At 43.9% G+C, this 72,089-nt stretch overlaps 1 protein-coding gene and 1 pseudogene across 2 annotated transcripts; one reads left to right on the forward strand and one right to left on the reverse strand.

Moving 5' to 3' along the window:
• Positions 1-4,540: 4,540 nt before the first annotated feature.
• JCAD (junctional cadherin 5 associated) lies at positions 4,541-59,179 on the forward strand. The gene is made up of 4 exons (XM_081097959.1): positions 4,541-4,656; positions 28,400-28,726; positions 43,909-47,618; positions 57,177-59,179. Exons 2-4 carry the CDS (start codon positions 28,458-28,460, stop codon positions 57,209-57,211), a joined length of 4,014 nt encoding a protein of 1,337 aa, XP_080954085.1. The 5' UTR covers positions 4,541-4,656; positions 28,400-28,457; the 3' UTR covers positions 57,212-59,179.
• A 5,813-nt stretch (positions 59,180-64,992) lies between these two features.
• On the reverse strand, positions 64,993-65,486 carry LOC308527979 (60S ribosome subunit biogenesis protein NIP7 homolog; annotated as a pseudogene). The gene has a single exon. The product of its transcript is annotated as a 60S ribosome subunit biogenesis protein NIP7 homolog (transcript).
• Between the last annotated feature and the right edge of the window lie 6,603 nt (positions 65,487-72,089).

Raw genomic sequence — 72,089 nt, forward strand, 5'->3', positions numbered from 1 at the left:
GGGTGGCCAGATCTGGCCATCCCACTGCCTTCTGGAAGCCACATTTGCATCACCTTTGTACCAGTCGGATTCCAGCCAGCCACTGTCATTCCCTGGAGGACAGGAAAACAGGGTTTTCCTTATGAATTTGGCAAAGAATTGTAGATTGCAAGCAGGGGGATACTGGGAATGTTCTGTCAACCACAAGTAAACAGCAGCCCTTTCCTCGGATGAGTTGAGATAGGGCTTAGGCGAGGCTGGTTTCCATTAATGTATAGCTTATGGAGGAAAAAGCTGACGAAGAGACAGCAAATACTTACAGATTCATTCTCCTTAGAGTGAAAGTATATGATTGAAAAATCTTTATTATTCTTTTCTTAACCCCCAGGGGTATAAAGTTTTTTTCTTTGGGAAGTGTCAAATCTTCTAAGCAACAGTTAAGAAACACCTCATGAACTTATTCCAGAGGGACATTGCTATATTACTCTTCATCATCACACAATGATGTCCATGGCTACTGTTGTTTTTTTTTTTAAAATGTTTATTATATACCAATCATTTTGTTAGACTTTTGACATAATGTTTCTATTTCTTGAGCTGTATCCCTGCTTCTCATTTGGGCATGTACTTCCAAATCCAGAGTTTAGGGTCTCAACTATAGGCTGTAGGAATTAGAAATTAAATTCTGCTTGTGTTCATTGTTGATGAGTCCCAGGGGCCCCCACCCGGCTCTCCTGCTCCCCCCCGCCCCCCCACCCCGCCACTGAGTTAGCCCTGAAGTAGGTGGTCCATGGGACACACTTTGATAAACAGATTTCATGGCTAAAAATAATTATGCAGTAGCACCTCTGAATTAATATACAACATGTCCATATCTAAAAACAAGTTTTATTATCAACTGTTAACATAAAACTCTCTATGTTTTTTCTATAATCCTTATCGTTAGACTTTCTAGAGTAAGCCAACCAGAGAGACTTCAAGGTTTTATCAAGAATTTTAATCTTTTTTTAAAAAATGAGAACTGGTGGTGCTTTTCAGAGTAAGAAAAATATCAAAGAGTATCCAAGTCAGCTAAAGGAAACCTCCTAGTAGGTCATCACGGAAGGGCCCTGTAGCAGGAAGGAGGGTCATTCTCAGGTCTTTGAAAAGACAGCAAGTTAAAGAAACAAGGGTTTTGTCTTTTTTTAAAAAGAAGGCCATTAAGCATTCTTTCTCTGGTCATTGCACATCTGCACCATGACTCAGTAGTCCAAGTTCCTTCCTGAGTCTGTGAAATCCCTTCTCCAGGACTCTGAGAAAGGCGGCAACATTTAGGCTCCCCAGCCGGGCTGGATACTAGCACATGCTCCCAGGCAACACTGGATTTCTAGCAGCATCACACAAAACGTTGTTTTAAATCGTATTTTCTATTTTAAACCACATAGACAGTCAATATGTTTTCCTGTGTTTAAATCTCCCACAGTCAAGTAGGTGGGAGAAAGGGCCTGCAGTTGCATGGAAGCAGGAGCGGGCGGTGATTAGAAGGAATGTGATCTTCCAATGGTCAAGATAAAACTTACCCATGTGCTTTCTGAGTTACCAAGACCTGACTTAGGAAGAAATGTCCTTTTATCTGAAAACATAATAAGAGCCCTGGTCGGTGTGACTCAGTGGTTGGAGTGTCGGCCCTTGCAACAAAGGGCACAGGGTTCAATTCCTGGTCAAGGGCAAGTACCTGGGTTGCAGATTCGATCCCCCACTATAGCCGAGTGCATTCGGGAGGCAACCAATTGATGTTTCTCTTTTATATCGATGTTTCTCTCTCTCTCCCTTTCTCTCTCTCTCTCTCTCTCTCTCTCTCTCTCTCTCTCTCTCTCCCTCTCTTTCCCCCTCTCTCCTTTTCATCCATGCTCTCTAAAAAAAGCAATGGGAAAAATATCCTCAGGTGAGGATTAACAAAGCAACAACAGCACATAATAAGAATATACATATGTATATTTGTATATGTGTGTACACATAAAAGACGTAAGATTTTACACACACACACACACACACACACACACACACGGCTGGTTTCTCATGTCTCATGTCCACCATCTCATGCCTATGTACTGGTGATTTGTGTGGGAAATGGCCCCATGGATTTCCTCACCAACTTTTATCTTCCTTCGGGGAAGCATCACACTCCCCTTCACCTCTGCTTTCTTCCATTATAATGCAGTCACCCACTCTTACTCATGCATCTTTTCAACCTTGTCCCCCTTCCTTCATAATTCTACTCCCAAATCTTCAGAAAATCTCCCACCTTCCTACTTGTTGCCCAGCACCACCACCTCCTTCTATCCTCATTTTTTCCCATTCTGCTGTTCGCTTGAAATGGCCTTCATCGTGGCTGGAGAGCCTTAGAGCAGGGCTAGTGATATATCAGAACTGAAGAAAGAAAGAAACTAAACATTTTGAAATGAGGGCTTCATGATAAACAGCCAGTGTCAGGAAACCACATAAATCTTTAAAATTGTGAAGTTGTCTTTTTCAGAATCTGGTATTTCAATCTCTTAACCTTCCTTACCAGCCATTCTACTAAAACACAGTTTCTTCTTAAGCTTTATTTAGGGGTGCTTTCACTTGTTCCTAGCATTGCTTCAATGTTGTTTTCTACTGCAACTATATAGCATTTCAGTTACATTATAAAACTTCTGTGAGGTGACCCAGAAAGCCAACAATATAACATTGGTCTATGGGGAAAACACGCATCCTAATCACAATTTGCTGGCTGATTAATGATCTTGCGGAAACATTTGGCTCCATATGTGTCTGCATTGTGCTGGGAACATATAGGTGCTCCACAAAATGCTATTTCATCGAGGACAAATGGGAATTGTATGACATTGAAACAATTTATCCCCAAAAGATGTTTTATGAAAAGAAGTAATGTCACCATTGTTAATAACTGCGATTTCCTGGAAAAGCTGTAGAATCCTCCCCCACACACACCTTTTTTTCCCCCTCATTGTAATCCTCCAGCCTGGAGATGATACCCTTTGTCTCTGCCTAACCACAACCCTTTAAGGTGCTTCCCATCAAGCCTTCCCTGGTGGCTCCAGCCGACAGGGCACTATTAGTACAAGTATTAGTGGCAGCAGCTAATATTTCCTTCATTCCTACAATTGCCATACTGTGCTGAGGGCTTGAAAGACATTATTTCATTTAATTCTCATGGCTTTCCTAGGAAGTTAGCATCATCATCATCCCCATTTTATTCCATAGGAATCTGAGGCTACCACAAGTAAAGCAACACGTCTGGAAGAAGCCCTCAAATTGGGAGCATGCTGTCCACTACCATCTTTCCGCCTGGGGTCCTCAGATACACTATAGCTAATTCACAGCATGGCACCTGATTATACTTTTTTTTTCTCCCCAGCTCTAGTGTGTTTGGTTTGTTTGCCCTCTTAGACTGTACACTCTTCATAGTTAGGGTTCAGAACAAGGGTCTTGGGCCCGATTCTGCAACATGGTAATTATGTGCTTCCCTGAGCCCCAGTTTCCACCCACCACAGAGAAATGTGTGAAGATTAAAAGAAAATAACACATATGAGGGGTTAAGACAAGGGTGACAGTGAAAACAACTTTAGGTATTATTGCTTTATTGGTATTATGGCAGCAAGCACAGCCCTAAATCCATGGTGTGGTTAAATGTTTTTCTAAAAGTTTGCTCTGTAGGGACTCCAGTCTGCTTTGCTATCCATTTTTGCCTCCATGGACATGACTTAGCCAACATCCTGTCCTTACCCCCAACTTGTCAGCAAAGTTGCACATATTATGTCTTTTTTTCTGCTCTCCAAAGTGCAAGGACTTTCGCCTCTTAACAGACCTGGCACCAGTCTAATTTTTGCTGCAGGAGAAACTTGGAGTGGTTGGGAGACTGTAAATGCTCATTCTGGTCAGAGTGCCTCACTGACCTTCTCCTACTCTTGGCTTTAGGTAAATCCTACTCCTGGCTTCAGTTTCCTCATCTGTCACAGCTGACCTCTAAGGTCTCTTCCAGCCTTTAGCTAAGATTTTCCCTTTTTTTTTTTTTTAAGAAGGAAACCACAAGCACTAAGCTATTGTCACCATCACTGTTTTTGCTCTTCATGCCTTCAATGTGTTTCTGTGTGTGCTGCATACAGAGGTGTTCGTGTGTCTACTTCATGTCTTTGTGTATGTGTGAGTTTGTGTGTGACTGTATATGAGTGTGTGCATTTGTGTGTGACTGTACATGAGAATGTTTGTGTTTTGTGTATAACTGTGTGTGTGTGCATGTGTACATTCTTACAGGGTTGAAGAAGCCTAAACCCAAGTGTCAGGAAAAGACAGGAAAGGGTGGCCAGCCCACCTGTGCCTTCAGCACGACCCACCCAGGCAGGACAGAGGCCCATGCTGGGTTCTGTGTCTGGGTGCAGCCCTCCCACCCAAAGAGCCAGAGCCTGGAGGTGACCGGCCTGGCGGGGCGGCCGGTGGGCGGGGCGGCCGGTGGGCGGGGCGGCCGGTGGGCGGGGCGGCCGGTGGGCGGGGCGGCCGGTGGGCGGGGCGGCCGGTGGGCGGGGCGGGCGGCGGCTCCGGGAGTGCTGGGCCGCGGAGGCGGCAGGCGGCTGGTGGCGCGGTTCCGCCAGCCAGCGGGAGCGGCGACGGCGCGGGGCAGCATGAGGGAGACACTCGGTAAGTCCAGGCGACTCCTCATTCCTGACTCCCACCGTGCCTTTGGCCCGTTCCCATGGCGCTTTCCGGGCCTCGCCCCCAGCGTCCAGCGCTCGCCCCCCAACTTCTCCAGCCGGACGTTGCTCGGGTCCGAACCGCTCTTAGCCTTGGGGGACATCCGCATCCCTCCGCTTCGCCAGGAGGGCTGGTCCCGGCCCCTCAGGTGCCCAGCTCGGGCGCGGGGCACGGGGCTCCCCGGCATCGCCGAAGGCCGCGCCTGGCGTTAGGGGGTTCGCATCGCCCCTCGGCGCTGGGAGGACCCGGGAGGGCGGGGGTCGCTGTTCCACTCTCGGCGGCGTCCTCGCGACAGCCCTAGTGCAGCCACCCCACCCTTCCTCTCCCGCGCGCCACGGTTTGGCGGAGTCTCCACCCGGGAACTGACAGCCGCTGCTCAGAGTCCCGAGGTCCCGGGTTCCCACGATACCCGCTGTGGCGGACCTGCCCGCGGGACGTTGGGAGCTGGCCTCCGCGTCCCCCACTCCCTGCTCGGGTCCCCGCCCGGCCTGGGGACCCCCGCTCCTCGGATCAGGACTAGGGATTAGGGCACTAATCGCCGCTGCTCCCAGCAAGTGCCCGGGTGGCCCGGCCCCAGCCGCGGGTAGTCAAGCGAAAAAGAAAAGAAAAAAAGGGGTGGGGGAGAGGGGAGAAAGGCGAGAGCTCCGCCTGAGAGTGCTGTAAATCTCGCCATCCGCTGGGCTGTGGGATCTGGAGCCGCCCGCCCTCCCGCGCCGCCGCGCTCGCCGTGCTCGGGTCTCCCCCGCACCGTCAGCTCCCCACCCCAGATCGCTGTCAAGTCACCCCGGAATGCCAGGGTTTCCCTAGGCGACTGGACTGTAGTGAGGCTGGGCACGTGCAGCTGAAAGCGCCGCTCCTGCTCCTTGTCACTGGCAATAGCAGCCGGGCGCCTCGGATTCTTCTGGGGGTTTGAAAAAGAAGCTGATTTTACTACTGAAAAAAATAAATGAATAAAAACGGAACTTTATGCTAGCGCAACCTGCACATGCCCTGGTCTTGCTCATCCAACCTCTCCAGGAGCAGAGGACTTTGGGGAATTAGCTTAGACAGGTCGCCTCCCCCCTTCCCCACCACACACACACACACACACACACACACACACACACACACACACACACAGCCAGCCACCCAGGCTCCCACCCCCTGCATCCCCTCCCCTTCACCCCCAGGCCCGCATTTCCTTCCTCTGGTCTTGGAGAGGAAGATGAAGGAGTGTGGACCACATAATTCGGACATTTTCCCCGCAGCTTCATGTTTTCCTTTTTCTTTTTGTCTTTTCAGATTTGCAGATATCCCAAGGGTTAGGGGTGAGGGTTGGAAGATGATTCTTGATAGGGAAAGGGAGTGGGAAATGGGAAAAGACAGCCAGAAATTTTCTTGACAGAAAGGGCAGACTCAATAGTCTAAACTTCTAAACTCAATGGTCACAGGCTGTGCAAGTAAAACAAGAAAATGATGCCTTATGCCAGAGAGTTTTTGAATTTAAGAGACTAGATTAAGAACACCCAACAACACAAGGTTGAGTAAAGGTTTTTATTTGTTTGTTTGTTTTGTTAATCCTCATCCAAGTATATATTTTTTTCATTGATTTTTAGAGAGAGTGGAAAGGGAGGGGGAGAGAAAGAGAAACGTGGATGTGAGGATGCGAGAGAGACACATTGATTGATTGCCGCCCCAACTGGCCACAATCCTGGCGGGGGATCCAGCCTGCAACTGAGGTATGTGCCCTTGACTGTAATTGAACCCTGAGGGCCCATGTTCTAACCACTGAGCAAAACTGGCTAGGGTGTGAGTAAACTTGTTTTTGGTTTTTTTGTTTGTTTGGCAAATCACACTCAGATTCTATTTCATGGGACTTGTGTTGGTTTTCATGTGAAATTGGGAGTTCAGTAAATTCATTTAGTTTTCCATGATGTACAATGCATTTGGACTTTCTATTTACCTTGATATGAGGTATCTAATTCTTAGCCATCACTGAACAAGCTTCCCAGAGGTCCCTAAATGTTAACTCTGGGCAGGCAGCATGTAGCAAACTGTTTCACTCTAGTTAGAGTGGGTGAGCAAATATTTGTTAAACAGAGGCCTTAATCTGCTGGGTCTTTCTCCCGCCAAACATCACCCTCTGTTGTGGAGACTGGAAGGTCAGGACCTTGGCAAGCCCAAGAGATTTAGGGGGATTCAGTGGGTGGAAGAAGCCTGTGCCAGAAAAGAAAGAATTTTGTCTTTCCACCTCCTTGGAACATAACTTAAAATGCCTGAGTGTTCACATGATTAGTTTGACAATCTAATCAGAGTAATCTAGTAACCCAAGTGAGTGGTCACAGATTCCAGGGGAAGATGGTAGCTATAAAATGTAACTGGGCAGGGGTGATACCATAAAGAGAATAAGTTAAGACCAATTTTTCAGTAAAACAACAACAACAACAAAAGCAAATAGGAAAAGATCCTTGGAGTCTGATTTTTTAAATGCAATTTAAAATTTAAAAATAAGTCCGAGAAATACTACCAGTAAAGGAAGCCCAGGAGTGTGTGGTTCTGCCAAGCTCTCCTTGTCCTTGCTGGGAGAGCCCTCTAGTTTGGGAGGACAGCAAGCACTAACCGTGTTGCCGGAGTCCCGAGTTTCTCTCTTCATGAGCTTGGTGGGATTCCACGCCAGTTAATCTGGAGACTGTAGAACAGTTCAGAATACAGTGTAAAGCTGAAACAATTGTTCTGTTGTGATTTTTATTTTGATCAGCAAGGGGTGTATCTCTGAAACCCTCCAGGCCTGTTGCTGAACCCATTCCTGTGGTTTATTTGCTTTTTTAAGCAGATGTCTTTTACCTTTTGAATGGGGAAGGGTTATATCACTCATTAAAACCTTGTTATTGTGCTTCATTTCAAGGGCCTGCTGACTTGAGGAATGCTAAGGGACACCCACTTGCCAAGGACAGCAGCCCAGGGAAGCTAGATCAGTCTCCAATACTTTAAACACTGTCATTTAAAAAATATGGGAACTGCTCCGGTACTAAAACCTCCATTATCTTAGTTTGATTTTGTGGTATTTTATTTAAAATTTGGATTACTACCCTTACTTCCTTTAAATATATTTTCCAAAAATTTTATATAGATAACAGAGTTGGAAACAGCCTGTCCACACTGGCAAAGATGACCACTAAATATCTTTGTAGTTTGCTGCTTATTGGGTATCTCGCGATAGCTCACCTCTTAAGCTAGTTTCTTATCTATGTAAATGAAAGAATTTAGATACTATTATAAAGAGACACCAAGATGTATCTCAAAGAGGGGAAGAAAAAGAAAGACAGAGCCCTAGCTGGTTTGGCTTAGTGGATAGAGCATCTGCCTGTGGACTAAAGGGTCCCATGTTCAATTTCGGTCAAGGGCACATGCCTGGGCTGTGGGCTTGATCCCCAGTAGGGGGGCATGTAGGAGGCAGCCGATCAATGATTCTCTCTCATCATTGATGTTTCTCTCTCTCCCTCTTCCTTCCTCTCTGAAATCAATACAAATATACTTTTAAAAAGAAAAGAAAAGAAGACAGAGACAGAGAGCATGCAAGAAACTATGTATATGTAGAAGACTTGGAGAAGTAGAAATGAGTTATTGCTGGTTATCTCAGTGGGGTTATTGGAAACTTACTTTTGCTTAAACTCTAAATTATGTAGTGTTTACTTTTAGAATAACTGTAAATGACTCTTGTAATTATAAAATCAACAAAAATTAAGAGTTATATAAAATCATTTAAACTTTAAGATTTTTATAAAACTTTGGCTCTTTTACTCTAAAGATATTTGAAAACAAAACTAGTGTGTTATAAGTTTAATAGACTGTTTTAGGAATCTTTATATGTGGAGTGTGACATATTTGATGATAATGGAATTAAATTCTAACCTATTATTAAGTTTCACAGTTATTTTTTCAGGTAGCCAAACATTTTAGAAGATTTAAAAATCTTATATAATTTCCATTCGGTTCTTAATGACTGCTCATCTTTCAGAAATGTTAATGGAGGAACTTGGGGTCTCAAGAAAATGTGATGAGGTCCCCAAAGCATAATAGTGTGACAAAATTTAAAGGTAAAAGAGAAGACAGGAGTGTGTGTGTGTTCACGCAAGTTGTGGGGGAAAGACAGAAAAGTCAGAAGAGATCATATTTGTGAAAAAAATGAAGTTAATAATAAGTGAATACTATTTTCTTCTCTTTATTTATCAATGCCTTAACACCGACCCAACGCAGCAAGATTGGGTTCCAGGGTATTGTTTTTATCTTAGACCAAAGATTTTTCTTTCTCTTGTTTTTTTTGTCACCATATAGAAACAGGTCAGTGATGGTTGCCTTATTATAATTATTACTTCACAGATATGCTTTTTTGTCTTAAGAGATTTTTAACAACTTGAGGGCCCTAGCAAAGCTGGCCATCACACTATGTGGTTTGGTAACGACATTGTGTGAGAACTTACTCTTCCAGAACTTAAACTGCAACTATTGAATTCTTTATCTCTTAAGACTGAAGGGGAAACCACAATCCTATCGCTCATTATAAAGTACACTAGAGGCCTGGTGCACAAAAATTTGTGCCCTCGGCGTGGAGGGGGTCCCTCAGCCTGGCCTGTGCCCTCTCGCAGTATGGGACCCCTCGGGAGATAACGACCTGCTGGCTTAGGCCTGCTCCCAGGTGGCAGAGGGCAGGCCCAACCCCTAGGTGCAGCCCCTGGTCGGGCACAGAGCAGGGCCGATTGGGGAGTTGGGGCGCCGCCCCCTGTCATGCACAGAGAAGGGCCAATCAGGGGGTTGGGGCACTGCCCCCTGTCATGCACAGAGCAGGGCCCATCAAGGGGTTGGGGCTCCATACCCTGTCACGCACAGAGCAGGGCCGATCAGGGGTTTGGGGAGCTCCCCCTTGTCACGCACAGAAAACGGACCATCAGGGGGTTGCGGAGCTCCCCCCTGTCATGCACAGAGCAGGGCAGATCAGGGGGTTGAGGAGCTCCCCCCTGTCACTCACAGAGTAGGGCCGATAGGGGAGTTGGGGCGCCGCACCCTGTCACACACAGAGCCGCAGGGTGATCAGGGGTTTGGGGAACTCCCCCCCTATCAGGCACAGAGCAGGGCTGATCAGGGGGTTGGGGCACCTTCCCCTGTCACGAACAGAGCAGGGCGGATAGGGAGGTTGTGGCCCAGCCACCTGTCACACACAGAGCCGCAGGGCAATCAGGGGGTTTGGGCGCTGCCCCCTGTCATGCTGATCCCGGTGCCGGGAGGCCTCGTGGCTCCGCTGATCCCAGTGCTGGGAGGCATATTACCCTTTTACGGTATAGGATAGAGGCCTGGTGCATGGGTGGGGGCTGGCTGATTTGCCCTGAAGGGTGTCCTGGGTCAGGGTGGGGGTCCCCACTGGGGTGCCTGGCCAGTCTGGGTGAGGGGCTGAGGGCTGTTTTCAGGCTGTTGGATGACTGAAGCTCCCAACTGCTCCTTTTTTTCTTTTTCTTTTTTTATTCTGAGCCAGCTTTAGCCTGGCTCCAGCTCTGAGGCCTCTGCTGCTGAAAGCAGGTATCTGGTTTGTTTGGGTTCTATAATCGAAACTCTGTATCAACTCCAGCTCTGAGATCCCAGCTAGCTGAAAACTGGTTTCTCGGGTTTTGTTTAGCTTCTATATTTGTTACAATGTTTCAAACTGCAAGCTCAGAGGCCGGCAAGGCCGGCAGGGAACGTTGGAGTCCTCCGTCACTAAAGCAAGCAAGCCTCATGTTCGCTTCCAGCTGCCTAGCTGCCGGCTGCCATCTTGGCTGGCAGTTAATTTGCATATCGCCCTGATTAGCCAATGGAAAGGGTAGCAGTCGTATGCTAATTACCATGTTTCTCTTTTATTAGATTGGATAGTTCTACCATTTTTAAAAAAAGCTTTAGAAAGTGTTAAAAATTCACCTATTAGTTAAGCAACTTGCTCCATTCCAGTTCATTTGATATCTTGACTATTTACCTCTTGTTTAAAGAAAGTACTTTGTTATATATTAATCAGAACATAGACCAAAATGTTGTCAGTTGAAGAAATATTTTCAGTGAACTGTCAACAATTTGAGTGACTAATTACATCTTAAGTATGGAATGTCAGTGAATACAGTAAAGTTTTAGATTCTCTAGAGGAGCAACAATGTCTAATCAAGACCTTTAGAGTGCTATGTGTAATTTTGTATTAGATTTTACCAGCAAAAATGTAATTTTAGGCTTGCTGGAAAGCGGTTAAGAATCTTTGTAGCAGATAAGACACATGCACCATATACCAGGCCCTTAGAACCTTATGTGATTTAACCATTTATTCTTTTCTTGTTTTATTCTCATTGAGTCATCCAAACATGTAATATACTTTCAAAGATAGTTTCTTAATCCTACCTAAGCAACACCTTGTTTTAATTTTCTGTTGATGACATAATATTAAGGTAAAGTATATGAAAGTGCCAACATTTGACCATTTTCTCCTGCAAAATGGTATTTCATAAGGTTCATTTCATGGCAGAACCTCATAAAGTACATTTTATGACAGAACATTATTTAAAAACTTATAAAATACAATAAAATATAAATAAGGACATTAAAAAAAAAACACACCACCATCCAATACCACTGTTGGTATTTTTGGTATTTTTCATTTCAGTGTTTTTCTCCCCTTTACATATGTATATAAATGAAATTTGTATTGCACTGAACCTACGGGTTTGTATCCTGTCTTTATTATTTAACTTGATACCATAGACATTTCTTTTCTTTCTTTCTTTATTTTTTTAATTTATTTTTTTAAAATTAGATCTTTATTGTTCAGATTATTACAGTTGTTCCTCTCTTTTCCCCCCATAGCTCTCCTCCACCTGGTTCCCACCTCACCCTCCGCCCTCACCCCCACCCCCCACTGTCCTCATCCATAGGTGCACGATTTTTGTCCAGTCTCTTCCCTCATCCCCCACACCCTTTCCCCCCCCCCCCGCAAGAATAGTCAATCCACTCCCTTTCAATGCCCCTGATTCTATTATAATCACCAGTTCATTCTGTTCATCAGATTATTCACTTGATTTTTAGATTTACTTGACGATAAATGTGTATTTGTTGTTCATAATTTGTATCTTTACCTTTTTCTTCCTCTTCCTCTTCTTAAAGGATACCTTTCAGCATTTCATATAATACTGGTTTGGTGGTGATGAACTCCTTTATCTTTTCCTTATATGTGAAGCTCTTTATCTCACCTTCAATTCTGAATGATAGCTTTGCTGGATAAAGTAATCTTGGTTGTAGGTTCTTGGCATTCATCACTTTGAATATTTCTTGCCACTCACTTCTGGCCTGCAAAGTTTCTGTTGAGAAATCAGCTGACAGTCGTATGGGTACTCCCTTGTAGGTAACTGAGTTTCTTTCTCTTGCTGCTTTTAAGATTCTCTCTTTGTCTTTTGCTCTTGGCATTTTAATTATGATGTGTCTTAGTGTGGTCCTCTTTGGATGCCTTTTGTTTGGGGTTCTCTGCGCTTCCTGGACTTGTAAGTCTATTTCTTTCACCAGGTAGGGGAAGTTTTCTGTCATTATTTCTTCAAATAGGTTTTCAGTATCTTGCTCTCTCTCTTCTTCTGGCACTCCTATAATTCGGATGTTGGTATGCTTGAAGCTGTCCCAGAGGCTCCTTACACTATCTTCGTATTTTTGGATTCTTTTTTCATTTTGCTTTTCCGGTTGGGTGTTTTTTGCTTCTTCGTATTTCAAATCGTTAACTTGATTCTTGCGATCCTCTAGTCTGCTGTTGGGAGTCTGTATAATATCCTCCATTTCAGTCAGTGTATGCTTAATTTCCAGTTGGTCCTCTATCATAACCTCGAGGGTCTGACTAGATTTCTTGAAGATCTCACTACATTTATTGGCAGTCTCACCAGTCTTTTCGAGGGTCTTACTAAATTTATCGGCGGCTTCTAAAAAGTTCTTGAAAAACCTTAAAAGTGTGGTTTTGAACTCTATATCCAGTTGTTTGCTTTCTTCCATTTCTGCCATTTGTGTCCTATTTCTTTGTCTCCGCATTTTTTGTGCTTCCCTGTGTTGATGGAGTGGCTTTCTGTGCTAGGTGTCCTATAGGGCCCAGTGGCTCAGCCTCCCCAATTACCTGAGGTGGACACTCCTGGTGCACCCCCTTGTGGGCTTTGTGCACAGTCTTGTTGTAGTTAAGCCTTGATTGTTGTAGGTATCACTGGGAGGAATTGACCTCCAGGCCAATTGGCTGTGAGAGTCAGCTGTGTCTGCAGTGGGAGAACTTCTGTGTTGGAGACACCCCTCTGGGGCAAGACTTGCTTCAGTGGAGCTTTGGTGCTCACTGAGTCTGCCCCCTGAGTGTGTCCCTTATGGGTCTGAGGAGTTGTAATCTGGCTGGTCCCGCTCTGACCACTGGGAACACTGGCTCCTGGATCTGTAAGGAGGTGCTAATCTAGCCTTTGCCTGAGGCTACTCAGCAGGAGCTCAGCTGTGAAGGAATGCAAGTTGCCCTGGGGCCTTGGGCCAGCTGCAAGTTTGTTTAGGTAATTTTCAGATTGCAAAAGCCTCCATGCACAGCTTGGGCGGGGCAGAGTCCCAGGGGATAAATAGGGCGGAGCAAACAGCTATGGCTGATCCTCAGTCCTTCCTTAAGAGGCCCCGAGTCTCAGTGTCCGGGTAATCGCTGCAAGCACCTCTGAGAGAAAGTGGCCCTTGAGATGCGAATGATGCCAGACAGTCTAGCCCAGGGGTGGGCAAACTTTTTGACTGGAGGGCCACAATGGGTTCCTAAACTGGACCGGAGGGCTGGAACAAAAGCATGGATGGAGTGTTTGTGTGAACTAATATAAATTCAAAGTAAACATCATTACATAAAAGGGTACGGTCTTTTTTTTTTTTTTAGTTTTATTCATTTCAAACAGGCCGGATCCGGCCTGCGGGCTGTAGTTTGCCCACGGCTGGTCTAGCCTCTCCCAGTATCAGTCAGGGTCCCCAGAGACTTCCCTGGAACTGGAGTTCAGAGCAGTCAAGAGCTTGAGACTCCCTCCCGATTGAGAAAACCAACCGTGTCTTCAGCCGCCAGCCCTTTCCAAGTCCGCCTTCGTACCTGTGCACTTAACTTCCGCACCGCAGCTCCTCTGAGTCTCGGTATGCTTTTCTCTTTCCTTCTAGTTGTAGTATTTCCACTCAGCCAGCCTTCCTGTGGTTCTGGAAGATGCCCGTTCTGTCTTTTAGTTATATTCTTGAAGTGGTTGTGCGAGGCAGCAATCTCCAGTGTTTACCTATGCCACCATCTTGGTTTCTCTACCATAGACATTTCCCTGTGCCATTATGTATCTGAAAACATAATTTTATATGTGTGTATACATATTATAATCTATAATGTGGATATACCAGAATTTTGATCCATCCCTTAAATAGACATTTAATGTAATATTTTACTATCATAATTAACATTTGGATAAATATCCTTATAAAACTTTGTGTATATCTCTGATTATTTCATTAGGATGGATCCTAAGTAGTAAGATTCATCCATAGTGTTTCAAATTTTTAAAGATTTTATAACATACTAGAGGCCCGGTGAACAAAAATTTGTGCACTCGGGGGGGGCGGGGGTGGTCCCTCAGCCCGGCCTGTGCCCTCTCGCAGTCTGGGACCCCTCGGGAGATAACGACCTGCTGGCTTAGGCCTGCTCCCGGGTGGCAGAGGGCTAATCCCTAGGTGAGCCCCTGGTCGGGCTCAGAGCAGGGCCGATTGGGGAGTTGGGGCGCCGCCCCCTGTCACACTCAAGGCAGGGTCCATGGGGAGGTTGCAGCGCCACCCCCTGTCATGCACAGAGCAGGCCCAATCAGGGGGTTGGGGAGCTCCCCCCAGTCACTCACAGAGCAGGGCCCATCAGGGGGTTGGGGAGCTCCCCCCTGTCATGCACAGAGCAGGGCGGATCAGGGGGTTGGGGCACTGCCACTGTCACACTCAGGGCAGGGCCAATGGGGAGGTTATGGCTCTACTCCATCACACACAGAGCAGGGCCCGTGGGGTGGGGGGTTGGGGCGCCGCACCCTGTCACACACAGAGCTGCAGGGTGATCAGGGGTTTGGGGAGCTCCCCCCTATCAGGCACAGAGCAGGGCCAATCAGGGGATTGGGGCGCTTTCCCCTGTCACGAACAGAGCAGGGCCGATAGGGAGGTGGTGGCCCTGCCCCCAGTCACACACAGAGCCGCAAGGCGATCAGGGGGTTTGGGCGCTGCCCCCTGTCATGCTGATCCCGGTGCCGGGAGGCCTCGTGGCTCCGCTGATCCCGGTGCTGGGAGGCATATTACCCTTTTACTATATAGAACAGAGGCCTGGTGCATGGGTGGGGGCTGGCTGGTTTGCCCTGAAGGGTGTCCTGGATCTCGGTGGGCGTCCCCACTGGGGTGCCTGGCCAGCCTGAATGAGGGGATGATGGCTGCTTGCAGCTAGTCACACCCCCTTCAGGGTGGGGGTCCCCACTGGGGTCCCTGGCCAGTCTGGGTGAGGGGCTGAGGGCTGTTTTCAGGCTGGGACTGAAGCTACCAACTGCTCCTTTTTTCTTTTCTTTTCTTTTTTTAATTCTGGGCCAGCTTTAGTTCTGAGGCTTGGCTCCAGCTCTGAGGCCTCAGCTTCTGAAAGTAGGTATCTGGTTTGTTTAGGTTCTATAATCGAAACTCTGTATCAACTCCAGCTCTGAGATCCCGGCTCGCTGAAAGCATGTTTCTGGGGTTTTGTTTAGCTTCTATATTTGTTACAATGTTCAAACTGCAGGCTCAGAGGCCGGCAAGGCAGGCGGGGAATGTTGGAGTCCTCCGTCACTGAAGCAAGCAAGCCTCATGTTCAGTTTAAGCTGCCTGACTGCCTGCTGCCATCTTGGCTGGCAGTTAAATTGCATATCTCGCTGATTAGCCAATGGCAAGGGTAGCGGTCGTACGCCAATTACCATGTTTCTCTTTTATTAGATAGGATTAATTACTTTTTAAAAAATTTAAATTCTTTATTGTTGAAAGTATTACATATGTCTCCTACCCCCCCTCCCCTTTGACCTCTCCCAGGCAGCTCCCCACCCCAGCACGTGTCCCCACCTTGTAATGTCTGTGTCCTTTGGTTATGCTTATATGGATGCATACAAATCCTTTGGTTGATCTCTTAACCACCTCCCACTTCCACCCTCCCCTGCCTTTCCTCTGAGACTCAACAGTCTGTTCGATGCTTTTATGTCTCTGGATCTATTTAGGTCATCAGTTTATGTTGTTCATTATATTCCACAAATGAGTAAGATCATGTGATATTTATCTTTCTCTGATTGGCTTATTTGGTTAGTATAATGTTCTCCAGGTTCATCCATGCTGTTGCAAATGGTAAGAGTTCTCTCTTTTTTTATAGTGGCATAGTATTCCATTGTGTAGTTGTACCACAGTTTTTTAACCCACTCGTCTGCTGATGGGCACTTAGATTGTTTCCAAATCTTAGCTATTGTAAATTGTGCTGCTATGAACATAGGGGTGCATATATCCTTTCTGATAGGTGTTTTTGGTTTCTTGGGATATATTCCTAGAAGTAGGATTACTGGGTCAAGTGGGAGTTCCATTCTCAACTTTTTGAGGAAACTCCATACTGTCTTCCACAGTGGCTGCACCAGTCTGCATTCCCACCAGCAGTGCAGGAGGGTTCCTTTTCCTCCACATCCTCACCAGCACTTGTCTTTTGTTGATTTGTTGATGATAGCCCTTCTAACAGGTGTGAGATGGTATCTCATTGTTGTTTTGATTTGCATCTCTTGGATGATTAGTGACTTTGAGCATGTTTTCATATGTCTCTGGGCCTTCTCTAAGTCCTCTTTCGAAAAGTGTCTATTTAGATCCTTTGCCCATTTTTTGATTGTATCATTTATGTTCCTTTTGGTAAGTTGTATGAGTTCTCTGTAAATTTTGGAGATTAAACCCTTATCTGAAATAGCATTGGCAAACATGTTCTCCCAGGCAGTGGACTTTCTTGTTGTTTTGTTGATGGTTTCTTTTGCTGTGCAGAAGCCTTTTATTTTAATGTAATCCCATTTGTTTATTTTCTCCTTAGTCTCCCTTATCCTAGGAGCTGTGTCTGTAAAGATATTGCTATGACATATGTCTGCTATTTTGCTGCCTATGGAGTCTTATAGGATTTTTATGGTTTCCCGTCTTACCATTTAAGTCCTTGATCCGTTTTGAGTTTATTTTTGTGTATGGTGTAAGTTGGTGATGTAGTTTCTTTTTTTTTTTTTTTTTTTTTTTGCAGGTAGCTGTCCAGTTTTCCCAACACAATTTATTGAAGAGAGTGTATTGCCTCCATTCTATGATCTTGCTTCCTTTAGGAAGTAATTAATCCTAATGCTTCAAATATTAATTGAGCATTATGGCTTTGGTTGATTTCTGGGTTCTCTGTTCTGTTCCATTGGTCTATAAGTCTGTTCTTGTGCCAGTACCAGGCAGTTTTGAGAACAGTGGCTTTGTGATACAGCTTGATCTCTGGTATTGTGATCCTTCCAACTTTTTTTCTTCTTTCTTAGGATTGCTGCAGCTATTCAGGGTCTTTTTTTATTCCATATAAATTTTTGGAGAGTTTGTTCTAGGTCTGTGAAATATGCTGTTGGTCATATTAATCACTTTTAAGAAAGGAAATTTTCATTTACATATGACCCTCCACATTTATATACCCACAGAAGGAGAAACCTCATAGCTCACTATGCCCTCACCAACAACCAATACTGTTTTTAAAAAATAATAATTGGTCCTAACTGGTTTGGCTCAGTGGATCGAGTGTCGGCCTGTGGACTGAAGGGTCCCGGGTTCGATTCCGGTCAAGGGCATGTACCTTGGTTGTGGGCACATCCCCAGGAGAGGGTGTGCAAGAGGAACCTGATCGATGTTTCTCTCTCATTGATGTTTCTCTCTATCCTCTCCCTTCCTCTCTGTAAAAAATCAATAAAATATATATTTTTTAAAATAATAATTGGTTAGTGAATAATGACATTCTTGTTTAATTTACATATCTTTGATTATAGGTGAGGGTGAACATTTGTTTCATATTTTTAATGGGGTATTTGTTTCTTTATTAATTTTCATTTCGTGATCTAGGCAAATTTTTAAAAGGAAGACAAATTCTGGTTGATTTAATAAGGTTATTCATATTTTGTTTCATTCCACTGTCCAGGGATGACTTATAACTGTAAATATGAGAGTAAAATATTTTAACTTTTGTAAATGGAAAGGGAGGAAGAAATGGTACCATTTGCAAGTCTCAACCTCTAATGATGAGAATGCCCATAATTGAAATAACACAACCTAGACCATGACATCCACAAGGAAGGGTGTTGATGGGTCTTATGTATTTTTATGTTCTCCAGTACAGAGCCCAGTGACTGGCACTTCCAGTGTGGAACAAGAATAAGCGTGCAACAACTGCACTCTGGAACTTCTGGGATGGAGAATTGCTAGATGGTGTGCGTACTCCCTGACCTCCTTCCATCCCCCAGTACCCATCTCCTGTTCTCAGTGTGTGACCATTTAGCTCTGCTCTCTTGGTTGGCCTCTGTATGGGAGCTAACGAGGCCAAGGTCAGAGGTTCTATCTTCATATGACCTATTTAGCTTTGTTTGTGTCATGGCCACAATCTGTATTCATTTCACTGTGGCCAGCTGACATAGAAATGCATGCTGTTCATCACAAGGGAGAACAGGCTAGAAGGGGGCAGATTTCTAGAGCTAGAAGGACCCTGAAGAACCTTTCATTCAACCTTCTTATTCCCCCACCACCACCCCCCCAGCGGAAGAGACTGAAGTTCAAACAGGTCCTTCCCTTTTCTCTTGTGAAGTGTCTCAGGGTCAATTCAAAATAACAGATATGTATTGAGCAACATGGAGACATAGAAATTTATCCCTACAGTGAGTGTGTGGGCAACTGAACTCTATGCTTAAGTGCTGATGGATTGTTAACACTTTCCTAAATCCCTTCTATGTGAATATAAATGATACGGCTAATATTTAAAGAACTTAGAAATCTATCACAATAAGATTACTTTAAATAGTCTCACTCAGGTCTTTGGAAGGGACAAGTAATTTGATGAAGATCCATTTGAAAATGATTTTGGGAAAGAAAATTTTTTGGGAATTGGTTGGTTAAATGAAAATCAAATTACTTGTCATCTTCTTGGGCCAATAATTATTTCCGACTTCTATATTTCTCCTAATGAAAAGACCGTTATCTTAGTCACCAAAACTCAAATTCATTTTACTTCTTCCCTTAATAATTACTCTTATTTCTTTATTCCTTAACCATCTCCTACCACTCCTACACATTACAACAGAAGGGATTTCTAACTTCTTGTCTACACATCTGTTCTTGGTCTGGTCACTTCAGTCCACTTTCTTGCTACATTCTTTGTAGAGTAGCCTTACCCTTGCTTGCCCAAACCCTTTGTGGTTTTCCAATAAAGTCCAAATTCTATTAATGATGTAAATAAGAGTGGCTATTTCTATATAGATAATTTTTTCTTTTAGAATTCATTTTTTTCTGAAAGTTACTCCTCTTCCATTTAGCAGAGATATCATTTGTCTGGCTTTTCAGAATCACATAATAGGTTTTACGATGGCTCCATGTTACTGACAAGGACCCTGAAAATTCCAGTGATGGGAGAGGTCTGCTGAAGGTCCTGAAGCAATTGCATGGCATATTTGTGAATTACGTGTATTCAGAAATTAATACTAGTATTGCCATTAAGGCATTACAGTCAAGTGAGGCATCGACCCTGTGCATGTGTGCGCACGCACGTGTGTGTGTGTGTGTGTGTGTGTGTGTGTGTGTGTGTGTGTGTGGTGTGTATAAGGAAAGAAGTATCTAGAAGAGCCATTCTAATCCCAGAGAATAAAGGAGATTTTTTTTCTTTTTAAATATACAGTTTTTCAATTTAATGTCACCATTGCTTTCTATCTTTTCTTGTTTATGCATTATTTGGTAAAGTGGGAACTTTTGTTGCTATATAGAAGGATGAGCCTAAAATAGTAGCATGGGTTCTGAAGCTAGCTGACCCTTACTTGATCTTGTATCTGTACTTATAAGCGGTGTAACCTTGGACTCACATATGGGACTTTCATAGGTATATCCAGAAGTATGCTGGAGTAGAAGATGAAATAAAGTGTTCCAAGCAACTAACAGAGCATCTAGCACATTGCAGATGTTCAATGGATGGTTGATGTTATTGTCTTCCATATGTGCTGCTATTTTGAGCTTATAGAGCAGTCACTTTCTGCTTTGTATATAGAGAGTTTATTGGTACAGGGGAGGATAAATTAACCATGAATTGGAAGATATTCTTGATGAATTTGTTATGCATTGACCAGAGAGTATTTTGAGCATTTTACCACCTATCACAAGTATCTTCGGGGGGGGCAAAAGTAATAGAATATAAACCTATTGATGTTATAAATCAATCAGAAAATCTACCGGAGGCAAACTTGGCTGTTTAGCACTGTTATTCCTCCATCTCATCTCCTTCAAACCACCAGAATTAGAGACTGCATGTAATAAGCATTTCTCTTTGGGTGTCACCTCATGAATTTAATTTAATTAAACCAGTCTCATAGAGTTAAACAAGAGAATTGTGGGTTGAGCTCTGTCTTCCCACCCAGCTCAGTGTTACTTGTTTTTGGTTTCATTCACTGTTTCTTCAATTATGCTATAAGTTTCCAAGCTTGTAAGTAGCATTTTAATAACAAAATAGAAAAAAAAAGTATTTGCATTTATCTTATCCTTTTGTGTGGGCATTGTATACTCAGCACAGAATCTTTCTTCTATAAAAAGAGAATTTTTATAAATCCAGTGTTTCTTCTTTATGTAGTAGTTGACCCTTGAAACTATGGAGGTTAGGAGTGTTAGGGGTGTTGAAAATCCAGGTATAAGCCCTAGCTGGTTTGGCTCAGTGCATAGAGCATCAGCTTGCGGACTGAAGGGTTCCAGGTTCAATTCCGGTCAAAGGCACATGCCCTGTTGCAGGCTCGATCCCCAGTAGGGGGCGTGCAGGAGGCAGCCTATCAATGATTCTCTGTCATCATTGATGTTTCTATCTCTCCCTCCCTCACCCTTTCTCTCTGAAATCAATAAAAATATATTAAAAAAAAAAAAGAAAAAAAGAAAGAAAGAAAAAGAAAATCCAGGTATAACTTTGTATCCCCCAAAGATTTTACTAATAGCCTACTGTTTACTGGAAGCTTTACTGATAACATAAACAGTCAATTAAGACATAGTTGGTATGTTATCCTATATAATAAAGAGCTAATATGCTAATTAGGCCAGACAGCAGAATGACCTTCTGGAATGACCAGTGGGTGGGGGGCGGGGCTGCAAGGCAACTGGGGCCTCCACCCTTTGCAGGGCGATCAATGCGGGGGGGGGGGGGGGCTCTGCAATCGATCACCCCACAGAGCGTGGCAGCAGTTGGGGCTGTGAGGGCCGAGCGCCTTACATGAATTTCGTGCATTGGGCCTCTAGTATGTATTATATATTGTATTCTTACAATAAAGTAATCTAGAAAAAAGACAATGTTATTAAGAAAGTCATAAGGAAGATAAAAATATATTTACAGTACTTATTGGAAAAAAATACACATATAAGTGGACCTGCAAAGTTCAAACCCATGTTGTTCAAGGGTCAACTGTATGGTCCTAAAAAGTTTGTTTCACTCAAATGTTTGTTTTGCTCAACCCAAGTTGTACAACCAAGCAAGACATTTTCTGAGTGGGTGGCTGGGCCTAGCTCTGATTTATTTCTAGTTAAATCAAGTAAAACCACAAATTCCATTAGAGATTACTATCCTAATATCCTAAACTCCTAGAAGCCCCATAGGTTTCCTTGGAATAAGTGGCGGCCCATCTATTTTACACATGAGCAAACTGAGGCTTGGAAGTTAAGTAAATTGACAAAGGCCACTTATGAAATGAAAGCCAGGATGGAAACCTAGGTCATCTTGACATCAGAGTGCTTGCTTTTTCTTCTTACTGTGCTCTGCCACCCTCTCTACATTTGTGTAGGACAGCAGTTTTTAACCGATGCACCATGGCAGGCACACTGATGTGCCTGCCACAAGGAATTTTCAAACATGCAGTTCCTGACTCTTTTCCCTTAGATTGTCAAATCAAAAAATGACAACAGCTAACACAACAATAGCCATCTGGTATGAATGAATCAAAATTATACCTACTTTTTTATTATCCAATCGGCAAAAAATAGAATTTATTTTTTGGTGTGCCGCAGAATTTTAGTAATTAGTTTATTTGTTTCATGACATAAAAAGATTGAAAATCACTGATGTAGGAGAAAGTCTGCAATCACCTTCCTCTGAGATGAGAAGAAACAGCTGAACACACGCTACCCAGAGAACTAGATCCATTAGCGTAAGTGTCCCTTTGAGTAGGCTGTCAGCTCTTCTTGTGGTGCTAGAGTTTTTAAACGGCTTTATAAGTTTTGTCTTTGAAATGATGGAGTTTAGGGATATAAGCAAGATTATATAGTAGGGAAACATGAAAAGGACAAAAGTGAAATCAAAAGAAACAAAAAACTGTGTCTTGACTGTTTTAAACCAAAGAAAGAAGAATAAAGGTGGCAGCATTGCATAACCATTTGTTTCCGGGGACCTGTGACTTCCCTCTGCTTCTGCAGTTCTGGTTGCTCTTCTGCCAGTGACGAGGTGTTCCCTGGCCTCAGGTGTCAAGCTACTGGTAGGTCATAGGTGGAGTCAGCAGAGGACAGTACTTTCCCTTAGGGCAGCGGTTCTCAACCTGTGGGTCGCGACCCCTTTGGGGGTCGAACAACCCTTTCATAGGGGTCGCCTAAGACCATCGGAAAACACATATATAATTACATATTGTTTTTGTGATTAATCACTATGCTTTAATTATGTTCAATTTGAAACAATGAAATTGGGGGTCACCACAACATGAGGAACTGTATTAAAGGGTCGCGGCATTAGGATGGTTGAGAACCTCTGCCATAGGGAGATTCATTTCTTTTACTTTTTCTGTTCTTAAGGATAGGAAAGTAGTTACAATTAGTAGCTATGCTTTTTCTTGGGAAGAACATTTCTGATATGATAGAACAGCTGTATTTGCTGTTGAGAACAGAGCAATGAACTTCTTAGATCGAGGAATTTCTCATAGGTTGATAAGGTCTTTGAACTTGCTGAAATTTCAGAGGTCATCTAGTCTAGCCCCCAACCGGCGTAGAAATGATTTTCATAATAGTGTTTTTCACACTGTAGGTTATGACAGACTAGAGCACTGTGAAATTTTGTGGGTGGTGACCATAATTTTTAAAAGTGTAATGGAATAGAAAGTGTTATAGAACATGTTAAGATGTGAGGGTGCATACTTCTTTAATGTTTTGATTGATGTGCAGCCACATGCTTTCAATGGGTGGTTATTGAAAGAACACAGGTTCCAAATCCATTCCCTCCACCTCTGCTTAAGAACCTCCCAGCTGGGAGCTCCCCACTTTGAGAGGCAGCGGTGCCTTCATGCTTGTTCTTGTGGTAAATGTTTCTCTTGCATCAAATGTCTCTAGATATTCACAGCATGAACATGACACTTACAGTGTGCTCATTGTCTCCTGTCATTGTGTCCGGGCCCTGCCAAGGCTAGAGGTCCCTTCCTTACTTGAGACTGTAACTAGGCGCATTCACTGCCCTAACCACTCTTACTAGATGTTCCGCAATGAGTATTTGGTACAAGGCAACAACAAAAAAGTAGCAAAGGAAAAATGTCTTACATTAAGTGGCTGGAAAATCACCCTTACAGGTGATCTTACTGTGCAGATCTACCCTGAGGTGGAGGATTTTTTTGAGCCTAGAGGCAATCTTCCAGAAGCCTTCCTGACCCCTTGAGACTGGGTAAGGGTCCCTTCTACATCATCCTGTTCTTATCTCTGTCACAGTGCTATGACACTGGAGAGGTGGCTAGCTTCTGCCACTAATAAATGCATATGCCATGTTTTGTTTGCCTATTTTTTAACGGTCTCTACAGCAAAACAGTAAGATTCTCAAGGGCAAAAAGCATGTCTTATTCATTATTATACTTTTAGTGCTTGGTGCATTGTAGGCACTCAGGAATTATGTGCTAATGTTTTGGACTATATGGAATAGCTTTTACTGTTTTAAGTGACTTGGATGGAAATTGAAGTCTGTTCATAAAAGACAAGGGATGGGTGCTAGAAAGCAGTCATGACTTTGCAAATCCAGAGTGACATCCAAAGGATACCAAAGGAATCAGGAGACGGTCCAAACTACATGATTAAAGTTAATAACTAATGTATAAGATTTCCATAAGGCAAGTAATCCTTGAGAGACAAACTAGGCTATTGTAACATAGTAAACCCACAATCTTATATTTGTGTGCTGATTTCCACTTTCACATATTCTTATTTGGCCCCAAACGATCTGGTGAGACAGGAAAACAGCGGCATCACCACCTTGCAGACCAGAAAACGGAGGTTTGGTGTGGTTAATGACTTGCTTGCTAAGGGACCATAGCTGGTGCTGGCATCAAAAGGGTCACACCTGAAACAGTACTGTTTGAGCTGCACGTATTCCTGCCACGCTGTGAAATCTGCTGTCATAACAACTGATATTTATCCTTTTTAGTGTGTCTTTCCAGGAACCCTTGGAGGTGGTGGATGGGTGATCAAATTAAATGCTGTTGATGTAGAGTGCTGGCATTTCAGGATTGGAAAAAAACTTTAGAAGGGGCCATCTTTTAGTCCAGCAACTCATTGGATGCCTGGCTTTTACTTAGCCACCAATGTCCCCTCCTGGTGGCCACTATAATTGACATTTTAGTGAGGTGGCTCATTTCATCTTAAGTAGATAAGGATGCTGAAGAAAGTAAGCTGAATATGACAGAGATTAGAGGAGTGGATCTCAACCTTCCTAATGCCGTGACCCTTTAATACAGTTCCTCATGTTGTGGTGACCCCCACCCATAAAATTATTTTCATTGCTACTTCATAACTGTAATTTTGCTACTGTTATGAATCTTAATGTAAATATCTAATATGCAGGATGTATTTTCATTGTTAAAAATTTAACATAATTAAAGCATAGTGATTAATCACAAAAACAATATGTAATTATATTTGTGTTTTCCGATGGTCTTAGGCGACCCCTATGAAAAGGTCGTTCAATGCTGGGGTCCCACCCCAGCATGTCCAGGGTTCCCCAAAGGTGTGGGCGGAGTCAGCGAAGAAGGAATGACATGGAGACAGCGTTCAGTTGATCAGCAAGCAGCCTAGCCAGGATCTCCAGCCAAGATCTGGTCTGGATCTCCAGCAAAGTTCTGGTTAGGATCTCCAGCCAGGTTCTGTGTCCATGTTGTCTTGCTAGGTTCTCCAGCCAGGTTCTCCAGGTTCTCCAGCCAGGTTCTGTAGCCAAGTTCCCTTGCTAGGTTCTCCAGCCAGGTTCTGTCCAGGTTCTCCAGCCAGGTTCAGTCACCAGGTTCTAGTCAGGTTTTCTTGCCAATTTCTGTAGTCAGGTTCAGTCCAGGATCTTTTGCCATGTTCTCTCGCTAGGTTCTGTCTCTAGGTTCTGAGGCCAGTTTCTGTCCAGGATCTTTTGCCATGTTCTCTCCAGCCAAGTTCTTCTGTCTCTAGAGAACGTTCTGTGTAGGTTCTGTGCCTAGGTTCTGTCTCTCTCTCTCTGTCTTCTTACATCTGTATTTATACCAGTTGATTTCAATCCTATCAATCTCTATTTCAAAGGTTAGGGCGTTTCTTATCTCCATTCCAGGGAGTAAGGATTATGTAGCTTAAGCATGATTGTTCGTAGTTAAAGTGATTAATTACCCACCTGGCACTTAGTTAAGAGGTTTTATTCCCTCCCTAACTTCAGGGGAAAATCCCTACCTGGGGAAACAACCTTTCTCAGAGAGGCGACCTTGGTTAAAACACATAGTGCCTAGAAGGTGAGCAAACATATTAAGAACAGTATGCCATATATGCCAGGTCCCTTGGAACAGCAAGCATGGACCGGCTCCCGGCAATTCAACCCCCAAAGGGGTTTCGACCCCACAGGTTGAGAACCTCTGGATTAGAGGAACAGTGTGACTGTTCAGCAGTCTGTGTCTGCTGTTTAGGGTAGGCATGAAGATGAGATAGAAGCCCAGGCTCTGAGTTGGGATTGAGAAAGTGAAGAATGTGAGGCAAAGGGTTGGATGGTGACTGGGAACACTTACTTGGGTTATGGGGCCTATGGGTCATCCCCTCCTCTCTTTTCCTCTCCCGGGGGCTCCAAGTCCTGCATGCTGAAGCTGGCACACTTTGTACTCCTGCTCCCCACAAGCTCTGGCCGCTGTGAGATGAAAAAGTTAGGACTTTCCAGTAATCAATATGCTTTTGTTATCAGACCTATTGGTCAAGTTATGGCTCTTAGGGGTTTGAATCTTTAAAAGATGTTTATGGCTTGACCTGGGTTGTCTTGCCATTTAAGAGTTTGCTAAATATAATTGTCATACAGACATAGCCATAATGGCCCAACTTACCTAACCCCAGAAGGAAAATAAGTCACATACATGTTTGTGAGACTCACTTCTTACCACTCCAACAATGGACTTAACAACCAACTCTGTGGTGGATACTGGCCTGTCCCTCAATCTATGTGATGGTTAGTTAAAGTGCAGTGCAGTTTGCTTTTAAAGAGCCTGACATAGCAAGAGAGAGAAACGGTGAGTCTCACAAGACCTACTAGTAAACTCTAACTTTAACTGTGGTGCTGATTTGATCGTGACATTGAGCCAATGAGTCTGGGGACCTTGGTCTAGGCTACCGGGATTCTGTTATGTTAGTTCTTTACTATTGAAATAATTGTACCCCAAATCTAGTTTAAATGTCAGTTCACCCTCTTGTACACATGCACATGCCGTTTATCTAGTGAACTCCTAATCATTCTTCAAAACCTACCTCAAATGTCCCTATCTCTCATTTGGGAATTCACTCAACAATTATTTATTGAGAGCATATTATGTGCCAGATTCTGAGGGTGTAGCATCAAACAAACCAAGACCCTACCTTCCTAACCTTGCCTCTATGTCCCCATAGTCCTGTCTGTAATGGAATCTCTTTCCTTTGCAGCCTGTAGTCCAGTGACTTATTTGATTGAATGAAAGGACAAGTGCTTGCCTCTCCGGTTCTTCCATTTCTGTCGAAGTGAATGACCCAAGTAGTACAACTCCCTAAAATACATGCAGCAGTAGTGTCAGGGATGGCAGAATTGCTATGGAGATTTTCCTACGAGTGCAGCAACTGCCAGAGCTTGTCAACCTCCCATAACATATAGGAACCTCATAGGAAAGTATAGCTTTCCAAAGTCTCATAGGCTCCATGCTGATAACCGAGCCTTTGCTGCTGCTGGAATCCAGCATGTGGTGAGGAGGAAGGACATGCGCAGTCAGAAGAATCACATGGCTCACTAAGAATCCCCACCGACAGGAAGCACACGCATCTCCTTTCACCTGCACACGGGCAGCAGGCATTTCCTGGCCATTGTTCGAGGGGCTGCTGTGGTGCTATTTCCGTCCACCAGTGAAGCGGGGCTGGAGCTGGCCAGCTCTTACAGGCCTGGCCTTGGTATGCTTCTTGCCCAGGCCAGCATCACAACATCTGGGGAGCCAGATTCAGATTCATGTGATCAAACTACCTTCCACCCTATTAACAACAAGAAGACTTAGGAAAGAAGATTCTTTTGTGTAAAAAGAAACATGGCAGCCCCATCTGCTTTCAAAAAACACATGCTTTCAAGCAGGTTCCTGCCCATATTTTTTTTTTTTTTTTTTTGTACTGTGGCCTGAGGACAGTTTATTCTGGGAAGTAGCTGCCGTGAATTCGTGTACCATGGCAGAACTCAGATGTGGACACCACTGGCCCAGAGATGTAGAATGTTTCCCCACAATTTATTGGGGAGAAATTTGATTCTTAAAGGTTTAATGTGGGGAGAAGTTTGGGATGGTACAGTGGGTTGGGTGTGTATGCTTGATAAGGGTGTCATGTGTTTTCTTATTATGAGCCTCAAAACTTAAGACGTGTTTTCAGCAGCTGGTTGACCTCCCCAGGGCAGCTGCACTTGCTCAGTGTATCATGTTCAAGTATGTCATGGCTCCATGTTGATTAAAGGTTCCATTCTGCCCTTTTAGAGTGAAAGGTATGTCTAAAGAATGAAAGCAGGGAAGTATAATAAGATTGAGCTGGACACTAGTAGTTTCTGTTTTTAGAAATACCAAGTAGTAATTGCAGCTTCTGAGTCTGTATTTATTTTGTCCTCTCTCGTTATGCCTGTTGTTTTCAGATGACTGGGTCAAGGGATGGTGGACACTGTTAATCATTTCATTGCTCAAACACCATTCTGGACTCCTCTATAAGAGGCAGTCATCCGACGGGTCCCCAGAATAAGCGCCACACCCTACAGAGCCCCTGCTCATCCACGTTCTCCACTTGAATAAGATAGAGAATCATTTCAGGCATCAATCCCCATTCCTACACCTTCTGTGCAGGAACTGTGCTACGTTCATAACCAGGGTCTAGTTCAGGGTGAAGGAGGAGGTGGTATCAGATGCGGCTACAGGGAGAATTAGTGAGTCCTCACGAACACTTTCTATTGTCCCCTCAGCGTGGGTTCTGCCATGATGACCGTTCCTGTCGCTGAACTTGGATGAGGCCAGTACATTATGTACGGTGTAGAAGACCTCCTGATTTCTCATGGATACAAGCTGTCAAGAGATCTTCCGGCACCACATGAGGGTCGCCAGCCAGCAAGGGCGAGAGAGAGAGTGGGTCATGGCTTGCTGAACGGATGTGAGGATGCCCCTACTGCCTTCCCACACAGTAAGGCGTCCCTGGGGACAAGACATGTGAGTGATTCTGAAAATGAGCACCATGCACTGAGAGCCCGAGGAGAGCCCCAGAGCGCCTCTGCTTCCAGGATGTCTGAGGAGGGGTAAGTGTGCACCCACCATGTTCTTCCGACTTGGGGTTTGGCAGTAGGTATGTAATAAAATCCTCCACTCCTTATAATTGGCTGGGGTAAGGGGCATGGGCTGAGGGACAAGAACACTGCTGTCCGTTGAGGTACTGGGATGTTCCAGTAGCACTGAGCACACGGTTGGGCCATAGTAAGCCTTCAGTAGGCAGTGGTGAGGAAACAGATTCTGTCCTACTAAATACTGCATTTCAGTACTCGGCTTCTCTGTTCTCTTGTAATTTCCTCATATTGCCTCAGCTAGGAATCACTTAAAAGCTCTGTAAAAGCTAGTTTATGTCAGGCACACATTCCTAGTACTTTAGGCTTTCTTACAAATATGTTTCGGTATTTGGTATACAGAGTTGAAAGAGGTTTGTGTTCCCTTCCGTTTGTGAAGAAGAACACCTTTCTCTTTATGTATCCATATAATTCCACTGGCTCCCGACCCATGTTTCCCTTGCACACATACTGGCCCCAGTGTGGGTCCCATCTGAATATAGCTGCATCTATGGGTGTTTGCTTACACCAGCAGAAAGGCCGGGTTGGCTGGGGGAATAGGAGGGTTAAAAAAGAGGGAATTTCGGCAGCTTGCCACAGAGCCAGCATGGGAGAGGAGCCCTGCAATCTCATCCAAGCCATTTGGACCTAGAGGAAACCCTTGTCATCACTTCATAAAACTGTTTGTCTTTAACACTGTGTGGAGACCAGGCTCAGACCAGGGAAGGAGGACTCTGCCTGTATTGAGCATCTTATGAACTTGCATGCAACTGGCAAGAAATGGACCTGTCTTTAAGGGAAACAAACGAGTACCCAGAAAGGGGAGTGAAGTAGCCTTTAATGGTTAGAAGCCACCTTTTTACAGAAAGGATCTTTTTTGTTTGTTGATAGCTTTCAGGCAAAAAGTGGGAGGAATTTTGTTCTTATAATTCAGAGCATCTGATACCTTGGTCATTAAGTAAAAAAAGTGAAGGTGATCACCACTCTGCATGCCCAGGGTAGTAAAAGTAGGTTTGTGTGGACAAGTCAGGCCATTTCTCTGGTTGAAGGGAAGAGTTATCATTGATGGAACCAGGTCAGGGGGGACCCAGAATGGAAAAGAACTTGAAACTACTTTCATATAACCTTGCCCTTCACAAATCACACTTGTGTCCATTGCTCTCTTGAGCTTAAGTCTCTTTTGATCCATGTTCCCTGAACTTTGGAAGAGGGTGCTTGTGGATGAGTTGGCTGAGAATTAGGCCAGCTTAGTTACTACGACACAGATTTGCATATATGTATGTTCTACCTTGTATTTCAGGGTCCAAAGAGCTTGTTACAGTGTTGGGCATACAAGGCATTTATTGTATGCTCATGGATTCAGTTCATTCTTCCCACCATTGTAACAATCGTTGAGAAGCAGACAGCTCAGTTTCTAATGAGGTACTGACAGTGGCTGTGGAATCCGTGGAATGCATGGCTGTGAAATGCATGCGCCATGTAGGCTGTGTGCGGTCTCTCCCAGTCTTGAAGGTTTAGATCAGAGATGAGAGTTGGGTCCCTGAGTGGGAGATGATAGAATCCCCTTTAGACTTCTGTGCGGGCAGTGTGGCTCCCAAACTTGTCCACAGATTGCTCAGGACTTTCTAGCCCCTATGTGATAGCAGGCTCCTGGGGATCTCTAGGTGTCTGGGCATCACCTGATCTGCCAGAGTCTTTCCTTCTGACATGAGTGAAGTGCTCAGATGAGTGGCTCATGTTACTCTGGGATGTCTTCATATAGATGACAGAGATCTTGACAGTTCTAGCCTCTTCCCCCTATTCTTGAGGTTGACTGATTAACCTCGGAGGTGTATACTAGCTTTGGGATTGAAGGTTGCCTGATAGGGTTAAAAGAGAAAATGCAGAGGGAGAGATTAACTGAGGAACTTATATGCATATATATGCATAGTCCATGGACACACAGTGTGGTGAAGGCCTGGGAGGAGGGGGTGCAGGGTGGAAGGGGTCAATGGGAAAAAAGCAAAGGAGACGTCTGTAATACTTTCAACAATAAAGATAAATTTTAAAAAAGAGAGAGAGAGAGAAAATGCATAATACATGCTTACAGATATCTGTGCCAGTGCCTAAAGCCTCAGAGACCAGCTGAGTTGGGTTGTAATGAAATGATGTCTTTTGTTTGTTGGCTTGTTTTTAAGTAGTCAATAGAGAACTGAAAACAGGAGATGAACAGGAAGGTGGGCAGAAGGTTTTCTCATCAGAAAAAAATGTTCTTTGGGAGAAAATAAATAGGTGCTAATAGTTAACAGCTTAAAAATTAAAAACAAGGAAAAGGAAAATTAAACCAATAATACTTTGGCTTCCATAAATTCTGTATCTGGGTAAATAAATGATAGCAGGCCAGGTCCCAGCCTTGAGTCACTGGATGAATACAGCAGTGGCCCTGCAGCCTGGCCTGTCCCATAGGACCCTGCTGGGCTGGCCTCTGGGTCTGTGGGGGGAAGGTGAGGTCCAGAATGGCCCTGTGCAACTCCAAGCCGTCAAGGTGACTAGGAAGTGTCACAAGGGCTCTCCTTCCTGTAGTTTCTCTAGTGGGTTGAGGTCCACCTTAGAGGGTGTCCCCACACTGCGGCTGTCCATAGCACTCCACTGACTTCCCGGGGAAGATGGCCACCCAGGGGCTGGACAGAGTCGGTTTGTTTTATTCTGGCAGGATGGTGATGTAGGCATGCTGACAATGTTGTTATTTTATAGCCAAAGAACGTGAAGCCCAGAGAATGTTGGTGACTTGGCACGGGCCACTGGAAGCAGTGGAGGGGAGCTGTCAGGCCGGCTGCTTGCTGCCGCTCTGCAGCAGCACGGGGCCATGTGAGGCCTGCCCTGTTTGGAAGGGGTACTCAGTCCTCTGCGTGCCTTTCACAGTTGCTCAGTGCTGGACTGTCCTTTCACACTTCCTTGTCCTCTGCCCTCCCAACAGCTCAAATGGATGTGAAACTGCTCTCAGAGCCCAGCTATGTCCCTTTCCTGTGTGGAGCTGTGTAAGGAATACGTCCTGTCACCCCTCAATTAGAAACATGTACCTCACCCTGCTTCTCTGGGTATGGTGCTCAGGACTACATAAATGAAGTTGGGATTGCCCATAATCTGGGGTGCGGTGAGAATGGTCAGTATTTAGTTCTCCCCCCTGATATTTAACATCATCTTAGAACAGAAGTATGTAAGGGCTGGTTATATCAAGTAAAACTTAAAAAAAAAAAAAAAGAGGACAGACATGGAGCCTTACCCAGATTTCCAAACATTCGGGATATGTATTTCCTAACTTGCTGAAGAGGCTGTGCTTCGAGCTTCCACAATCATTAGATCAAGTGATACCAATCACCCAACATGGGTTGAGAATGACAGTTCTGTTGTGAGGAGAGGTTAAGGACTGACTGAACTTGCTAAAAAGCTCTTATGCTCAAGCAGTGGAGCCAGGACCAAAAGTCTATTCTTATTTTACACAGTTGTTTATCCAAACTGAAGTCTAGAGAACTATTGTTTTCCAAAGCTACATTCAGTGTGTTGCACTGGCCGTCTCAGGGCTGGTAACTTTACAAGCATATAAAGCACAAATGATGGACTCTGACCCTGGTTGTGCAACTCCCGGCCCAGGCGCCTTCCTGGCCCCATTGCCTGCGTTGCCAACCCCCAGCTCTTTCATAGACCTTGCGGGCCTCCTCCTCTGAGCCACATGTGTCTTTCTTATGTCCTCTTCCATTTCCAGGGTGTCAGCCACACAGGCACCATGTGCTCCCCACTCTCTAAGCCCTGCCCAGAAGCCCCCAGAACCCTCTCCTCCCCATCTTCCCCAGAAACCCACCTTACCAGTTTGACTTTTTCAGCTTCCTCCAGTTGAAGTTACCCTCCCCTGTGTTCTTCCAACACTTTCTCCTAGTCCACAGGATTGTCAGCTTCCTGAGGGCTGACACCATTCTCATTCATCTCTGATTTTGCTAATTCCTGTTAAAGACTTTTGCATTTATTAAACACCCAAACATCTATCAGAAATACACTGGATGAAACCTAGTCCTTTTATGGCAAGGCAGTTGTGTAAGTGCGGAGTGTTTCAGGCCACTGGCTACGTGAGATGGGAGGTGGAGGAGGTTTTGCCAGGGAGAAGAGCTGTGTGAGGCTAGTTTGGGAAGGTTCCATTGTGAAAGGAGGCATGCCAGCTTCCTGTGCTGGACAGTGGAGGTAGCAGTGCTGATGGCTTCATTTGGACCCACTAACTCTTGGGAGATGAGCAGGGAAGTAGGGATGAGGAAATAACAGATTCAGAAAAACTCCCGTAGGCCCACTAGTCCTGGTGGTAAAGTTTCCCTTGTTGGTGACATGTGCAGGTGCAGGAAGCTGAGCCCACCTGAGTGGACAGGGGACAGTTGTTGTGAGAATGTAATAGGGACTCTCATGGACCATCCACAGGGAGGAAACAGACTCACAGGCCTCATGCCACGTGGGGATGAGGAAGCTGGGAGCCACACTTGGTCCATTGATGTCCCTCTGGGTTGGAGTTGTCCCCTGGGGGACTCTTTGGGTCTCTGTCCCACAATGTTGCTATGTCTGCCTCCCTGCATTCTCCCTCCTCTGCTGATCAGCCTCTTCCCTTCACAGACAGTTACTCTTCCCAGGAATTTGGGCTCACAGTCAGTGACTTTGTTCTCCTCTTGCTTCTACATCATGGTTTAATTCCAGAGCCCCTGATGACCACTGCCCATTTCTCTTAGAATTTTGAGAGAAACAATTGGTAGTTTTGGGCAGCCCGGGGATGCTGCGGCCAGCCATTGGGAGCAGGGGAGGGACTGGATAGGGGACGGGAGGTTGGACAGGGGAGTCTGAGCTTTATCCGTTGTGGGTGAAGGGGCTATAGATGAGGGCAGTTTTCGGGTTGGGTGGGGGTGCTAACTATGTACCCTCAACCCTGTCCTCTTCACAGACCATTCTTTTAGGAGCTCTAAAGACTTGGCATTTCCCCTTTGCATCATTGACTCCACAGAGCTCATCTAAAGGCTAAACCACTCCTAAGTTTTCTCAATGAACAGGTTGTGATGCTGAAACTGCCTGAAGGCTTTGCAAGAAAGTCCCTCACATGCTACAGAAAACCCTCACAGGCCATGTCGAAGGTCACTATGGTAATCCTACGTGCATAGCTGGAAAACCAGGAGTGTGTGTAAAGCAGCACCCAGTCAGCATTCTATAGATCAAATCATTTAATGCCAGAGTTTTATTATGTCCTATTTTTGCCATACAATCAACAACAGATACTTATTGAGTGCATCTTATAAGTGGCATCTCTGTCCTCCCTCCAGCAATACAAAAAGGATGCTCCTGAAAGCTTCTTTTTACATCTGTGTTCAAAGATTATAATGAGAAGTATTCTTTTAGTCCACCAGTTTGCACTAAGTTTAACTATTTATGCACACGCTATCTTGTTCCAAAGCTTGCTTGCCAACACACACACACCCCCACACACACAGATTAAGGAGGAAAAGAGGAGACAAAGGAGAAAAGCTGGCTGCTATCTATATGTGGAGGAAACTGCTGCTTAAAATCCAAGTAGCTGTAACTACCATTAAACTATATAAAAGACTGTTATCAGGCATTCACGGTTTCCTTCATGTTTCCTTTGAAATATTATAATTAGAGGAAACTGTAAAATAAAGTAACAAAGCAGAGATTTGAATCTAAAAGTGACACCATAATAGGTTCTTCTCTGCTTCGCCCCAGGAATTCTGGTAAAAATTTTGTTAGTTAACCATGAGAATGACTTGTAATTATCTCTTGCCATCAGCAGCAGTTGTAACTAATTAGAGACAGAGCAATCTAAGAGAGTCTCTGATGTGGTGGTGACCTGGGGTCTCCTCTTGGGAGGTTTATATTTGATCAGTAAACATCCATTCTAGCCAGTGCTACTGGATATAGTAAACAGTTAACTTTCAGAGGCTTTTTAAGCTGCTCTCAAATCATATCCTGCTTATAATGGTTTTCCAAAAAAGGAATGCTGCAAGTTTAACATCTGTTTCTATGTAGCTCTTTCTCTTTATAAAACCATACTTCCACAAGCATTACTTGTCTTTTAGCTGCTTGCTTCATATCCTAAGTGTTAGGTGTTGTTATTTTGACCTCTTCACAGAGAAAAGTCAGAATTGTTTGAGCTGTGGTGCTCATGAGCACACATTAAGCTTTGGATCTCCTGTTTTTCCCATTGTCTCTTTGTAGGCCCTCTTCTGAGGTGCTTTGTTTTGGTTCATAAGCAGTGCAAACCCCCAGAAGTGCCGGGACCCTCGTTCTTTCTCCTGCACACACTCTTACGTTGCTTTACAGTCATCAGTTTTTCCCAGCAGGAAGCAGGTCGGGCCCTTGGAACATGAGACTCCTGGGAGATCCGTGATGAGGAAGCACTTCTAGAAGGGGGAGACTTCAGCAGTGCAGCCGAGAGCTTCATTTGTATTGTTGGTAGCCGTGGCCTCACCAAGAGGAGAATTATTAGTGTGGAGTTTATTCTTTAGCTGGGGCATTGGATTAGTTAGCCAGCTGGGAAATACCCAAATGAGAGACACTGAATAGTAAAAATATGAAACATGGCTCTAAAAACGAACCGAGAGGGCCTCCAGTTCCAGTCACTTTCTTTCAAAGATGACTGCAGCTGACTATTGAACAACATGGATGTGAATGCGGGCTCAACCACCTGTGGATGGAAAACAGTATTTTTGATTAGCAGTTAGGGATCTGTGGATGCAGAGGTTTGAATGTATGCCTTATTCTACTCCATTGTATAGAAGGGATTTGACCATTTTTGGTATGCACATGGGTCCTGGAAGTGATTGCCAGCAGATACCAAGGGATGACTGGAGGTCAAAAGTATACTCAGACTTTTGAGCACTGAGGGATTGACACCCCCAGCCTCTGGGTTGTTCAAGGGTCAACTGCATCCCTCTGAGTTCTTAACAAAGTACAAAGAGCCTAGACGCGAGTCTAGCTGACACACTGACATGCACCAGCTGTGGGACCTCAGGACTTTGGTTAGCGCCCCTGCGGTGCAGGGTCCTTGTCTGTCTAGGGAGAGGATGTGGACTGGTTCTTTACAGACCCTCAGGCTTTCTGGTTTACTCATCTCTGGCGGCTGCCTCCCCTGCTCTTCAGTGCTCTAAGCTTACCTTCCAAAGAATAGAGGGTCAGAGGCACAGAGAACACTCCATAAATGTCCATTGAATAAATGAATGAATATATAAAAGGGAGGGGTGGTGATAGAAACATGAAAGGGAAGTGAGAAACTAGGATGTGATTTTTTTTCATTGTCTATGGTGACAGTGTATGGACTATACTAGTGAAGATATTTTAACTTCGTAAAATATAATATATCCTTATTAAAGAGAAAATAGGAAAATACTGAAATAATCTGCCTTACCTATTGGATATATGTGAGAGACAGTGAATCATATGTAGTTTGCTCTTCCTGCTTTGTTTTCATAAACTAAATGTTGGTTTGTTCTACATCATCATTATGGAAACGGGTGTAGCTCTTCCTTAGAGACCAGGCAGCACCGGAGGGACAGAGTCTGTTATGACAGTCAGCTATATCATTGTTTCCTGTGATTGTGAAGGCCTATAGATTACGACTTAGTGAAAGACAATACAGATCTAAAATAATCACCATGTTGAGACAAACAGTTCTCTTCTCTCCTCTGTGCCCCTCACCCTCTTCCTTGGATGATGTGAGAAAAAGAGTTTCAGAATTATGTACTCCACTGAGAATTTATTTTCATTGGATTAACAATAGTAATAATAACTAAAAACAAGAATTTATTATATTAGACACTTTATTAAACAGTTTAAATGTATTATTTCATTAATCTTAACAAACTTCAAAAGAAAGGAATTATTAACATCTCTTTAATATAAATGAAGAATCAGAGGTAGAGAGAGGTGGAGTATGTTGCAGAAGGCATATAGTTAGAACGTGGTGTGTTGGCATTTGAGCCCACGACGTCTGGCCAGCGCCCAGGGCAGATGCCCACTCTTTCCCTGCAATATTGCCACACTGCTCCCTGCTGGTGCATTGAAAGCTTGAGGTCACCTATTGTCTCATAGCCTTGTGCAAGTGCCACAAGCTTTGACTGGCTTTGAGGATTGGCTACATGCTCACTGGGCTTCCCCCTCCCACCTCCCAGGCCTGACTGCAGGCATCGTCTTTGCATTCCACTCTTATCTATAAGCCCTTTCTCCCTAAAGCTTGGAGATTTGTCAGAAGATGATTAGTAGCCTGTGGTAAATGCAGGTGCAGCCACCAAGCACTCAAACGAGGAGGCCCACATCTTGAAGGAGGGAAGAAAGGCATTTGCCCCAACTTTCACCTGGGTTTTACCTGCAGTGAAATGCAAGTCCAGTAGTCTCCACGGATCGGTGCCCTTGGTCTGACACAGGCTCTCCACAGGCTCGAGGAGGCCTTTACATCATGATGGCACACAGATGATGTTTTATATAGAGGGTTATTTATACACTATAGTATATTGAGTATACCAGGGCGTGCTGAAAAATCAAATAGCAGGCTTCCGGCACAAAGAGCATTAAGAGCAAGTTCTGTAGCAATAGGTAGCTGACCCTATCACAGAAACATGTCAGACATCTAACACTGGGGCTGGTGAATATGAGTCACTCTAAAGAGATGCCTCAACACCTCTGCCTGTCTAGAGGGAGAGAGCTTCTTTGAGTGTGAGGTTCTTTAGGTGGCACGTGCTACCTTTCTGCTCAGATGGTGCATCTGGGTAATACTGACTGGCCCGTTGGAGGGGAGCGCCTTCTGAAGGAACAACTGCAGTGAAGTGCTGCAGCCCACCCTGGTCCAGAACATGATGCCAGGGTTTGAAGGCAATGGCAGCGCCAGCATCTGCTAGGTGGCAGACCTGCAGCTGGAAGAAGTCACTGGGCCTGGGACCATTTTAGTGGGGCCTCCCACCCTCCACCCAGACCTCACAGGGAAGCACAGCTGATTAGACTCTGGGGGCTGCCCAAGGGGACTGGATTCAGGATTTTGTTCATGGAGGAGGGAGGGCATCTATCCCATGCCCACCGGCAATTGGGCTCAGAACTAGATGTAGCAAGTTGGTACAGCAACTAAGGATCTTGGAGTCCACTGAGAAGGTAATCCTGGAGTGTGTGAAACTATGGTTAAAGTCATTCAAATATTGCCATTCTAAGTAGGCTTTTACTTTTAAAAGAAAGGCAATATTGTGGTTGGAAATGAGTCACGTAAACCAACGGAAATGTTTCCTAATTTTTTCATCATTAGCTTTTATATGTTCAGTGACTAAGTTTACCTTTTTCCCTTTAGACATGTTGTTTTTCACATGTTTATATTTCACATATTTTCCAAACTGTTTTTATCTGTTGTTTTGTTGGTATCAGGCCTCTTTTCTGTGGTAAAGCACAGAGTTGTTTGCAAGTGTAACGTCTGTCTCTCTCTGTCCTGTTCTCCCAGGAATTCTGTATAAAGACCTGTTTGTCTCATTGAACTTGTCAACACAATTTATTTGGGCTATCGCATTCCACTCTGCTTTCCTTATCTTTCCCACCCTGTATTACTGTGTTTTTGTAAAATGTGCCATTGTTAATGTTTTTAAATGTAAATTATTAGTCTAATTTTTTAAAAAGAAAAGTTTTATTTGATCATATTTCCTCAAAGATATTAGAAAAAAATATTCTTGGTTTTGAAGCCATCTGAGGTAGCATACATTTTAGCTGGTAATAGACATTATATATCAAAGCCAATAAATATCTACCCTTGGTAACTTGTCTGAAGGAGAAATCTATCAGAACTGTCACCATGTGGGATTCTCTTGTGCCTGTCCAAGCCAGGGTCATACTAGGTACAAAATAGATATTTATTAAATAAATGCTTTATAGTTTTGTCATGTGAACTATTTTTTAAATAGATTATTTAAAACTTCCCAGATAACCTATGTTTTCCTTAAATTGGGATTTAGGTGCATTGTGCAAATAGAAAAAGTTTAACCCGGATGCTTAGCCATTTTGATGAGTTGTATATGGTAGTTTTGACAAAGTTAAGGTGACAGTGTAAGATTGGGGGAGGGGAAGAAAACTGTCACATTACCTGTGTTGGTAGTTGCAGTCTGTTTATATTCTTGTCCTATTTATGTCTCTTTGTCTTCTGATTATGCTCACGGCACATAGATAGACAAGCACCACCTTGGGATTTCAGCCACCTCTTGGCATTTAGGTCCACCACGTGTTTACTGAGAAACCAGAATACCCACTGAGAAAATGAGCAGAAGCCACGCAATGTGGTTTTTTCTATAAAGTCGTGCAACACAGGAAAATGTTTGTGAGAGCGTAAGGAGAACGAATGGTGCTCATTGAAGCTGTGTGGTGCACAGAGCCCACTCACCGCCAGCTGAAGGACAGAGGCAGAAAGGAGACTCTGAGGGAGGGCGTCAACCACATGCTCCCTAATGGTTTATTTCACTCTCTCTTTTTTGGATCTGTGACAATTGAACTGACTAAGTTCTGGTTTTTGTCTTGCCTTTGGACTTGCATGGAGTCTAAGAACCTATAGCCAGTAGGTGCTGAGGACTTTTAAATAGTTCATCTTCTACAGTGTTTCTCAGGCTATGGGTGAGAGTCACAGAGGATTTCCTAAGGGAAGGGACCGTGGCTTCCAGAGCTTTGGACTGTGATTGCTGGCTCACCTGAGTGGGGAGGGGTGTGTGTGGGGGGAGAAATGTGCAAGCCCCTCTCCCTGCTGCGATGCAATGACTAATCCTTATAGAACCCGACCCATTAAGTGTTCAGCTAAGTACCCCAAAACCTAAATGTTCAAAACCTGATTTTGGTGACAACAAAAGCAACAAAGAAATTGACCTTTAGCCAGGCCCAGCGTTAAGACAGCTTGCACTGTGTATGCCAGTAAATGCAGAAGCATTTAGGTTGCTCAGTGGCAAATGCTTTCTTTCAAGTTGATTTCAAATATTTTCTACTTTTTCAACCCATAATTCAGCCTTGCTTTAAGTGGATGCTTAGCAAATTATCGGGGGTGGGAATGGAGATAGGATTTGAAGAACTCCCTCACTTTTTAAGGCAAAGAAGTAATTCCAAAATAATAATAATAATAATAATAATACGTAATAATAGATTTTTTAAAATATATTTTATTGATTTTTTTACAGAGAGGAAAGGAGAGGGATGGAGAGTTAGAAACATTGAAGAGAGGGACATCAATCAGCTGCTTCCTTACGCCCCCTACTGGGGATGTGCCCACAACCAAAGTACATGCCCTTGATCAGAATTGAACCTGGGACCCTGCAGTCGGTAGTCCACGCTCTATCCACTGAGCCAAACCGGTCAGGGAAATAATAAATTTTTACTAGTCATTTACCATTTAGGCTCCTGCAGAACAGCAGCCTTCTGCTTATATGCTGGGAATAGACCTACTCCAGCCCACTCCCCTCAGCTGCCCCGTTCCTGGGCCTTTATGTGCTGTGGTTGCACAGAACTCGTGGCCTAGGAGCCTCTCCCTATTCCCTGTCAGCTTCACTCTACCGTGCTATCAGCTGAAAAGTGGACTGTGTTGTAGAAATTGTTTAAAACTACAAATTACATGTAGACACATGACAAAAAATGAGCCTTACTAATGATCAAAGAAATGCAAACTAACACCAATGAGAAGTTATTTTCACGTACTTAATAGTAAAAAAGAAAAGATTGTAATAACCAGAGATGGGAAAGGCTCAGCAAGGTCAGCTGTCCTCTGCACCACCTGAGGGAAGATAAAGGGGAGGGGCTAATCTAAGGTCAGATTTAACAATGGGAATAACATAATGCCCCTGCTCTGCCACTCATTCCTTTTCTAAGGATTCATTCTAAGTAATAATCTGACACATGCTTAGTGTTGTGAACAATAATTTTCCCAAAGTGCTTTAGAATGTAATCTACATAGATGTCCAACAGTGGTTAAGTAAATCATGGACATATGATAGAATACAAATCCATTAAAATTATGCTCTTAAGGAATTTTTCATTACATTGGAAGATGTAAAACAGAGTGGCTAACTGAATGGGCTTTATGATCACACTTCTTGGGTTTGAATTCTTTCCCCCCTCTACTTACAAGCTGTGTGATTTGGGAGAGTGGTTTAATCTCTCTGTGCCTCAGCTTCCTTATATATGTAAAAGGGAAAAATAATGGTGGTTATAGAGTTAATGAAAGAATTCATTTGGCATGTTTTGCAGAGTGCTTGACACAGCATAAATGCCCAATCGATGTTAGACAAATTAACTTTTGTGCCTCAGTTTCCTCCTTTGTAAAATAGGAATGAGGGTAGTCCTACCTCAAAGGAGTGCTGGTGAAGCTTACGTGAGTTTATGTCTACAACACACTTAGTATGAACCTAGAACATAGTAGCAGCTATGTTTAGTTGTTTGTACTACAAGTGGTAAGAAATGTTCTCATAAAACAGATGCCTAGACAGTGGTCGGCAAACTGAGGCTTGCGAGCCACATGTGGCTCTTTGGCCCCTTGAGTGTGGCTCTTCCACAAAATACCGACTTCTGCGCATGGGCCACGAAGTTTCAATCGCACTGTACGTGCGTGCCCACACGTGGTATTTTGTGGAAGAGCCACACTCAGGGGGCCAAAGAGCCGCATGTGGCTTGCAAGCTGCAGTTTGCCGACCACTGGCCTAGTAGAATGCTAAGGTATTTGAAAATCCACAGCCTTGCACACACACAGACTAGAAGATATCAAAATAACTGTCTCTTGGTAGAAAGGTTGTAAGTAGTGTTTGGTAATTTACTTTCCCATATTTTTCCAAAATTTCAACAATGAATACATATTACTTTTATAATTTAAAAAGCAAACAACAGTTTTAGAGTTGAAACTTTTTCTGCTTGACCTATGGTTAATCAAAATAATTGAATGCCTCAAAATTCCTTTCAGTTAATGGTTTTTCTGTATTAAATTCCTAATTTCTGGTGGTTTGTAAGCAGTCACTTAATATTTCTGTACAGTATAATTGTGTTCAGATTTTTTCTTCAGCTGCATTTGAACAGTGATCTTATTTTATTTTATTTATTTTTTAATCCTCACCCAAGGATATTTTCCCATTGATTTTTAGGGAGAATGGAAGAGAGAGGGAAAGACAGAGAGAAGTATCGACGTGAGAGAAACACATTGATTGGTTGCCTCCTGCATGAGTCCCGACAAGGGCCAGGGCCAGAGAGGAGCCTACAACCTAGGTATGTGCCCTTGACCGGAATCCAACCCGGGACCCTTTGGTCTGCAGGCCAACACTTTATTCACTGAGCCAAACCGGCTAGGGCTGAACTGTGTTTTTAAACTTTGGATGCATGGTAGACTCATTTGAGGAGATAGTAAAATATACTGGTCTTGGACTCCTCACTAAACTGATTCGATCCAAATATAAGGGAGTGGGCCCTGGGCATTGACAGTTTTCAAAGGCTCACAAGGAAATTCTAATGTACAGCCAGGCGGTGAACAGCAACCTGGAGCTAGGCTGGCATTTATGCCAGACTGTGCTACCATTTCCTGCCTGGTAGATAGTTCTGCCCATGAACAGAGCCCCCTCTTCGTCTCAGAGTCAGCCCTGGAAGTATTTCTCACATGTTTGAAGGAAAGGCTCCCCTGGAGTGCTTGTTAAAAATATTTGGTTGAAGCATCATCCTGTACACCAGAAGGTTGTGGGTTCAATTCCAGTTCAGGTCACATGCCTAGGTTGCAGATTTAATCCCTGGTCAGGGCGCATATAGGAGGCAACTGATAGATATTTCTTTTTCATATTGATGCTTTGCTCTCCCTTGTTTTCTCTCTCTAAAAGTCAATGAAAACATATCCTCCAATAAGGATTTTAAAATACACACCGCCGCCTGAATCCTAACCTGTTGACTTCCAGGGGGAGAGACTTGGTAATGTGTGTCTTTACTGAGCCCACATGAGGAAAGTGTGGGAACTGATCTAGAGCCGTGGTTCTGTCTCAGCCACGCACTGGGAATCCCTGGGGGACCTGGAAAAACGCTGATGCCCAGTCCCCCTCAGGCCTCCACCATTCTAACGTGGTGGAGCTGGGATACTGCCTCAGAAGCTATGATGTCCCTCCAGAATCTAACACACAGTCATGGTTGACAACCACAAGCAGTGATGATTCTCAGAGTGGGGTGCTGGGACCAACAGCGCCAGCATCACCTGGGGCCCATTAGAAATGATCACTATGGTCCACATATGAGGGAGAGCATGTGGTGTCTGCCTTTTTCTAACTAATTTCACTTAGCATTATACCCTCAAGATTCATTCATGTTGTCCCAAATGAAACATTTTCTTTTTCTTTTATGGCTCAGTAGTATTCCAATGTTTCTATATACAAACAAGAGAAAACAAAAACCAACTGATAGATACAGAGAACAGGTCTGTGGTTACCAGAAGAGAAGAGGGTTGGGGGTGAGCCAAAGGTGGGAAGGGGATCAATCAATTATATGGCGATGGATAGTGATTAAACTTTTGGAAGTGATAGCTTTGTAGTGTATATAGATGTCAAATTATAATGTTATACACCTGAAACTTAAATAATAATTAAAAATGTACCTTGTGGCACCTCATCAGGCCTGCTAAATCAGAAACTGAGGATGGGACTCAGAAGCTTGTGTCTTAGTAACCCTCTTGGATTCCTGTTACACATTGAAGTTTAAGAACCACTGCGACAGGGTGGGGCTGTAAAGAGCAGGTTCTCAGACTTGTTCACCCAGAACTCAGTGGTCTGGACTGAGCTGGGAATGGACTCCCAGTGGCCCAAGACCACACTTGAGAATCAATGCCCTCAGGTTTATCCTTATTCCCTTGGGCATTCAAAGTTATAAGGGCCTTGACATCTTTCAAGTATAACCAGTGTCCTGATGTCTGTGGGCAGCCTGTTGCTGTCATTCCTAGGCCCTTGGATGGCAAAACATGTGACTGCCTTCCAGCCGTAATTAGTGGGATGTGTTTTCTTTCAAGTTGACAAGTACTCGAGCGGGGAATCTATTTTTCAAAAGTACTGTTCCACATTTGACTTGGATCACCAGTCACAGAAGCAGTGTGTGCTTCCTCCCTTGGTGTAACTTCCATGCCTCTTATTTTATAGGTTTTATCATCAACCCAGGCTGGCGTGGTCCTCTCAGCACCAAAGTGGTCACAACCATGCCTATTGGAGAAGAGGACAGGAGGTCGGTGGCTTGCTGGCGCCGAGAGACCGAGAAGACCTGGAGGTCAGAGAAGTGGCCCAAGCCCACAGTCTGCCCATCCACATGAGAGAGGGTTCATGGGAAGTTGGAGGAAGGACAGAGAATGTGATGAAGAAGGTGGTTTGGGAAGAAGAGCTGAGAATGGGGGGCCCTGACAAGTGGCAGAATGTAAGCCTGGAAAGCTGGAACCAGACAAGGAAATTAGGAAGACAGATGTCTGATGGTGATGGGGAGAAACTGTTTCAAGATCTGTACCCATTCATGCGAGGAGAACAGGTGTTGAATTCTCAAAGCAAAGGGAAATCCCAGTCATTGCCTAGAGTTCTCTCCCCTAAGAGCCTGAGTTGCATGGAAATTCCGTTAAGTGATGGGTATTTACCAGATGTTTCTAGAATGCCATTTTACCCTCCAGATTGTGCACCGAATTTGGAATCCACAAGGAACCCTGAGAAGGGTGGCTCCTCTATCCCCTTACCATGGCCAAAATTTGGGCGACCCCTCAAGCCTCCCTCCTATGACTCCCACCAGCACTCCAGGGCAGGAGTGGAAAACAGCGACCATCTGGACAGCCAACAGGCAGACCTGAGTGTTTCCTACAGGCAGGAGGTCTGCCTGCCCGACTCTGGTTTGGAGCCTCCAGTGTACGTGCCTCCACCATCGTATAGGTCACCACCCCAGCACATCACAAACCCCTATGCGGAGGATGTGGCCCCCAGGCATGTGTATGATGGTCGCCGTCATCCAATTGAGGAGGCTGCTGCCAGCTTTCAGCTTCCTTCTGGTTCCCTTGGGACTGGAAATGAGTTCCTGAAACAGCCCCATCCCATCACTGCTTACGATGGCTCTGTTCAGTATATTCCCTTTGACGATCCACGGATCCGACATATTAAACTGGCCCAACCCCAGGGTTTCTGTGACAAAACAAAGGTAGATGGGAAATTGTATAGCTCTGGTCCAGTCTCTACCCCAGAGCCAGCTCATGGAAGCATGCATCATGATGGTGCCGTTTTAAACCCACAGAGCATCATGCCCGCATCAGAGAGAGAGAGAGGCTCTGTCCTTGCCGATCCCAGTCCCCCGTGGCTGTGGGGCCAGCTCCCCAGGGATGGAGAAAATGGTGGCTTTCCTGACCAGAGAGACCACTGTGTTATGAGAGGACAGTGGCCTGATGTGAGAGGCAGCCAACATGGACAAGCAGAAAGCCAAGTCTCCTCCCCAAACCCACAGGGCGAGAGTACCTGTGAAACCCAAACCAAGCTCAAAAAGTTTGAAACTGGGATTAAGACCAAGAAAAGTTCAAAGAAAAAAATGAACGAGACGATATTTTGTTTGGTTTCTATCCCAGTGAAATCAGAATCACATCTGCCAGATATAGATAGGAACAACAATGACTTAAAACAGAGTGCTGATAAGAAGCATGGGCTTGATAAGAGCCCAGCTCTGCAAGAACAAAGTCTGCTGAGCATGTCTTCCACCGACCTGGAGCTGCAAGCTCTCACAGGAAGCATGGCTGGGAGAACAGAGTTTCAAAAACAAGATCTGGGGGGACCAGAAGAAGACAAACAAACAGATGACCTCAGATTCATTCACCCCATGAAACACAGAGTACTCCAGTATTCTGGCTCGTGGCCAGGGCACCAGTACAAAGATCAGCAAACACAAACCACTTTCACGGAAGAATCCAAAAGCCCGCAGCCCCTCCCTGCTAAGTCAGGAGGGTCACCTAATGCAGTGCTGACTCCAAATTTTCTGGACCCTCCTGCCTCCGAAGCTCAGATGCGCACAACATTAGCTTCCAGTGACCAGAACCAGAAGCCAAATGTTCATCATCTAAAAGGTCAAGTGTCCCTCAACCCTTCTAGCTACAGTGCTTTTTCAAGGACTTCCTTACTCAGAAACCAGGCACCTATGCCAACAGTGGGCCAGAGTCAGCCCTGCATGGATGACCGTGGACGTGGACCCAGTCCTGTGCCCAGAGGCGAGGTGGTGAAGGGGGCAACCACCGGTCCATGCAATAGTCAACAGCTGTTTGGTCAATTTCTTTTAAAGCCAGTTAGCCGTCGTCCATGGGATTTGATAAGTCAGTTAGAAAGTTTTAATAAGGAGCTTCAGGAAGAGGAAGAGAGCAGTCAGAGCAGCAGTAGCATTGAGAGCAGTGAGACAGGATGGCAGCCAGAAGGCCATGCTGGCTGCACACTCAGGAATCTGGGCTTCACTGGGGAGAGCCAGGAAAGAAGAGGGAAGGAACCGCCAAGGGGGGTGATGTCGGAGGAGCCTGTGTTTAGGTCGGGAAGAGTTAAGAGTAAGTCTGAGAGTTGGAGTGAGGAGCAGAAGCCTGCCACCTGCCACCAGGGTGCTCGTCCTCAGTGCCTGGGCCCCTTGCAGGTGGAGGACAGCAGAGGTGAAGTGTTGCTGTCAACACGGGGAAGCTTGATTACACAGAGGAGAAACCAAGATGTTGGGACAAGAATAAAAGAGCTAGCAGTCAGCCCAAGACCTGTGAAAAGAATAACATCTTCTAGGTCACGTGATACTGTGTCCTCATCTGCTTCAGCTGAACTGAGAGAGCCCCAGGAAGGGCAGGAGCGCCTCAGTGCTGTAAAGTCTGTGGAGCCCAGCCAAGCAGCCCCTCCCACACCTGGTGATGGGGAGGAGAGGAGCATGGTGGGCCCGCTCTCTCTTGCCAGCAAACCTTTCGGACTCTCGGTACCAGACTTGAGGTCCGTGGGGCTGACTCCAGCACAAGAGTGGAGTGCCAGTAAGTTAGATGGGTCTTCAGGTGACAAGAGTGCAATAGAAATCCCCCCAAATGAGTCCCTTCAAATGAGGGCTGCGAGGATACTGGGCATCGAGGTGGCCGTGGAGTCCCTGTTGCCAGGCGCCAGGAGAACAGGACATAACCAGCCCTCTGAGCCTGATGGCAGTGCCCGAAGGTTGGTGTCTCCTAGGGAGGAACCAGTGTCCAGTCCAGCACAGCCGGATGAGCCCACAGTTTCCAATGATGCCTTTTATGGCAGGAGAAAGTGTGGCTGGACCAAAAGCCCTCTGTTCGTAGGGGAAAGGGACAGTGCCCCGCAGGCTCCAAGGACTTCTGAACTCTCTGGTGCGGACAGGGTCGTCCCCAGCAAGGCCACTGACCCAGAGTCTCAGCCCAGTGACTTGGAGTCCTTCAATCACAAGGGCGTGGGGACAGAACCACCCTTCAGGTCCACTTTGTTCCATTTTATAGAAAGGGCTCCAAGTGTGGCAGGCTCAGAAAAGAGGCTCAGAAGTACTTCCAGAGTGATTGAAAGTTTACAAGAGAAACTGGCTTCCCCCCCCAGGCGAGCCGACACTGACCGCTTGATGAGGATGAAAGAGGTGAGCTCCATGTCTCGGATGAGGCTCCTGAGCTCCCGGAGCACTGACTCCGTGGAGGATGCTGAGGAACTGAAGGCTGAGAGGGGCCCAGGAGCTCAGCCAAGAGGCCTGGTGTCTCTGACCACTGGGGACCTGGCCCGGAAGGTGGGAAATACATTCTCTATCTCCAAGAGCGCACTTTCCCTGGAAGAAAATGGGCATCTGGAACCAGGAAGGGAGAAGAACTTGGATCGGGACTTCTGGTGCCCAGGTGAGGAGTCAGGCAAGTGGCAGGTGTGTGTTTGTTTGTTTTTTAATTCTCACAGGAGGATATGTTTAGAGAGAGGAAGAGAGAGAGAAACATTGGTGTGGGAGAGAAACACCGATGGAAGTGTCACTTGGTTGCCTCCTACACATGCCCTGACCAGAGATGGAACCCGCAACCCTTTTGGTGTACGGGCTGATGCTCCACCCAACTGAGCCACCCGGGCAGGGCAGGCATTCAGTATTAACTTGGAATCCTCGGAGCATGAAAAAAATACTAGGTTGATGGATAATGAAAATTTGCATATTCAGAAAAGATCAAATTGACCCTGAAAATTATTATACCAGAAGATTTTACAAAATATTATCTAGAAGTTTCCTGAAAAATCAAGATCTTGTAGTATATTTTAAATGACTGTCTTTATAGAAATTTCATAAACTACTATATCAAATTATCCATATAAACAACATACTGGGCCCCTTACTGTGATAGGTGAGTCAATAAAGTATTCTAAAGTTGGTGCAGACACCTTGAAAAATCGTATAAGAGACCATAGCATTTGTGGTCTATACTCTCTCCTAAAATAATAGGCATTCACCCAAATAATCCTCATTGTTCTTTATTAACCTTGAAAGAAAAGATATGCAAAGTTGATTAAATAAACTACTGACCCACATTTCACCTTCCAAATTCCTTGCCCTTCTTCCCATTTTTATCTGTTTTCACTACCACACCATTTATGAAACTTTAGTAAAATTCACAGTTTTCACTTTCTCAACACCCACTCCTAAAAGTCCACTCATTAACTCTGTTTCTTTAAAGGCCCCTAAGTTCTGATTTTGAAATCCCAGGCGACCCAGTTTGGGCAACAGCATTCTGCAGGCGTTTGGGCCTCTCCATCCTTTCACCTTAAGGTATCTTGAGAGCCTTCTCTGTTTCATAAAGCCAGGGCAGGTCCCCAATGACAGCAACAGTGATTTTCCTCAAACACAATTTCATCATCTCAACTATGACACAAACAGAACAGGAGAACCCTTGGCATTGCTGTTTCAGACACTTTCTTCAGGAGCTGGGGATTATCAATTATGTATTTTAAAATGATCAGATGAGTTGAGGTAGTTATCCAAAGGTCTGCATTATAAACCACAGACTTGGAGAACCTTAACTCATTAATTCAGACCTTTTCACAGTAAGCTGAAACTGTGTCCCCTGAGATGAGTGTTACCCCACTACCCTAGGACCCCAATCTGACCTCCTGAGCCAGGCCCCTCCTCCTTCCAGTTTGCCCCAGCAGGGTGGTTCCCCACCCTGCTTCTCTGTTTTTTATTTTGAAATCCAAGGGTGTATTTATTTATTTACTTTTCCATAAGGAGAAAAGTTCCATCTAAACATCTCCCTTTTCAGAGTTCAAAATGTCAGTATTTCTTTCAGCTTCTTCTTGTTTTGAAATAGGTTTGAACCTTGTGGTGATTCTTATTTATTTAATTTACCCATTTTCCCACTCTCCCATCCCCTTTGTCAACCATCAGCTTGTTTTCTATATCTGTAGGACTGTCTCTGTTTTGTTTTCGGTATTCATTGGGTTTTTTTGTGTGTGTATTTTTTATAGTATTACTAGAGGCCCGGTGCACAAAAATTTGTGCACTCGGGTGGGGGGGGTAGGTCCCTCAGCCCGGCCTGTGCCCTCTCGCAGTCTGGGACCCTCGGGAGATAACGACCTGCTGGCTTAGGCCTGCTCCCAGGTGGCAGAGGGCAGGCCCAATCCCTAGGTACAGCCCCTGGTCGGGCTCAGAGCAGGGCCGATTGGGGAGTTGGGGCACAGCCCCGTCATGCACAGAGCAGGGCAGATTGGAGGTTGTGATGACACCCTCAGTCATGCTCAGGGTAGGGCCGATTTGGGGGTTGGGGCACCATCCCCTGTCACACTCAGGGCAGGGTCGATGGGGAGGTTGTGTCTCTGCCCCGTCACACACAGGGCAGGGCCCGTGGGGGGGGGGGGTAGCTCCCCCCTATCAGGCACAGAGCAGGGCTGCTCAGGGGGTTGGGACCCCGCCCCCTGTGACACACAGAGCCGCAGGGCGATCAGGGGGTTTGGGCGCTGCCCCCTGTCATGCTGATCCCGGTGCCGGGAGGCATATTACCCTTTTACTATATAGGGTAGAGGCCTGGTGCATGGGTGGGGGCCGGCTGGTTTGCCCTGAAGGGTGTCCTGGATCAGGGTGGGGGTCCCCACTGGGGTGCCTGGCCAGTCTGGGTGAGGGGCTGAGGGCTGTTTTCAGTCTGGGAGTGACTGAAGTTCCCAACCGCTCCTTTTTTTCTTTTTTCTTTTTTTATTCTGGGCCAGCTTTACCTTGAGGCTTGGCTCCAGCTCTTAGGCCTCTGCGCTGCTGAAAGTAGGTTTCTGGCCTTTGCTTACAATGTTGCGAGTCCGGCGGTATTCGTTACAATGTTTCTTAAACTGCAGGCTCAGAGGCCTGCAGCCACAGGCGGGGAACGTTGGTTTCCTCTGTCACTGAGGCAAGCAAGCCTCATGTTAGTTTCAAGCTGCCTGGCTGCCGGCCGCCATCTTTGCTGACAGTTAATTTGCATATTGCCCTGATTAGCCAATGAAAAGGGTAGCAGTCGTACACCAATTACCATGTTTCTCTTTTATTAGTATAGATTTTTCTTTTTTTTTAAATTAAATCTTTATTGTTCAGATTATTACAGTTGTTCCTCTTTTTTCCCCTCCTCCACCTGGTTCCCACCTCACCCTCTGCCCTCACCCCCACCCCCCACTGTCCTCATCCAAAGGTGCACGATTTTTGTCCAGTCTCTTCCCTCATCCCCCACACCCTTTCCCCCCACCCCCCGCAAGAATAGTCAGTCCACTCCCTTTCAATGCCCCTGATTCTATTATAATCACTAGTTCATTCTGTTCATCAGATTATTTATTCACTTGATTCTTAGATTCACTTGTTGATAGATGCATATTTGTTGTTCATAATTTGTATCTTTACCTTTTTCTTCCTCTTCCTCTTCTTAAAGGATACCTTTCAGCATTTCATATAATACTGGTTTGGTGGTGATGAACTCCTTTAGCTTTTCCTTATATGTGAAGCTCTTTATCTGACCTTCAATTCTGAATGATAGCTTTGCTGGATAAAGTAATCTTGGTTGTAGGTTCTTGGCATTCATCACTTTGAATATTTCTTGCCACTCCCTTCTGGCCTGCAAAGTTTCTGTTGAGAAATCAGCTGACAGTCGTATGGGTACTCCCTTGTAGGTAACTGAGTTTCTTTCTCTTGCTGCTTTTAAGATTTGTCTCTTTGTCTTTTGCTCTTGGCATTTTAATTATGATGTGTCTTGGTGTGGTCCTCTTTGGATTCCTTTTGTTTGGGGTTCTCTGTGCATCCTGGACTTGTAAGTCTATTTCTTTCACCAGGTAGGGGAAGTTTTCTGTCATTATTTCTTCAAATAGGTTTTCAATATTTTGCTCTCTCTCTTCTTCTGGCACCCCTATAATTTGGATGTTGGTATGCTTGACGCTGTCCCAGAGGCTCCTTACACTATCTTCGTATTTTTGGATTCTTTTTTCATTTTGCTTTTCCAGTTGGGTGCTTTTTGCTTCTTCATATTTCAAATCTTTGACTTGATTCTTGCGATCCTCTAGTCTGCTGTTGGAACTCTGCATAATATCCTTTATTTCAGTCAGTGTATGCTTAATTTCCAGTTGGTCCTTATCATAACCTCAAGGGTCTCACTAGGTTACTTAAGGGTCTCACTACATTTATCGGCGGTTTCTAGAAAGTTCTTGAAAAACCTTAAAAGTGTGGTTTTGAACTATATCCAGTCGTTTCCTTTCCTCCATTTCTGTCATTTGTGACCTGTTTCTTTGTCTCCGCATTTTTTATGCTTCCCTGTGTTGATAGAGTGGCTTTCTGTGCTAGGTGTCCTATAGGGCCCAGTGGCTCAGCCTCCCCAATTACCTGAGGTGGACACTCTTGGTGCACCCCTTTGTGGGCTTTGTGCACAGTCTTGTAGTTAAGCCTTGATTGTTGTAGTATCACTGGGAGGAATTGACCTCCAGGCCAATTGGCTGTGAGAATCAGCTGTGTCTATGGTGGGAGAACTTCTGTGCTGAAGACACCCTTATGAAGCAAGACTTGCTTCAGTGGGGCTTTGGTGCTCACTGAGTCTGCCCCCTGAGTGTATCCCTTAGGGATCTGAGGAGTTGTAATTGGATGGTCCCACTCTGACCACTGGGTACACTGGCTTTTGGATCTAAGGAGGTGCTAATTTAGCTTCTTCCTGAGGCAACCCAGCAGGAGCTACGAAGAGATCTGCAGATTCCCCTTCCTTGTTTGGGGTTTGGAGGTGCCCAAATGAGGAGTATTCATTTGTTTTTGTTGTTGTTATTTTTAGATTTCACATGCAAATGAAATAATATGGTATTTGTCTTTCTCTATCTGACTTATTTCATTTAGCATAATACCATCTAGGTCCATGCATGCTGTCACAATGGCAATATTTTATTCTTTTCTATTGCTGAGTAATATTCCATTGTATATATGTACCACAACTTTTTTATCCATTTATCTATCAATTGGTTGCTTCCATATCTTGGCTACCATAAATAATACTGCAGTAAACATAGGGTTGCACATATCTTTTTGAATTAGTGTTTTTGTTTTCCTCAGATAAATACTCAGAAGTGGAGTTGTTGGGTCATATTGCAGCTCTAATTTTAATTTTTTTAAGAACCTCCATACTGTTTTCCACACTGGCTGCACCAATTTACAATTCCACCAACAGTGCACAAGCATTCCCCTTTCTCCACATCCTTGCCAACACTTGTTGTTTCTTGATCTTTTTTTTAATGGCAACCATTCTAACAGGTGTGAAATGATATCTTGTTGTGATTTTATTTTGCATTTCCTTAATGATTAGTGATGTTGAGCATCTTTTCATATGTCTGTTGGCTATCTGTATGTCCTCATTGGAAAAGTGTCTAGTTAGGTCCTCTACACATTATTTAATTAGATTTTTTTTTTTTTGAGTTAAGTTGTCTGAGTTCCTTATATATTTTGGATACTAACCCCCTGTCAAGTGTATCATTTGTGAATATGTTCTCCCACTCAGTAGGTTGCCTTTTCCTCTTGGTGATGGTTTCCTTTGCTCTGCAAAAACTTTTTAGTTTAATATAGTTTAATGTGTTTACTCTTTCTTTTGTTATCCTTGCCCAAGGAGATAAATCAGAAAATAATATTACTAAGATAAATGTCACATAGTTTACTGCCAGTTTTCTTATAAGAGTTTTATGATTTCAAATCTTATATTTAAGTATTTAAATCATTTTTACTTTTTTAATATGGTGTAAGAAAATGGCCAAAACCGGTTTAGCTCGGTGGATAGAGCGCTGGCCTGCGGACTGAAGGGTCCCAGGTTCGATTCCGGTCAAGGGCATGTACCTTGGTTGCGGGCACATCCCCAGTAGGGAGTGTGCAGGAGGCAGCTGGTCAATGTTTCTCTCTCATCGATGTTTCTAACTCTCTATCTCTCTCCCTTCCTCTCTGTAAAAAATCAATAAAAATATATTAAAAAAAGAAAATGATACAGCCTTATTTTTGCATGTCTCTGTCCAGTTTTCTCAACATAACTTATTGAAAAGACTATCCTTACCCCCTTGTATATCCTTGCCTTCTTTGTCATAATTAACCATATAAGCAAGGATAAAATCCAAGAATTTAAAAGTAGATGGAAAAGATCACTTGTTTCAGTTAGAAGAATCCAAATATTTCTGTCAAACAAAAACATCTACTTGGCGCTTTTTAAATTTTCCCAGAAATGCAGTATGATTCTTAGGAGTGTTAACCAATGTTGCTCTGTGCCTTATACAAAATGCTACATGATTGAAATAACTGATTTGTCATGGCCTTCTTTGACCATCTCATTTGACAAATTTGGTCTTTGCTGAGGACAAGAACTGTTGCCATTATGGTGGAAAAATGTTACATGACCCATTTTGGGGGGTGTGGGGATTTATTAGGCTTCAGCATAATTCCTCCTCTCCTGTTCCCCCCAAAATATGCCCACTCATGTGTAAGTGCTAGGTAAGAAGACATTGTAGCTTTTAAGGTGAGTTTCTTTATCTATAAAATTAGGATGATTTTATCAGTCCTACCTCATCCTGAGAATTATAAGGACTTTAAAATAAGACAAATCCTATTAAAGTAAAACACCTGTTTGTAAAGATTTCTATGTCCCAGTCTATGGCCACATATTACAGGTAGTATTTTATAAGATAAAATTTCTAGTTCAATAAAGCACTCCCTCAATTTTAGCTTACCATTTGACATGTGAATGGGATGGGATAGGTATCTGAAAACAGGTAGATAATGCCAATTTTAATTTTATTCAGCCATTAAAAACACCTCCCCTGTGGCCTCTTTTTTTTTTTTTTTAACCATAGTTACTAACAAGTAGAAGTATTTTTTTCTTCTCTTCTGATGTATTTGTTAATGTATAATAAAATGACCAAAAATCTGAAGGCAGAGAGCAACTTATGATGACAGACAGCTACCCCAGGCATTCTTAAGTAATTGCATAGCAGGACACGACTAGGGAAGATTTCTTACATGTGCCGTGGCCCAGGTGAAACTCCATCGGCCTTTCACGTGATGGCCGTCAGGTCTCAGTATTCAAATTAGTTCTTTGCAGAGATCATATGACTGAGGCAGTAAAATTTTTCACAAATGTTAAATTTTCTCTTCAGTGTTGCTTTACAAATTAGAATAAAGCTTTGTTGCTGGTAAAGTTGGACTTTGTTTTACTTTCGCTAAATTTTATTTTATTATTCATTTATTTTAATCCTCAGTGGAGGACATGCTCATTAATTGATTCTAGAGAAAGGGAAAGGGAGAGAGAGACCAAGAGAGAAACATCATAGTGAGAGAGAAACATCAATTGGCTGCCTCTGGTATACACCCTGCCTGGGACTGAACCTGAAACCTAGGTATGTGCCCTGACTGGGAATTGAACGCGAAACCTCTCAGTGCATGGGTCAGCGCTCCAACCAACTGAACCACATTGGCCAGGGCTTGCTAAGTTCTATTTTGAATGCAAGACTCCTCATCTCTATCCCCACCCCACCCCTGCCTCCATCACCCCAATGTATCAAAACTACTTCACTGCTCCTAAATGCACAGCCCACGCAAATTTAGATTTTGTTATGGAATTTCAAAATGAAATTGTTTATAAGTGCTTCCCCCCCACACCACCTTCCAGAATTTTATTATCTATTTATCTATGTGGTATTATAGTACCTATCATCATGAAGTGTCTTTATCTCAGTTTAAAGATGGGCATTTCAGCTAACATCTTTTCAGTGGGCTTTTGGGGCACTGGCTAAGAAAACAGCAGCTCAAAACTAAGTCAGGGAACAGAATGCTATGTCCACTAGGTGGATTATGTTCCAATTCACAATGTAATCCCAGGCACCGATAGTGTTCCATTAACTTCCATATATCCTCCTAATGTGTGTGTGGAGGAAAGACTGCCTCAGGGCTGCAGTGAGGAAAATCTGGGAAGGTTTGGTGACGCCACATAATGGTATTAGAAGGCTAGACATTAGCACATCTTTAAGGGGTTGGTCACATGTGAAATATCCCCTGGGGCAGGCTTAGTGACTTCTTTTCACCTAAACATTGCCCACAGGAGCCAGGATTCCAGCTCCTCAGAGAACCTCTCTGTTCTCTAGACCTGGCGGCAGTGTGGTAGCCCTGTCGCATGTGGTCCTGAGCACTTGAATGTGGCTCATCCCAACTGAGATGGGCCATACGTGCAAAACACACACCAGAGCTCAAGGCGTAGTACAAAAACAACCTAAAAGTTCTCAGTTTTTATATCAATTACCTGTTTAAATGATATTTGGGGTCTATTTGGTGAAATAAAATATAGCATTAAAATTAATTCCCCCTGTTTCTTTTTATTTGGTTTAACGTGGCTACTGGAAAATGTAAAATAATATTATGTGGCTCATTTTTAATGGACCCAGATGCTTCATGACCTGAGGAAGGGGCTCATGTTCTTCAGAATTCTCTTCCACTCTGTCTTTTGGCCCCTAACTTCAGCAGTGGGGCTCTGGAGTGCAGGCACGTTCTGTGGACGTGTCCCCAAGTACCTGGCCCTGAGGGGCTGGTCAGTGCCCAGGCCTATGTGATTTGAGGCCTCCCAGATGCTCAGCCTCTTCCCCACCTCTCACCAGCTGCAGTGCACCCTTTCCAGAGTCACCATATGTGACCGTCCACCTCATTCTCAGTGGGGAAGAAGACCTCTTTGCTCACAGGCGGTCCCTATCAGAGTCAGCTCCCGGTGAGGCTGGTGCAGCGCAATAGTGGCGCTCAGCTGTTAACATCCTCTCGTCCCACTGGATGGTGTTCTGGGTAAGAAATCAGAAGGCACTGGCTCTTGGGACTCCGCTGGCGTTAGTCCGATGGGCACTTAGTGCAGTGAATCACATTTGAGGAACAGCAAACTCCTCTTCCCAAATGCAAAGACCGCCCTATTGGTTTGCAGTGTCAGAGTCGGAGTGCTCTAGATGCTGTCTCGGTTGTCACAGTGGTGGCTTCATGCAGTAAATATGTTGTAGTTGAGCAGGTGTGAGGAAGAGGTAATGCTGGAGACACTGGAATCTGTGTGGGCTCATAATACAGTTCTCCAGATGACTTGAGAAGTGATTGTAATATTTCTTATAACTATCAAATTGTACCATCCTTCCAGATTTCTTATGTATTCTCTCCTAAAAAGTTAGAAAACCTTTGAGCTGCTGTGGCAGGAATTTCTGACCATAGGAGGCAGATGTGTGAGCTTCAGGTTTGCCTGGACCCAGAGATCTGTGACTCCCAGGTCATCACAGTCAGCATCACCGGCTGCAGCACTAAGAACAGGTTAGGGCTGCTGCTTGCTGTTTTGTTTTTTTTGTGGTGTCCCGTCTGGGAAATCTAGGACATCTGGGCCCAGTTTGGGATTTTCCAGTGTGGGCTACAGAATGGGTCCGTGAGTGGCCCAGACTCATACCTATGTGTGGAAAGGCCCAGAAGATTTGTGCTAACAGGCCTGTGTCTAGCCCTGGGCTGGCTGGTGGCAGTCAGAGGCAGGAGGCCAAACAGTCAGGATTTCAGGGTCCTCAACCTTTCCGGTGACAGCATTCGGTCATGAAGATGCACACAGCAAAGCAAACTTTAATTAGAATTGTAATTTACCAAAAAATTTATATAATCCTTGGTATCAGCCAAGCACACCACTGCTGGTTAACAGGCATCACATTTAAGGTTAGTTATATTTCATTATGAACAGCAGGAAGAGACCATCAAAATATTAAGCAACTCACATTTTTCCATTGGTGATCATACATGTCCTTTTAAAACAGCTTTATGATGATAGTTTTTCACTCAGTGAAAACAAGATTGTTGAAATAGATTTTGCTCCCTAAACATATTTATCTGTGGTCTGAGGATCAAACAGGAAACAGACCAGTTGAATATTCCACTAATTTTCTTTTCTATCTTTTTTTTTTTTTTACAGATTCGTATGACCCTAGCAGAGTGGAGCGGGTGTGACGAGATGCCAGTGAAGTGCATCCACCGTAGTTGCAAATTGAGTGTTCTGTATCAGCTGGAAACTGCTGGCTGCTAGTGCTCTGTGGTACCACTACCCCTGCTACCAGGAGACTCGTCATGCCTTCAGAATCGCTTTGTGGAAGTAAAGAAGTAGTCCATTGAAACTCTCTGTTTTTACAAATGAAGAGTTAATACCTGTGTTTAGAAGAGTCACATGGACTCTCCTGCATGATGGATTTAGCCAAACTGGTAAAATGTTTGGTGTTAATCTGCTTCTGTGACAATTTGAACATGGACAATAGAGTGAATGATTTTTGAAATGACTGTGAATGTCATAAATTCCCTTTCACATCTCCAGGGCCTATGGTCCATGCTCATGTAAAGGAATTTGGGACAGCGTTTCTGCACTTTGAGTTTAGGGGAAATGTGAATGACTATATCTGATCCATTTCTAATCAATTTGGCCTTCTGCTGCTGGAAGTAACTTCACTTCTAAGTAACTTGCCATCAGAGACTAAAAGCAATATCTTTTTAAGTTCCTAAAAGATTAAAACTTACTATAACGTACTAAGAATATTATTTATCTTGTAATGAAACATTTTGCTCGTTTGCAAACATGCCATGTCTGCTTTGCACTCAGTATTATCTATTTTTATTTTCTGTATGGACGTTTAGAATTCTTTATATGAAAAAAAATTGCTGGTTTAAAATAGACCATTTTAACAAAGTAACTATATTTCTTTTTACAAAAATGCTATTTTTCTATGATGTAAACAGTTGTTAGGTGGCAGATTTTTAAGGGAGTTTTATTTTATTTAAGAATCTCTATCCCTTTGTGTGAGAGAGACCCACAGAGGGTTCACATCTGCTTTAAAGCACATATCCCTTACCCACTCACAACTTGGCTATTTTTATTTTATCTTACAAAGAGATCTCAATATAGACATTTTACAGGATTAAATAAACTTTTCACAAAAGTTTTTTTTTTTTTTTTACAAATATAACTATAAGGTTATATGTGAAAATAATCCTCTCAAAACCAGCCAATGTCCACAATTTTTGCTGCCATATCCACTAGAATTACCAAAAAGTGTAGTTTCATTTTTGTATGTCTATGGGGGTCTGCCCTGATACCATGCTTTTCTCCCCCCACCCTTTAAAAATATGTATTTTTATCTAGAATGATCCTTACTTAATCTCTGCATATTTTAAAAATGTGCTAGAGACATATATATGCCATTACAAAAGTATTATGAGGCCTATGTATTCTACTGTGTTTACTATTGCATTATCCTGCACAAAGTTTATGCATTTTTATGCATTTGTCCCTTCTTTCTAAGTAAGGTAGGTATTCTTGTTAGCTAACATTTCCTGAATGGGTTCTTGTCTCCTCCCTGCTTCCCTTTCTCCCTCCCTCCCTTTTCTTCCCTTCCTTCTTTTCCTTTTTCTTTTTCTTTTTCTTTTTCTTTTTCTTTTTCTTTTTAAGGAGAGAGAGAGAGAGAGGGAGAGAGAGAGAGAGAGAGAGAGAGAGAGAGAGAGAGAGAGAGATGGAGAAACATCAATGAGGGAAAAACATCATCAATCAGCTGCCTCCTGCACACCCCCTACTGGGGATCAAGGCCACAACCTGGGAATGTGCCCTGACCGGAATGGAACTGGTGACCCAGCAGTCTCTTAGTTCCTGGTTTGATGCTCAACCGTTAAGCCATACCAGTCAGGGACATGGGGCTTTTTTTCCTTCTTTCCTTTTCTCCCCCCCGCCCCTCCCCCCCCTTTTTTTTTTTTTGAGAAACCACCTGATCTATTTTTAGACATTTCAGATTCCTAAAATGTGAATTGTTGGGTGGTCTACAATTTGGCCCTAAAACAATTCTGACTGGGCTTTCCTGGCCTGTTTTTATCTGTAACATATGATTTTATTTCATAAGAACTTCATGTATTTGGACTGTAATAAACAATACAGGATCTAAATAATTCTGAAAAATCATTTCGAATACACTTATTTGTAGTCTTGGTTCCTACCTATTACTCATAGCCACTTCTTTCCTGATTTTTGGCTTTTGTGAAAAGTTGTAGTAGGCTCTTGTTTTCACAACACAAAGAGAAGGGCCGAGTGTCTGCTAGGCATAGCTTAGATTGTTTTTCCCAGGAAAAATTTAGTGAGTAAGAGGTTTATTACTCTGTCATGGTCAGTGAATCACTTAAGTAATCTGGTAGAACTAAATGAGGGCTGTTACATGTTTCCCTCTTTAAATGCAAGTGAAATGCATATATCTGCATATGTTTACATATATATAAACATATGCATGTTTACATATATATAAACATATGCAGATACATATGTACATATACATATAGACACATACATATATACATACATATATTTGAACTGTGTTCTGACTTCCTTCTAAATTTTGTTGATCCCATATAAAGACTTCTTTTAATGAAAAGAATTAAATTTTAGTTTATTCCTCACGAGAAAGAGAAGAATACTAAAGAGAAAAAAAAATTAATGTACCTTATGTTTGATACTTTTATTTTGTTTTCTAAATTATTATAGTTTTCTGAAACCATTCTGAATTTAGTTGAAATTATCAATATTTATACTTCTAACTTTAATTTCTGGATTCCAGCTTGAATATAGTAACTTCGAAAATTTGACTTTTGAACTTGTGTATTCTAAGATAAATAATACAGTCTAATCAGAAATAGCTTTCCCAGAGGTTTTGAATTTAATGATAGTTATCCTTTATTCTATTGCTCATACATATATACCTCTTTGTTATTAGTTGTGGCTGAATAACTAATGTATTTTGTGTTTGTCATTGTTTTTCTCATATGTTTGACTAACTTTTGGTGTTTAATAATTTAGGGCTTATAAAATTAAATTAAAAGTTCTAATTTTGACCATTTGAACTAAAAATTATATGAGGAATTATGTATGAAATGTATTTGTATTTCTTAATGGTAAAAGTAGGGGAAATATTGGTATATAGCTCTAGTTACTTCTTTAAAGAAAATTTCTGAATGATTGAAAACCAAATATCTTTATTAACATTTTCAATCTTTTGTTTCTGCAAACCCCAGAAAATTTGTTAGAAGAAGTGTAGCCCCTGACTGCAGGTTCAGAATCCTTTTCCATGTTGTTTCTAACTATTTGGGTTTCTTTTTAAAAGTCACTTTAAAATGTGTCTACTCTGAGATCCTGGTGTCCATACTAGAAATGTAGGTTGAGGTTTTGATGCATTTGGAAAATCTAAGTAGAAATTTTGCTACTCAAAAGTTCTGACTGTTGGTGAAGGATTGGTGTTAATGCAAGTTCAAGTGCATAAACTCCAATGATTGTAAAACTAGACCCTGACCATTTTTTGTGACAGTAAAAGGACTTACTCTGATAGAAGTTTGGTTTAAGAGCTTCTGAGCGGAAATGCTGAGCCCTATCCACGACTGACACAACTACTTCCCAGCTCTGAGCAGAAGAGACCGATGGAAGATAAGATTAACCCACATTTCATCTGGTCCCCAAGGATTATGTTTATGTGTTTTGGCTATTTTGTTGTTTTGTTTTGTTTAAAATGGTTAAATAATACACAGTTAAGTATCAGGTTAGCATCTTGCAAAGTGACCAGTGCAGCAGAATTCTCTCTAAATATCTGAGCTTAGAGAAACACTTTCAGTTTTCTAAGTTTTTGTAGGCAGTTACTTTTGTGTTTGGGCCATTGTTCTGCTAGATCATCTGCGGGAGGCATGAAGTGTAAGGGATGGAGTGAGGGATGGGAGTATGTTTCTTGAACTGAAGCTGTTAGAGTAAGCTTAGGGGGGAGATGCATTTTCTGTTATGCTTTTCATTGCAGATTCTGTACATCTGTTTGTGGGAGGAGAGCTGCTACTCGGGACAGGATTTAAGAGACAAATTCCAAGTGACCTTTAAGAATCTGCATGGTGGGAGGTCCTTTTCCCAAACTCTGGGTTGGTCCACTGTGGGACTCACCCAGGGAAGATGATAAAATAACATTAAAGAAAGAATGGTCCCCATTCTGCATATTAAGGAGTGATTAAGACTGCAACTCAGATTAAAGTCCTTTGGAAAGATCTGTATGGTCTAGCAAACTGCCCGTGGAAACAATCCTTAAGTTCATCAGCAGTGCCACGAGATGAGCAGTGCAGCGAGGTGGGCAGAGTGCGCGTGTGCGCACATTCCTGGCTTTGACTTTTGAGAGCCCCTGTCAGAGCTGTGTTTAGTACAGGGGACAAGAAGGACCTTGTGCTGTGGCCTCTGACTGAAACTTTAACCCAAAGGCAAGTCTGGCTATTTGTCCCAATGCCTTCATTTGGGGTGAGGAGGAGCGCTCCCCCAACTAGTCCCTTTCCCCTGTGGAAGCCAGAGGGGCAGCTGAATGTCTTCAAGGAGCTCTTGTATTTCTCTGCATAATGTAAAGACTTGTTATTTCAGGATGACTGACCTGCTCAGTGACACACATGTTCCAAATAAAGATTTTGCATGAAAGTACCTATGTTCATTGTCTTTGGCTGTGGGTGCCAGAGCTGCCCTGTAAGCCTTAAAGGCTGGTCCCCAGAGGGCAGCAAGCTGCACCGAGCATGGCTCAGATGGTGTAGGTAGCAAAGGGACAGGTGGCCCAAGATGTCCCAGCACCTTTAGTCTCCACCAAATACTAGTATTTCCTGGGTGTTGAAGCTCCTCTTCACGTTTTTCACAAAGGCTTGCTGACGTGGGGACTTGGTTTTCATTTCGAGTCCATCACTAACCATGTGGCCTTGCACCCTTCTCTACCCCAAATTCTGTTTTCCAATCTAACCTCTCTTACTCCTTGACTATAAGAATCAAATACATAGACAAGTGCCGGGGTCTTTTCCGCATCTACAAGGGTTCAGGAATCTGGAGAAGGGCTGTGCATAAATGAATGACAAGACTAGAGAAGAAATATGAATTTGGAAGGCATTCTGGGGTGCCAGAGGGAAACTTAGTTCTAGTGCTAAGCTCTCCAAATCTCCAGACCCCTGGCTTTTTATTCCCACATTTTGCCCTATAGCAAAGCAGACATACATATCAAAGTTAAAGTATTATCAGGTTGGGGGAACTGCCCTCAGCTGTCCGGCAGCAGGCAATAATATATGCAGATCTTCAGCCCTGCTGAAGCCCCAAGGTTCATCAGCCTTCTGATGAACTTCTTGCATAATTATCACCTGCTGGAATTTGCTTCCAGCAGAAAAGCCCCTGGCACACTGTGGCATTCCATGCATGGAAAGTGATGCAGACATGTACTTTATGGGGAACAGAGTAAATAAATGTGTGTCTGGCAGCTTGTAGGTTTTAAATCCAGGCCGGCCTTGGTCTTGTTCAAAGATCCATCTCATTTCTAGTATTGGGATTCTAGAAGCAGAAGCACATGCTTTAGATTGGTTTCTAGTAGCTCAATAAACATATAAGCTGTTGTTTCTGAGTTTGGTCCTTCTTTCGAATTTAAGCTCCTTGTCTGTCCCATTAGGTTTGTAGACTGTTGTCCTTGTTCCTTCCTTGGCTCTGAGTGTGTGGGTCTCAACACTTGAGTGTACCAGAGCCCTCGCAGTAGTCTGAAATTTCAGATCATGTTGAGATGTGGGTTTTAAAATAAGAGCTATTCCAAGTTGGTTGATAATTGAATCCATATATTAAAATTTAACTGAAAAAGATCTTGACCAAACCTACGCATCAGAGAACCCAATCCTGGGCCTGGCTCTGTGTTAACTAGCTATGACCCACCACCTCTCCTACTCTTTGGAAGTAGAGAAGAGAGATTGAGCTAACTGGTTTTTTCCAACTTTGAGGTTATATAACTGCCCTGGCTGGCATAGCTCAGTGGTTGAGTGTCAACCTATGAACCAGGAGGTCACAGTTCGATTCCTGGTCAAGGCATATGCTTAGGTTGCTGTCTTGATCCCCAGTGTGGGGCATGCAAAAGGCAGCTGATCAATTATTCTCTCATCATTGATTTCTCTATCTTTCCCTCTTCCTTCCTCTCTGAAATCAATAAATATGTATTTTTTAAAAGATTATATAACTATTTCTTGGAAAAATTGGAAGTCCCATAGGGTCTTTTGCCCTGCCTGAAAACTCCAGAACTAAAATGATTTCAAAACTACAGCTGCACATGACTGCAGACTGGGTCATGGCCAGGGCAGGAAGCCCTGACATTACTTTTTTTTTTTTTTTTACTTCCCCATTCCACTAATTTATCATGCTCTCTCCTCCACGCCACAGCTATAGAGCAGCCAAGAGGCTGACAATCTTGATTCTCCCAATATATTATTCTTAGGTTAGAGCAGGGCACTGAGGTGTTTATGAGCCTGGACATCAGCCCAAGGCTCACAATTTTGGCTGCTTGGGGTCCTTTTTAAAAAATTCTTACCATTTATTCAACACCTATCATTTGCCAGGTACTGCTAGATACTTTACAATCATGAATCCTAATTCTAAAAACTGTTCTTAAATAGATGGTTAAAGCTGTTTTTTAAACAAGAAAATGCAGCTCAATAAAGTTTAATGATTCATCTACAGCAGCGGTTCTCAACCTGTGGGTCGCGACCCCTTTGGCTGCCAAAGGACCCTTTCACAGGGGTCGCCTAAGACCATCCTGCATATCAGATATTTACATTACGATTCATAACAGAAAAATTACAGTTATGAAGTAGCAACAATAATAATTTTATGGTTGGGGTCACAACATGAGGAACTGTATTTAAAGGACCAGAAGGTTGAGAACCACTGATTTAAAGCATCACAGAGATGGTAGGTATTAGAACTAGGTTTAGAAGACAGGTTTTCTTCCACACCACACAACACTTACTATAAGGAAAAGTAGCAGAATAAATTGCTCTTAGTATTTTATCCACTTTTCATTTCATGGCCTAGTATTCTCATATAGCAATATCTATCTTTCATAATATCCTATATAATAAAAGCCTAATATGCAAATTGCCCCCTCAGGCAGTCATTTGACTGGCAGGGGGAAGGAGTGGAGGCACTGCCAGCCCCCATGGGCATTGACGAGAGTGGGACCACAGCAGGATGGTAGAGCAGGTGAGTGGGTGGCGCCAGGCCAAGGTGGGTGCGAGCAGGGGCCCAATTGCCCCACCGATTGCCCTGCAGATGGTGACCAGGGGCAGCCGTGGGGGGCGGGGCTGCTGCTCAGATCCCAGGCACTGAGAGAGCTGGGCAGGGGGCCCTGTGGGTGGGATGGTGGAACAGGTGAAGGGGTGGCACCAGACCAAGGCGGGGTGCCAGGCGGTGCTGCGGGGCTCCGAGGCTGGGGGCACGAGCTGGGGCTGTGAGGCTGGGGACGCAAGTGGGGGCCCAATCTCCACAAGCCAACCCGAGGGACCCCACCCATGCACGAATTTGTGCACTAGACCTCCAGTTAATAAATAAATATGAAAACCGGTTGTATTCTTACCATGAGTTTGGAAAGCAGTGTTATCACAAATAACAATAATAAGCTATTCTTGTCCTCAATTAGTACCTTTTACTGAAAATAAGAAACCCTCTGATTGAAATATAAAACACAATATTCTATTTAGTAACAAACACCCAAAACACCATTTTTTTTTTACCCATTTCTGAATCCAGCCTGTATTTTCTCCATAATAGGAAGAATATTAAACTAACAAGTTCCTGGAGAGATCACAGTGTTGACAAAATTCAACATGATAGTGGAGTCTTCAAAGACACAGGAAACAAAGCTTGGCCCTTCCACACAGCCATAAGTCCTTGGGATGATTTCATTTTAAGTTAATGTTTCTTCAAGTCACACATATTCCCCAAAGTCTGCTTAATGAAATACCACAATCACCATGGGGTCTACTTTCCTGCAGTCTTGTGTAGACTTTGCTGCCACCCCAAAACCCAAAGGACGGTCTGCAATGGAGTACACCACCACTCCCCATACTGAGAAGTATTTTCAGTGTTTCAATCTAGATTTTAACACATGGTTCGTATACCGGAAGGACTGCTCTGCTTCAGCTTTATCCACACTTTGTACTTGGCATAGGGTGTGAGGTAATCCAGAGCTGTGATGTGCAACTGGAATTTGTGAGTCTTTCCCAAGCAGGTCCCCAGCAACATCAGCTTGTCACCAGAGATGTTGGCAGCCAACTTCAAGATCTTTTCACTCACACAGTACACCCAGTAGGAGTGCAGCATGATACAGTAGGTGCCATCAGGCCTATTGTCCAGCAGCTCAAGATTCTCCCTGATGTATTTTGCTATCTTCTCAAACATGACATGGGCCCCATTTTCCCACTGTTGGAAAACCAGATCCTGCTTAGGATCCTTTTAAATGCATTTAGTTTCAGAGATGTTTGAGTCTCATCAGGTAAGCTTCTACCTCACACATAAATCTTCCCCCAGGCTGTCAACTTGTATTTATTTCACAGGCTGGAAATGCTGTCGGTCACTCCACTGCTTAGAATTTTGGGGACAACAGCTCCATGGAAAGCTAAGTACCAGCCCTTTCAGTCCCAACTAGCCACTGGTGTGGATTCAGCTGGAGAACCCAGCTCTTCTCTGAGCTATGGGAGGTTTGTACCTGATCACAGAGGCTCCATTTACTGTTTCTTCTCCTGGCTGCCTTTCTCTCTTCTGTGCTTCCTGCTGCATTAACTGGATGTTTTTACCTTCCTCAACCACACTGCTGCATTTCCAAGATTATGATAGCAGGGTCAGCTTCTGGAGAAATAAACCCAAATGTGCATTTATCTAGAGTTTCTTTGGGGTATTTAAAACCAGTTATCAACATAGGGATGAGGGGAAAACAAGGACATTAATATTGTTGGGTCCCTCCTATGTGCCAGGTATGTTGTATGCATTGATTTATTTAATACACATCATTTCACAAAAGACAACGGGTACAGAGAAGAATAATTCCTTACAGAGGCAACAAGCAGCAAAGCAGGGATTCAAACCTATTTGAATGCCCCAAAGTCCATGCTATTTATCTTAGCTTACTGTACCCCAGGAGAATGAGAGAATGATCCTCCAGTGAGTCAGAAAAGTCAAAGGTAACAGCTTATACAGTGGGGCATTGACTTACGAGTGTCCCAACTAACGAGTTTTTTGAGATACCAGCTGTCTCTCCACCGATTTTTTGCATTGAGTTGACAGAGTAATTTGAGTTAACAAGCTCCTTAACGAGCTCCTTAACGAGCTCGGTCTCAGAACGAATTAAACTCGTAGTCAAGGCCCCACTGTAATATTAAATGAATTTGTTAAGATTGGGTTCAGCTGTTTATGTCAGAAAATTGGAAACAATCATGACTTAAACATGATGAAAGCTATTTCCCTTACACTTCAAAGGAATCCAGAGGCAGGCAGTCCAGCGTGTTAGCGCAATAACAATTGGGGAGCCGGCCTCCTTGTATCTTTCTGTTCCAGCATTCTCACATAGTGCCTTCCATCCTCAAGGAAACCTCATGGTCCAAGATAGCTTCTAGAGTGCCAACCATCTTAGACACTTTCCAGGTAGCAGAAAGGAGGAAGAATTCTCCTTAGCTTCCTTTAAAGAGACTTCCAGGACTATTCTACACTTTTCTGCTTATATTCCATTTGCTGGAACTTGACCCATGTTCAAACTAGCTGCAAGGGAGGCTGGAAAATGTAGTCATTTAAAGTGGGCACCATTGTGAGTCTGAATAAAAATCAAAATTCTATGACTAATAAAGAGAGTGATGATAGTTATGGACTGGCAACCAGCAGTCAATGCCACACTTAAACTACCTCAAGGCATTAGCCTCGGGGTCTGGATGCTCACCAACCAGGAATGCCTCCTATGTCTCTGTGGAAGGCTTTGTGATGGGAGCCTCTCAGGTCACAATGAAGAATTTGTCTCACCAAAGACTAAGGATGTTGTTCCATAGGGGGAGTTTTTAACAGTGCCTCCTTTCCCAAGAGGGAGCAGCCACGAGGCCAAAAGGGCCAGCTGTGAAGAGCCACCTCAGCAGACCAATCTTAGGGTCTATCAATTGCAAACCCTTGTTTTCCTGGGTGAATCACCTTCAGCAGAAAAAAATGATTTTACTACATTGGTGCCCATGGTAAACAAAAACAGTGTGAGGGGAATGGAAAACGGAAGTTTAGATGCCAAGTGTCTGGTTTCTGGGTTCTGGGAACAGCAGACTTTGTTCACCCCTGTCTGTTCTCCTGTGGACACTCATCGCACCTTCTTCAGAGGCAGAGATGTGGATTCTGGGTTGTCTACATCAGGGGTCCCAATAATCTTCAGGAGAAAACCTCAGGTTGATAGGACCAGCAACTGCAGAAATGGAGGGAGCAGCACAAGTACCTGCATCCTCACTGGAAAGGCTATGCCACTGCCTTCCTGCCTGAGATTAGACCCTGTCCACCTTGGCCACCCTGCAGTTTACCACAAGGGAACCAGAACTAACTCTGAGCAGTTCAGATAGCAGGTATTACCACTGAATATTTTGCATTTCTAATTATTTTATTTCACGTCAGTCGCAGTGGAAGAGTTCTGAACTCACTTAACTCGTTTGTTGAGATTTTTATTTGTAGAGTTATTTTTTGTTGAAGAAAATACAACCCAGAAACACTTTTTAATTTTTTGTCAGACTTTGTGACTAAAGTAAAAAATGAAACAGAAACCACAAGAAAACATTTAAAGATGTCAGGGGGGAAATGTTGCCACGGATGGCATGTTCATGCACCATAAATTAGCATGGCATAAAATACTATGCTCCTGGTGGGTCTATCTCTGAGAGGGAGCAAAAGAGTTCACTTCTGAAAGGGTGGGTGTGCTAAGCTAAGTCGGAGGGGATGTTGGGAAAGTGGGGAAAGACAACTACTAAATTTCAACAAACCTTGAAGACATGTCATTATTTGTTTTATTATTAAAAAGGAAGAAAATGCTATTAATTATATTATTTCTTGCCTTGGGTTCAGAGCTGTTAAGATGTGAAAAAGAGAGGTGCCCATACAGCTGGCGAAGTACAGTAACTAACCTTCATTCCTCACTCTCTGGGGTTCCACAAGCACACCTCCCCCTGGGGGCACTGCTCAGCTGGTTCTGGAATGACCTGTGATCCAGGAGTTCCTGACCATCTGCACAGGCAGCAGAGACGTTTGGGCTGTGGCTTTGAAACTTGGGTGTGTATTCCAATGCCTGGAACTTGTTAAAAGAGAAAAGGAGGCTGATTTAGTATGTCTGGCAAGGGAACTAAAACACTTATTTTTTAACTAGGACATCACATGATTTCAATGCACTCAGTCCCATAGACACTTAGGGAAATTCTCTGGAGTCTTCAGAAGTGTTTCAATAGACCAGAAACCAGAGCTTCTGTCAGTCCTTCCTGGCTCAGAGTGCCCCTGCATGCTCATGCCTCTCACTGGCTGGCCTTAGCCTTCTCTCCTTTTGACAACACCCATTCATCCTTCAGGTCTCACTTAAGTCTCAGGTTGTGCAGAAGCTCCCTGACCAACCAGGTGAGCTTGGTATTTAGGTCTAAATGTGATCCCCCCAAATTTATATGTTGAAATGTAACACCCAAGGTGAAAGTGTTGGGAGGTAGGGCCTTTGGATGGTGATTAGATCAGGAAGGTAAAACCCTAATGAATGGGATTAGTACCCTTATAAAAGAGACTCCAGAGAGTCTAAGATGGTGGCAGATTAGGTGGAAGCTACACTGACCTTCTGGTACCAAACTGGAATTCCAACTAAAATATAGAAAAATCATCCTGAATAACCAACTGAAGACTAGCTGGAGAGAAGCCTTATAACCAAGGACATAGAGAGGAGGCCAAATCAAGACTGGAAGAAAGTGTGGAGATGTGAAAGTGCTGGCTAGACTCCCACAGGCAGCAGCAGAAATTCCAGAGAGATATCTCATCTGGGGGGGTCCCCCTGAAAAGTCTGGAGTTTAAACCCCAAACCTGGAACTCCAGCCCACAACTCTATAACTGGGAAAGGTGCCCACATAACATCTGGCTGTGAAAAGTGAAAGGGCAAGGGCTACGCCCTCCATCTTACCCTAACAGCCATGTGCACAGCAGAGCTTCTTCCCGGAAGCCCAGGCCTCTGCTAGCCACGCCCAGGATTTCTTTGAACTAGCCAGTGACGGTCAAGGGAGGTGCACGCCATGGATATGACCACATCCTGTGTGGCAGGAACTGACTTGCGCCTGGCCAATCAGCAGGGCCAACGGTCACCTCTCCTCCCCTTACTCCACCCCCCTATAAAACTCCTTCCCACCGGGCTAGCCCCCTCTCTGCCACTTGGCTTACCGTTGGGTCGGTGAGTGTGGTCGGGGAGCCGAACTAGTTCGAATAAAGACTCTCTGCTTTTGCATCGGATTTGGCTGGCTCCCTGGTGTGGTCTTTTGGGGATCCTGAAATCTGGGCATAACAAAAAGTAGCAGGGTTTTTGTCTATTAGGGATAGATGGCTAGAAATGCAGGCACCCTCTTAAAAGACCAACACATAAAATTTCATTTGCAGCTGCTCACCTAGGGCCCCAGCAGAGGAAGGGCAGAGTAGACTAGAGCTGTGTGAGGAGAATATAGGGTTGGTGTCTCTGGGGAAAGAGCTGTGAGGACAGTCACCTGGATCCCTGTGCTGAGTCATTCTCCCATAGAGCAGAAGCCATCTTTCTCAGGCAGACCTTTCCCATATATGCAGCATTAGCCTGGGGGAAACAAAAAGCCTTACTCTTTGGATTCCTTCTTGCCCCACCCTGTGGAGCTTAGCCCTGACTATAGCCAGAGGTTCATTAAGTGGCTGAGGCTAATAGACAGCTTGCAGGCAGAGGCAGGTCCCTGGGTGTTTTGAGTCTTTGCCTGACCTGCTCCTGGGCCTGGGGCTAGTAAAATCAGATCTTAGTGCACAGCTTGTTTCTTTCCACATGCACCCAGGCCCAGCAGAGGAAGCCACAAGCTGTGGATCACTGATAGCTCCAAACAGGTGCTCAAGGCCAATCAAAGACAGTGTCTGACAATGGCCTGCACCAGAGTCCCTCCAAGAGGCCCAGAACCAGTAAACCCAGTGGCTAGCTTCAGACAACAACAGAGCAGGATCCAGTAAGCTTCATAAGCAGCATATCCACAGGGAGATATTGGCAGGCACCAAATCCTACTGAGGTGAATTCTGTTTCATGTTATCAGCACCTGCACAGCAGCCTGCATGCTGTATTGGGGGTTAAGCCTCACCATCAGCCAGCCTAAAGGTTGAGCCCACACACAAGTGGGCCAATAGCAATCAAAACTCAGTTACAAAAGGAGGGCCCACACAATGTAAAAAGACTCATTCTTAGAGCACCCGGTTTTGGTGATCAGGGAGACTGTGCCACTGGATACCACAGGCAACCTACTATATAAGGCTACCCTACAAAGACAGGGAGTTTAGTAAATCTATCTAATATATAGAAACAAAATCAAACAGGCAGCCAAGATAGGGAGACAAAGAAACAGGCCCCAAATGAAGGAACAAGGGAATTCTCCAGAAGAAGAATTAAATGAAGTGGAGATAATCAATTTATCAGATATAGAGTTCAGAATAATGATTATAAGGATGCTCAACAGCATGAGAAAGGATATAGAAACCATAAAAAAGGGCCACTAAAAATAAAGAATGAAATGAAAGAAATAAACAACAGACTCAATAAAGCAGAGGATCGAATCAGTGATTTGGAAGATAAGGTAGAAAAAAACACCCAGTCAGAACAGCCAAAGGGTACAAAGAAATGAGGACAGTTTAAAGGACCTCTGGGACAACATGAGTGTCAACATCCATGTGACAGAGGTAGAAGGAGAAAAGAGAGAGCAAGGGATTAAAACCTATTTGAAAAAATGACAGAAAACTTCCCCTACTTGGTGAAAGAAATAGACTTACAAGTCTAGGAAGTGCAGAGAGCCCCAAACAAGAGGAACCCAAAGAAGCCCACACCAAGACACATCATAAAATGCTAAGGGTTAAAGACAAAGAGAGAATCTTAAAAGCAGCGAGAGAAAAGCAGTTAGTTACCTACAAGGGAGTGCCCATATGACTATCAGCTGATTTCTCAACAGAAACTTTGCAAGATAGAAGGGAGTGGCAAGAAATATTCAAAGTGGTGAATATCAAGGACCTACAAGCAAGTTTACTCTACTCATCAAAACTATAATTTAGAATTGAATGTCAGATAAAGAGCTTCACAGACAAGGAAAAATTGAAGGAGTTTATCACTATCAGATCAGTATTACATGAAATGTTGAAGGGTATTTTTGAAGAAGACAGAAGAAGAAGAAGAAGAAGAAGAAGAAGAAGAAGAAGAAGAAGAAGAAGAAGAAGGAGAAGGAGAAGGAGAAGGAGAAGGAGAAGGAGAAGGAGAAGAAGAAGAAGAAGAAGAAGAAGAAGAAGAAGAAGAAGAAGAAGAAGAAGGCAATAAATACATATCTATCAACATTTAAATCTAAAAATCAAAGTAAACAAATAAGCAATCTAATGAACAAAATAAACTGATGAATAAAATAGAACCAGAGGCATGGAAACATGGAACAGACTGATGATTCTCAGAGGAAAGGGCGTAAAGAGGGTAAGAAGAGATTAAACAAAGATATTACATGCATATATGCATTACCTATTGACACAGACAATGGGGTGATGAAGGCCTGGGGTGGGGTGGGAACCAGGTGGAGGTGGACAATGGGGGGAGATATCTGTAATACTCTTAACAATAGATATTTAAAAAGAAAAAAATGCCAAAAGTTAAAGAAAAAGAGAGAATCATAAAAGCCATAAGAGAAAAGGCAGGCAGTTACCTACAAGGAAGCTTCCATAAGATTGTCAGCTAATTTCTCAACAGAAACAATTAAGGCCAGAAGGGATTGGCATGAAATA

The sequence above is a fragment of the Myotis nattereri genome (assembly GCF_964212035.1).
Source record: "Myotis nattereri genome assembly, chromosome: 1".
NCBI lineage: Eukaryota > Metazoa > Chordata > Mammalia > Chiroptera > Vespertilionidae > Myotis > Myotis nattereri.

Coding starts and splice junctions, on each gene's coding strand:
- JCAD (XM_081097959.1), top strand. CDS start 28,458: ATGTACGGTGTAGAAGACCTCCTGATTTCTCATGGATACAAGCTGTCA. Junction 28,727..43,908: donor TCCAGGATGTCTGAGGAGGG/GTAAGTGTGCAC, acceptor CTTATTTTATAG/GTTTTATCATCAACCCAGGC. Junction 47,619..57,176: donor TCGGGACTTCTGGTGCCCAG/GTGAGGAGTCAG, acceptor TTTTTTTTACAG/ATTCGTATGACCCTAGCAGA.